The sequence below is a fragment of the Oncorhynchus keta genome, chromosome 17 (genome assembly GCF_023373465.1).
Source record: "Oncorhynchus keta strain PuntledgeMale-10-30-2019 chromosome 17, Oket_V2, whole genome shotgun sequence".
NCBI classification, from domain to species: Eukaryota; Metazoa; Chordata; class Actinopteri; order Salmoniformes; family Salmonidae; genus Oncorhynchus; species Oncorhynchus keta.
The window spans coordinates 4,170,657-4,237,418 of record NC_068437.1 but is presented as its reverse complement, the minus strand read 5'-3'; the positions used below and the strand labels follow the sequence as shown (position 1 = coordinate 4,237,418).

Genomic DNA, 66,762 nt, shown 5'->3' with positions numbered 1-66,762 from the left:
ATAATGTCCTCTGGTCTGATGAAAGACAAATGGAACCGTTTGGCCATAATGGCCATTGTTATGTTTGGAGGAAAAAGGGGGAGGCTTGCAAGCCGAAGAACACCATCCCATCCGTGAAGCACTGGAGTGGCAGCATCATGTTGTTGGGGTGCTTTGCTGCAGGATGGACTGGTGCACAAAATAGATGGCATTATGAGGCAGGAAAAGGTTGTGGATATATTGAAGTAACATCTCAATACATCAGTCAGGTAGTTAAAGCTTGGTCGCAAATAGGTCTTCCAAATGGACCCCAAGCATACTTCCAAAGTTCCAAAGCAAAATGGCTTAAGGACAACATAGTAAGGGCATTCGAGTGGCCATCACAAAGCCCTGACCTCAATTCGAACCATTTGACCCAAGTTAAACAATTTAAAGGCAATGCTACCAAATACTAATTGAGTGTGTGTAAACTTCTGACCCACTGGGAATATGATGAAATAAATTAAAGCTGAAATAAATTACTCTATTATTCTGACATTTCCCATTCTTAAAATAAATTGGTGATCCTAACTGACCTAAGACAGGGCATTTTTACTAGGATTAAATGTCAGAAATTGTGAAAACTGAGTTTAAATGTATTTGTCTAAGGTGTAGGTAAACTTCCGACTTCAACTGTACGGGGTCTGTAAAATGTATATACACTGCCATTCAACAGTTTGGGGTCACTTAGAAATGTCCTTGGTTTCCATTAAAAACATGGTCGAAATGAGTTCCAAATGAACAGGAAATATAGTCAAGATGTTGACAAGGTTATAAATAATGATTTTTATTGAATTAATAATTGTTTCCTTAACTTTGCTTTCGTCAAAGAATCCTCCATTTGCAGCAATTACAGCCCTGCAGACCTTTGGCATTCTAGTTGTCAATTTGTTGAGGTAATCTAAAGAGATTTCACCCCATGCTTCCTGAAGCACCTCCCACAAATTGGATTGGCTTAATGGGCACTTCTTTATGTAGCATACGGTCAAGCTGCTCCCACAACAGCTCAATAGGGTTGAGATCCGGTGATTGTGCTGGCCACTCCATTATAGACAGAATACCAGCTGACAGCTTCTTCCCTAAATAGTTATTGCATAGTTTGGGGCTGTTCTTTGGGTCATTGTTCTGTTGTAGGAGTAAATTGGCTCCAATTAAGCACCGTCCACAGGGTATGGCATTGCGTTGCAAAATGGAATGATAGCCTTCCTTCCTCAAGATCCATTTTACCCTGTAAAATTCCACCCCGTGAAAATCGAATTAGCATAAAAAAATCCCCATAAAAACCTATCAGTTTAATCTGTTTTTTTTTTTGCATTAGATGCGTCTCAATCCACCGCATCTGCCTATGTCGCACTTGTTGCATCCCCCTATGTCACATCGGCGGTGAAAGGTGACAGAGCTGGAGGAGTGTTTGTCAGACAATGAGATATCCCAAAAATTGGTCTTCTCACAAAATCTGTAGCGTCCCAACAGTTTGGCTAACACACTATTATGACCCCTTTATGGAAAGATGAGACTCCATGAACACGATGGTGTTCTGTTTTGTTCTACAACCCCCACAAGTGTCTTAATACAGCCGATCTGCCAACTTCTATCGGTAACGTCCGAAGAGTTTTGGCTACAGAATATTATAATGCCCACATGCCTCGCAAGAATCGTCTGAATGTCCGCAGGTACCAGTTGAAAACTTTAAATGGCCATGTTGTATATATGGAGACTGTTTGATGCCAAAAATAATGGGTTAAGTACTTAAAAAAAAAACATGTTTCCTGATCTTTCTTATATCTCTAAGATATAGAACATACACTTCAGAACAAACAACTTTTTTTTTTTTTTTTTTGGGGGGGGGGGCTTAGTAGAACCTCCCCCAAATATATATTTGTTGTATTTGATGACTTTATTAATTAATTCCAAGTCATAATCTCTATAGAGCTGCTGCCTATGCTGTGTAGCAAAAATCACAATTTTAGTAGTTCAAAGGAATACTTTTATGACTGCTGAACCCCAATTATCAATCACTTAAGCCTTGTTCAAATTGAAGGCCGTAATTCTCAAATCCGTTTTTCATATCCATTTTGGACTACTGATTGTCCAAACAGTGACAAGTGACCAAATCCGATGTGTGTGTTCAGACAGCAGTCATTTGCTGACAAGGCTACACTAGTTGTCATAGTAACGCAGTGGTGTAGGCTGATTGGTGGTGGCATAGCAACGGGAAGAAGGGGTGCTGAGGGTGCTGCTGCATCCCCTGAAATATACATTTTTCCAGCACCACTATGAAGGTGATATGAATTATGGCTTGGAATATCCGGTTTCATGTGCTTTTTGGCTGTTCAGACTGCAGGAAAAATAACAGATTCTAATCGGATATGCAAATAAATAGGATGAGTCACTTCAAACTACCAATATGAACATGACATTACATCATGTATTTTTAGGCTTGTTAAGCAACATTGCGCCACACAGACTAGACAAGTTTAAACAGACACACAATGGATTATGTTCATTGTAGTCAATTACCACATTTTCTGCGTTAAACTATGTTGAATTTTGGCTTGTTGGAAACTAACTCCTATATCGCATAGTTCAGGCTTGATCTGATTTACAGTGCCAGTCAAAGGTTTGGACACACCCAGTCATTCAAGGGGTTCTGTATTTGTACTATTTTCTACATAAGTAGTGAAGACATCAAAACTATGAAATAACACATATGGAATTATGTAGTAACCAAAAAAAAGTGTTAAACCAAATCAAAATATATTTTATATTTGAGATTCTTCAAAGTAGCCACCCTTTGTCTTGACAGCTTTGCACACTCTTGGCAATCTCTCAACCAGCTTCACCTGGAATGGTTTTCCAACAGTGTTGAAGTAGTTCTCACATGTGAACCGATTCAGGATGTCGCAAGTCAAGACTTCACAGGAGAGCCTTTTTGAATGTAAACATTTATTTTTTGTGCTGCTTGACCTGCAGTTTTTTTTTCTCCTAAAGGTTATTTTAGCCATGGAGAAATGCAACCATGTTGCTACTGCTCTCAATGGTATTGCTGCCCTGAATTTATCAGGCGCTATCGACAAAGGACAGTGGGAAAAAGTTGTGATAGATTACATTCTGGACGACGATCGTGCTATGCAATGCTGACTCTCATTGCGTAACACGTTTTGAAATCAGTGGAACACAACGGGCCAAACAAGCTGTGCAAACGAAACGGAAACACAGGATGTCTGATGAAAGAGGTTGCAGTCTGCCGTGAAGCGTTCATCCATGTATACAGGTAAGAATCTAGCTGCAGATATTATACATTTCTAATTTGGTCAGAAAGTTGTTTTCATTGCAAGCTACAGCTCGCTGTTAGCAAGTCAGCTGGAGTTTGATCGCTGGCGTGCTAACTAACAATGAACCTAACGTTATGTGGTTAACTTTAGCTAGCTATGACAATCGGTTTGTATTGCTAGTAACGTTACTCTATGGATTGGGATTATAGTTCCTTTAGCTACCTAGCTAACGTTAACGTGACCTGTCTAAACAAAAGACCCCAAGTTAAAGCTAGCTGTTGGCTAGTTAACGTTAGCAGAGGTTAGATGGCTGGCTTGCTAGCTAACATTAATTTATGTGTATGAATTGTGTGTAACGTTAGTGATGTTCTCTCAGAATGCCATTTTGCATTGAGCCTATTTGGTTAACTTTAGCTAGCTATGACGATCGGTTTGTACTGCTAGTTAAAGCTTGCTATTAGCTAGCCATCTGATGTTAGATGGCTGGCTAGCTACAGTAGCTAACATTACCTGTATGAACTGTGTGTGGTGATGTTATCTCAGAATGCCATTTCGCATCTATTGTATAATAATGCTAAAATATTTCTATCTGGAATTTGTCTTTCAGCATGAATCAGCAGAACACGCCTGACTCTAATCCACCATCAAAAAGAGAGCTGCCACAGATCAAGCACTTCAGGTGAAAAACATTTATTGCATTGCATGAGGTCCTTTTTTAAATCTAAACTTGGGAGGTGAATTGATGTTATGCAGGTTTGTAATGTCTTCTTTGTATTGTTGTTCCCTGTTTTACAGCGTCGATGCTCTGGAGCCTGGTGTTGTCGCCAAGAAGCATTCGGTCTGTCGGGACCAGGTTTCAGCTGCTGCACAACGCTGACATCCTTCCTCTCTGCCTGTAAAAGCAGCACCTGGACTGGACGCAGCTAGACAAACTATCTTTTTGTCCAAGATCAGGGAGTTTTGCGATGAAGAAGCTATGGATATCACATGCCCTGCACCAAAGTCGAGGGCACGACAGAAACAGGCTCTCAGAATATAGATTTCTTGTTCATGCGTGGCTAGATGGACCAGTCATCAGCACTATCTGCAGTGCCCCTGATTCACGACTCTCTCCTAACACACCATTTCTTTTGTCCTGCTGCTCAGCCACTTTACCCCTGATTGTATGCATATTACTACCTTGTCTATCATGGATATCATTATTGTTCTTGTACATACTGTATATTTTATTCATATTGACACTATCAGATATTGCTACCATCCAAGTAACCATTTCGCTGGACCGTTTACACCTTATGTAGAGACCATCCACTTAGGAAGACATAGCAACATATTGATATATAAAATTAATATAGATATGCGTGGTCGTAACATGATATTGTGACATACCACAACAATATCATGTGACCGTGTCCACCACTTAAATATATGGCGCATGCATCTGTTTATGTACATGTGCACCTCACTTATGGAATACTGTGTGATAAGTGCATGTGTAACAGTATTTAAAGTATGGTAATGTACTGCTGTGAAGGCATTTGGGCAGTGATGTAAAAATACTTTAAAATGTACTACTTAAGTAGTATCTGTACATTACTCTCTGTGGCAACCTTCACTTCACTCGTAAGAAAATAATGTACTTTTAACTCTATACATTTTCCTTGACACCCAAGAGTACTTGTTACAGTTTGACAGGAAAATTGTCCAATTCAAACACTTATCAAGAGAACATCCCTGGTCATCCATACTGCCTTTGATCTGGCAGACTCACTAAACACAAATGCTTCCTTTGTAAATGATGTTGGAGTGTGCCCCTGGCTATCAATCAATAAAAATTAAAAATATAATTGTGCTGTCTGGTTTGCTTAATATAAAAGGATGTTGAAGTGGTTTATATTTTTACTTTTGATACTTAAGTACATTGTACCCCTGGCTATTTTTTTATATAAGGAATTTGAAATTATTTATACATTTACTCAAGTATGACAATTTAGTAATATTTCCACCACTGATGTGGGTTAAAGCATTTTCACATGACCCATCAATTTAGACAAGTGTATCTGGGTAAGTGCCATTTATTTTAGAAATATTTTTATCTGGACACTTTCTGTTTACCTGGAATGTTTCCCTATTGTAGGCAACTACCACTTTTAGTCTTAATCTTTACCACACTACTCACTGCTTAGCACATGACCTCACATGTGAATCCTTAAAGAGATGGGTGGGGCTAAAGCTTAAGAGGGTGTGAACAATGCTGAATGAGTGTAGACAAAGTAGAGCTCTCTAGTAGGTACCAAAACAATTAAAGGCCCTTTTCTGAAAAGTTAGTTTACAATGATCAACTTTTAAAGTAAAATCACTTTCCCACTGTTCCTCAAAAATGCAGTGTATGATATACCATTTTGTAGCTATGAGTCTCTACTTTTATCCAATGTAAAAAAAAAAAGATAATTCAAATGTTTCTACATAAGACCAAAGCCGGGTGGTGAGTCACATTTTCTGAGCACTTGTCTGCTTTTCCTTCACTCTGGCCCAACTCATCCCAAACCATCTCAATTGGGTTGAGGTCGGGTGATTGTGGAGCCCAGGTAATCTGATGCAGCACTCCATCACTCTACTTCCTCGTCAAATAGCCCTTACACAGCCTGGTGGTGTGTTGGGTCATTGTCCCATTGAAAAACAAATGATAGTGGGACTAAGCGCAAACCAGATGGGATGACGTATTGCTGCAGAATTCTGTGGTAGCCATTCCGGTTAAGTGTGCCTTGAATTCTAAATAAATCACCAACAGTGTCACCAGCAAATCACTCCCACACCATCACACCTCTTCCATGCTTCACGGTGGGAACCACACATGCAGAGGTAATCCGTTCACCTACTCTGCGTCTCACAAAGACACGGCAGTTGGAACCAAAAATCTCAAATTTGGACTTAGACCAAAGGACAGATGTCCACCGGTGTAATGTCCATTCCTCGTGTTTCTTGGCCCAAGCAATTCTCTTCTTATTGGTTTCCTTTAGTAGTGTTTTTTGTTGTTGCAGCAATTCGACCATGGACTGATTCACGCAGTCTCCTCTGAACAGTTGATGTTGAGATGTGTCTGTTACTTGAACTCCGTGAAGCATTTGGGCTGCAATATCTGAGGCTGGCAACTCTAATTAACGTTTCCTCTGCAGCAGAGGTAACTCTGAGTTCTCCTTTCCTGTGGTGGTCCTCCTGACAGCCAGTTTCATCGTAGCGCTTGATGGTTTTTGCGATTGCACTTTGCGACTGAAACTCCAAAGTTCTTGAAATTCTCCAGATTGACTGACCTTCATGTCTTAAAGTAATGATTTATTGTTGTTTCTCCTTGTTTATTTGAGCTTTTCTTGCCATAATATGGACTTGGTCTTTCACCAAATCGAGAGCTATTGTCTGTATACCACCCCTACCTTGTCACAACTCAACAAACACATCAAGGAGGAAGGAAATTCCACAAATTAACTTTAACAAGGCACACCTGTTAAGTGAAATGCATTCCAAGTGACTACTTTGTGAAGCTGGTTGAGATAATGGCAAAAATGTGCAAAGCTGTCAAGGCAAAGAGGGGCTACTTTGAATCATCTCAAATATATCATTTCAATTTGTAGAAAATTGTCAAATTTCAAGTGAAACCCTTGAATGAGTAGGTGTGTCCAAACTTTTTGACTGGTACTGCACCCCTACAGAAACTGCACATCAAGCTCAGAGAAGAAAACCGAACAAAATGGAATTAAAATAATTGAACCAATGTCAGTCAATTAGTGGTTTCATGAACAAAAAAAACAAAAAAAAAACATTTTGGTTAACCACGCAGCACTACTTTTTGTCCTGAATACCAAGTGTTATGTTTGGGGCAAATACATTACAACACATCACTGAGTACCACTCTCCATATTTTCAAGCATAGTGGTGGCTGCATCAGGTTATGGGCATGCTTGAAATCGTTAAGGACTGGGGAGTTTTTCAGGATACAAAAAAAAAAAAAAAAGAAGGGGAGCTAAGCACCAGCCCTGGCAACTATTATTACAAAAACCTGCTCCCCATCATTAAGCACACCTGGTCAAAATTTACTCTGTGATTACGCCCCCTTTATTTAGCCCTCAGTTGACATCAGTCATTAGGTAGTATTGTTTCCTCTTTCTGTATGCTTCTCATGTTTGTTCATCGGAATTGATTCTTTATTATGCTCACCTCCTGGACCTGCTTCCTGACTCCCAGCGTATGTTACACCAACAGCCAACTATTTCATCACACTTTCCCCTCACGTTTCACCCCGCCTCCCCCCTATTTCTCACCATTCTCCACAGAGGCTAGATACCTGCAGTGTTGGCCTGAGGACGTGAGGAGATGGGGAATTAATGTATAAGAGAGGAATTGCTGGGGATGTTGTTGAATGTTTCATCTACCAAAGGAAATGGGTGAAACTTCATCACATTTCTTATTAGGAGCTGTCTGCACTCTGAAATAGGATGCTATGTGAGATCATGTAAATGGTGAAGTGATTATGTGTTTGACAGAAAAATCTGCACAGGAGACTTGTGATAATGAGGGTATAATTGCCTCTGCTCATTATTTATGCAGCATGGGTAGTTTAGTGATTAACTGGCAGATATTAACCATAAGAATGAAAACTAAAACAGTTGGCTTATTTTCTCATGAATTAAATACTGCACTAATAATTATATTTGAGAAGGGGATAAAATACTTTAACCTCTTAGAATCGATTGACACACTGGTGCGTCAGTTACATAAATAAATCCCCATCAAAATCCATCAGTTTAAGGTAGAGAGGCATGGGCCCAAAGGATGAGGACCTACACATGAACTGATCAGTATATTGTCTGAACGTCATGAAAATGAAGTGAAGATTCTGATTTGTGAGTAAGACACAAACTCAGCAAAAAAAGAAACGTCCCTTTTTCAGGACCCTGTCATTCAAAGATAATTCGTAAAAATCCAATTAACTTCACAGATCTTCATTGTAAAGGGTTTAAACACTGTTTAACATGTTTGTTAAATGAACCATAAACAATGAACGCGCACCTGTGGAACGGTTGTTAAGACACTAACAGCTTACAGACGGTAGGTCACTGTTACGAAAACTGAAACATGTCGAAGGAATGAGTGATACATGGAGGCCCGTACTCTGGAATGAGACCGATTTGGAGGTGGAGGGTCCGTCATGGTCTGGGGCAGTGTGTCACAGCTTCATCGGACTGAGCTTGTCATTGCAGGCAATCTCAACACTGCGGTTACAGGGAAGACATCCTCCTCCCTCATGTGGTACCCTTCCTGCAGGCTCATCCTGACATGACCCTCCAGCATGACAATGCCACCAGTCATACAGCTCTTTCTGTGAGTGATTTTCTGCAAGACAGGAATGTCAGTGTTCTGTCATGGCCAGCGAAGAGCCCGGATCTCAATCCCATTGAGCACACCTGGGACCTGTTGGATCGGAGGGTGAGGGTGAGGGGCCATTCCCCCCAGAAATGTTCGGGAACTTGCAGGTGCCTTGGAGGAAGAGTGGGGTAACATCTCACAGCAAGACCTGGTAAATCTGGTGCAGTCCATGAGGAGAAGATGCACTGCAGTACTTAATGCAGCTTGTGGCCACACCAGATACTGACTGGTACTTTTGATTTTGACCTCCCCTTTGTTCAGGGACACATTATTCCATTTCTGCTAGTCTCATGTCTGTGGAACTTGTTCAGTTTCTGTCTCAGTTGTTGAATCTTATGTTCATACAAATATTTACACATGTTAAGTGTGCTGAAAATAAACGCAGCTGACAGTGAGAGGACATTTTTTGCTGAGTTTTTGTTTTACTGTCACACAATGCCTTCGGAACGTATTCAGGCCCCTTGACTTTTCCACGTTACAGCCTTATACTAAAACGGATGAAATGTTTTCCCTCAACAGTCTACACACAATACCCCATGATGAGAAAGTGAAAACAGGTTTAGAAATTCTCAAATGCATTAAAAATTAAAACAGAAATACCTGATTTACATAAGTATTTAGACCCTTTGCTATGACACCCGAAATTGAGTTCAGGTGCATCCTGTTTCCATTGATCGTCATTGAGATGTTTCTAGAACTTGACTGGAGTCCACCTGAGGTAAATTCAATTGATTGGACATGATTTGGAAAGGCACACACCTGTCTATATAATGTCCCACTGTTAACAGTGTACATCAGTGCAAAAACCAAGCCATGAGATCGAAGGAATTGTCCGTAGAGCTCCGAGACAGGATTGTGTCAAGGCACAGATCTGGGGAAGGCACCATTGAGGGTCCCCAAGAACACAGTGGTCTCCATTCTTAAATGGAAGAAGTTTGGAACCACCTTCCAAGAGCTGGCCGCCCGGTCAAACTGAGCAATCGGGGAGAAGGGCATAAAGTTCCTCTATGGAGATAGGAGAACCTTCCAGAAGGACAACAATTTCTGCAGCACTCCACCAATCAGGCCTTTATGGTAGAGTGGCCAGACAGAAGCCACTCAGTAAAAGGCACATGTCAGCCCGCTTGGAGTTTGCCAAAAGGCTCCTAAAGGACTCTCAGCCCATGAGAAACCAAGATTGAACTCTTTGGCCTGAATGCCAAGCGTCATGTCTGGAGGACACCTGGCACCAACCCTACGGTGAAGCATGGGGGTTTGAGCATCATGTAGTGGGGATGTTTCGGCATCGGCAGGGAGACTAGTCAGGATCGAGGGAAAGATGAACCTAGCAAAGTAAAGAGAGATCCTTGATGAAAACCAGAGCGCTCATGACTGTCACCTTCCAACAGGGCAACGACCCTAAGTACACAGCCAAGACAATGTATGAGTGGCTTCGGGGCAAGTCTCTGAATGTCCTTGAGTGGCCCAGCCAGAGTCCGGACTTGAATCCGATCGACTAATACCAGGCCGGTTAAACTTTGTACCCCATTGTTGTGTCATCAAAAGTCCAAAAATGTAATCTGGTGTTGTAATTAAAAGCCTATTACTCTGTGGCCATCCCATGTCATCACAGACACAGAGGGCCATCTGCACTATGTTCTGTTGCACAGGCCTTCCAGAACCTACAGCCAGTGCCCACGGTCTCTCAGTGTTGATGGGTATAAACAGACTGGGGATGGATGGTGATTGGTCACAACCAGTATTTTACATCAGGGAGGGACGCTTACTATGGCAACTGAGACTGGGCAGATTGCTCTTCCATAAAAACACAGATAGTGAGAATAATACATACAGAGAGAGAGAGAGAGAGAGTCATACACAGACAGAGTCCCTCAAAAAAACAGTCAATGAGGCTGTGTTGGACATAACTGATCTCACAGCCCAGTGAAACTCTACTGTGAGAAAAGTGAGAGACAGAGTATACGCAAACAAGTTTGCTTCTCCAGGCAGCTATTACACAGAAACATTCAAAAGTGAGCTATTCACTCAAACAACTTTACATTAAGACAGGCTGAAGCCCCTACTATAGAATAATGTTTGTATCATGTAGAATGCACTCTTATTATTTGTATCTTTCTATCCAGTTATAATCAGGGTAGCCTAGTTGTTAGAGCGTTGGGCTAATAACCGAAAGGTTGCAAGTTCAAATCCCTGACCTGACAGGGTACAAATCTGTCATTCTGCCCCTGAGCAAGGCAGTTAACACACTGTTCCTAGTCTGTCATTGAAAATAAGAAGTTGTTCTTACCTGACTTTCCTAGTTAAATAAATGTCAAATAAATACAAATATCCTTACAAGCTATGGAGTCCCTCTGGCATCACCTCTGCTATCTTGAAAGGACACACTGGGCTTTGAGATGCTACAAAACACACACACACACACACACACACGTCAAAGCAGAAACAACCTGCTCTAACCTTTCTCTTCACTTTTTCTTCTCTCCTAGCTGTAAATGGAAAGTGGTTATTTCTCTAAGACCTTCATAAGCTTTTTAAAATTAACTTCATATTCAAGTCAACAAATTCTCCCCAAACGCAGCAAAGTAGTCTGGTTTACATCCGACAGCTGATAAGGAAACTAGAGGAGGCAAAACTAGACCGTTTAAGAATTTTGTGTTGTGGAACAAACAGCTGACATAAGACGGCTGCAGCAGAAATGTAGTGGAGTCCATTTCCATGGTAACATGGACTTATTTTGTATTTATTTTTTATAAACATTGTTATACATTTTTACAGCTTTTTTTGTTAAATATACATTTGACATATATTGTACTTTTATACACAGTAGTTACAAAACAAATATATACATTTTGGATAGACATTACTGAAAACACAACATAGATTTCTGAGAACTAAGTATTACTGATCCTGAGTTTTTTGCTACTCTTAGCACATCACAGCCATCTCCATAGACCACGCTCTTTTGATTTCCATCCGTCATATATTTTAACTGTCCAGTGATGTCTTACATTCATTTTTAACCTTTCTAATCGCATAGTATTGTTGGGTTCTGATTTCTAGACTTATGAAATATACGTATTCCTTTCACTGAGGGAGAGAGGGTCATTTATATTATTTACATGATGTCAGGAGACGTTACTGTTAGCTATCAGGGATCCAATGGGAGGAGGAAATACACCGTCTGGTACGAGTCAACATGATAGCCTGTGAGTTGTGGAGGAGTGAGCAGTTTGGGGCAGAGGTCAAGTCAGATGAAGTGAGGAAGAACAGATATCCTGTTTGCCTGTTCAGATGTGTAGGGGGAGACTCAGCATAAGAGAAAGGGTTAAATATCAGTGCTTGTGTGAATATTTATTTTGTCTGTCCAGCTGTTCGATCCTTTGGTGTGAATATACCTGGTTTAAGATTTTTGTAGTGTCTGTCGAGTGCTTACTCTGATATTTAGAACCAAACAGTATCCAAAGATTATTCATCTTCAACGTACATTTTTTCCTAGAGTATTATTATATTGTTAACTGATTGACTATGGCTTTCCAAATCACTCCATCACTGCTATTTGTAAGGTTCATTTTACAGTATTGTTGTGATTTTTCAGCCATTCCTGAACCTGTGACCAGAAACAAGATGCATGGGGACGATAGCAGAATAAATGATTGTTTCTCCTCAGAAAAAAAATCTGCAGAGCTGAGATTGTTATATATACACACAGTATATGGGGCAAACAACATTCTGTTACATTTACATTACATTTAAGTCATTTAGCAGACGCTCTTATCCAGAGCGACTTACAAATTGGTGCATTCACCTTATGACATCCAGTGGAACAGCCACTTTACAATAGTGCATCTAAATCTTTTAAGGGGAGGGGGGGGTGAGAAGGATTACTTTATCCTATCCTAGGTATTCCTTAAAGAGGTGGGGTTTCAGGTGTCTCCGGAAGGTGGTGATTGACTCCGCTGTCCTGGCGTCGTGGGGAGTTTGTTCCACCATTGGGGGCCAGAGCAGCGAACAGTTTTGACTGGGCTGAGCGGGAACTGTACTTCCTCAGTGGTAGGGAGGCGAGCAGGCCAGAGGTGGATGAACGCAGTGCCCTTGTTTGGGTGTAGGGCCTGATCAGAGCCTGGAGGTACTGAGGTGCCGTTCCCCTCACAGCTCCGTAGGCAAGCACCATGGTCTTGTAGCGGATGCGAGCTTCAACTGGAAGCCAGTGGAGAGAGCGGAGGAGCGGGGTGACGTGAGAGAACTTGGGAAGGTTGAACACCAGTCGGGCTGCGGCGTTCTGGATGAGTTGTAGGGGTTTAATGGCACAGGCAGGGAGCCCAGCCAACAGCGAGTTGCAGTAATCCAGACGGGAGATGACAAGTGCCTGGATTAGGACCTGCGCCGCTTCCTGTGTGAGGCAGGGTCGTACTCTGCGGATGTTGTAGAGCATGAACCTACAGGAACGGGCCACCGCCTTGATGTTAGTTGAGAACGACAGGGTGTTGTCCAGGATCACGCCAAGGTTCTTAGCGCTCTGGGAGGAGGACACAATGGAGTTGTCAACCGTGATGGCGAGATCATGGAACGGGCAGTCCTTCCCCGGAAGGAAGAGCAGCTCCGTCTTGCCGAGGTTCAGCTTGAGGTGGTGATCCGTCATCCACACTGATATGTCTGCCAGACATGCAGAGATGCGATTCGCCACCTGGTCATCAGAAGGGGGAAAGGAGAAGATGAATTGTGTGTCGTCTGCATAGCAATGATAGGAGAGACCATGTGAGGTTATGACAGAGCCAAGTGACTTGGTGTATAGCGAGAATAGGAGAGGAGATGCTACTCGGGAGCCATGACACATACATATATATATATATATTCAGAACATTAACCATGGTGTGTTCTCTTGTTTTGTACTGTTCTGTAGTTTATAACAATCGGATGACTTTGGGTGTTCCAGTAAGCAACAATTTGTTACTTTCATTAGCCTACTTTATTGTGCATTGTAATTCGTTATGGATCCATAATGAAATAAACATCTGCATTTTGAAAGAGTCTTTTTACCATAATTTTATTAACGAAAGCCTAAAGATGTTGATGAAGAAATTCTGTACACTGCTTTATCTAACATTTTGCGGTTGCATGAGGTGGCCCACACGCACTTTAAACAAAGCTGGCAAGGCATTCAATGACATCTTCAAGAGATATGCTGGACCCTACTTCAGGTGTTTTTGGAAACAAGATCGTGTCTATTGTCCTGCTAATAGCCCTTGTAAAAAATAAGAGTTTGAAAACATACCTTTTCCCCCTGCCTCTTCCACTTTTGCAATAATGCTGCAATTAGTTGGTTGTACTTTTGGGTAGAGCAGACATTTCTAGTGATGCACCGATATGACATTTTTGGCCGAATCCGATATTTTCCTTGACAAAAATAACTGATATCGATATCAAAATATTTTGCGGCCTTTTAGTACAGTTAAATAGTTGATACACACACACATATGGATGCAGTGGTCTATCACTACTGCATCTCAGTGCAAGAGGCATCACTACAGTCCCTGATTTGAATCCAGGCTGTATCACATCCGGCCGTGATTGGGAGTCCAATAGGGCGGCTCACAATTGACCCAGCGTCGTCCAGCTTTGGCCGGGGTAGGCCATCATTGTAAATAAGAATTTGTTCTTAACTGACTTACCTAGTTAAATTAAGGTTACACACACACACACACACACGCACCACACTGACCAAAAATGTTTGTTTTTTTTCAATTAAAAAAATGTACCCCCTTTTTCGTAGTATCCAATTGTTAGTAGTTACTGTCTTGTCTCATCGCTACAACTCCCGTACGGGCTCGGGAGAGACGAAGCTCAAGAGTCATGCATCCTCCGAAACACAACCCAATCAAGCCGTACTGCTTCTTAACACCCAACCCGGAAGCCAGCCGCAACAATGTGTCAGAGGAAACACCATACACCTAGCGACCTGGTCAGCGTGCACTGCGCCCGGCCCGCCACAGGAGCTGCTCGTGCGCGATTAGACAAGGATATCCCTACCGGCCAAACCCTCCCTAACCCGTACGACACTAGGCCAATTTGTATGTCGCCCCATGGACCTCCCGGTCGCGGCCGGTTTCGACAGAGCCTGGGCTCGAGTCTCTGGTGGCACAGCTAGCATTGCGATGCAGTGCTTTAGACCACTGTGCAACACAGGAGGCCATTAATATACATTTTCATTGGCATAATGTCTGGTGAGGGAAATGCTTGTATATATTGTTATGGACCCTCACAAAAATCTTACTAAAACATTAAGAAATACATCTTTAAGTGCTAATAAAACAAATAGGGTAAGAGCAGATTACCATCCAACAAATGGATCGTAAATGGATTGTAGAATTTCACATGGTTGAAGTGGTATGGCCTTCTTTCCTATAATTTTTTTTGAAATACCACCAGTCTCTTCTGATCTCGTCTCAATTATCTAGGCTTTTGAACAAGACATCTAATCCAGAAGGCAAGGGGTGAACTTCCACATCAGCTGCTGTCTGATAACTCCACTAATCAAATCAAATTGTACTTGTCACATGCGCCGAACACAACAGGTGTAGACCTTACTGTGTAATGCTTATTTTACAAGCCCTTAACTCTATTTCTTGAACTGCATCGTTGGTTAAGAAAATATACTACCTCGAGTTTCTACCAAAAGTAAATTAACAGTCAGTCCAGCCATCCCAATGCCGGACACTTGGGAAGGGTGTGTTTTAGGCTGATTACATTGCAGACGCCTGCCATTGGTTGATGCAATACCACTTCTGCAATATAGTTTGCCTGGAACGAGACCTTGATCTTCCTGTGACCCGTCTGGGGTTAGAGGTCAGAGAGGAAATTCTAGAAAGTGAAAGTCAAATGCTAATTGGCTAGATTGGAAGATTGGCTCACATTCATGATATTATAACCCGTTGCAATTATGAAATGTTGTACTGCTAAAAGAAGCAATAAAACTGGCCTACTTTTGTCTAGTTGAGTATCTGGAGCATCAGCATGTGAGTTCGATACAGGCTCAAAATGGCCAGAAACAAAAGTACTTTCTTCTGAAACCCGTCAGTCTATTTTTGTTCTGAGAAATTAAGGCTATTCAATGCGAGAAATTGACAATAAACTAAAGACCTCGAACAATGCCGTGTACTACTCCCTTCACAGAACAGCGCAAACTGGCTCTAACCAGAATATAATGACGAGTGGGAGCACAAGAGCAAGAGGACGAGTACACTAGTGTCTAGTTTGAGAAACAGACGCCTCACAACTGGCAGCTTCATTAAACAGTACCTGCAAAATACCAGCCTCAACGTCAACAGTGAAGAGGCGACTCCGGGATGCTGGCCTTCTAGGCAGAGTTCCTCTGTCCAGTGTCTGTGTTCTTTTGCCAATCTTAATCTCTTATTTTTATTGGCCAGTCTGAGATATGGTTTTTCCTTTGCAACTCTGCCTAGAAGGCCAGCATCTTCACTGTTGACGTTGAGGCTGGTGTTTTGCGGGTACTATTTAATGAAGCTGCCAGTTGAGGATTTGTGAGGTGTCTGTTTCTAACTAGGAGATTACATTAATTGCCATAAAATTCTGAAATTGTAACAGTTTACTTAAAGCCTGCAGGTATAATACATGTGTGCAGTTTAAGGCATTGTAAGACTGAACCTGAGCATGTATGAACCGCTTATAATCTGCCACTATCATCTCATAATGATGATTTGTTATTGAAGGAGTTCAAGACCTGTCCAAGGTGGATGGTTGATCTGTCTAACATGACATTAGAGTCATCTCCTAAATGGGTCTGTGGGCATATGTCTGAATTTGGCAGGTGCTTGGGAGTTTGATGACTTCCCTGCAGCCCAGGATGGTGGTGCGTGCTAAGGCTTGGCAGGAGTGCACCGGCATGGTGGTGACCCTATGTCGCGTGCGGCCATAGTTGTCAATCGTTGCAGTGCATATGGGAATGAGTAGATTGCGGAGAGTGTAGCTAACAGCCAAGAAACATGGTGGAAGTTTTTATAATATAAACGTGTGGATAGAAGTTACCTTTCGTCACCTAAATTAGAAGCTCTATAAACATTTCATGTCATTCTACCGAAAGTGGGAGAGTTTGTACATCTTTGATCATTTAACACCTTTATGGAACAATATTGCTATGCAGATGCGCAGCTTAGTCTCGTCTAAAAAAATAGACAGTATTAGCTAGGGAAAGTGGTCAAACGGATGGCAGCAGTAGACGTGAGATCAGATACTCACGTCCTGGTCTTGGTGAATCCCATGGACAGCAGCACGTCCAGACTGTCCCCAATGTTTCACAGTGCCCGGTCGGTTCTGGCACTGCCTCTGTGGGGTGACTTTGGTGTAAAGATGTTCTTTAGCTGCCATCTTAACCCTCTTACCATTACATTGGCATTTCAGTCCTACTTAGGCCACACCTTCCTAATCAGCCCTACAAAACTTAACAGTGAATACAATGCATGGTTTTGTTTGCAAGTGTGTCTTTCAATAATCAAGATCTCGGACAAACCGATTATTGTGAATGACAGAGAGTCATCTGGTGTGTGTGTGCGTGTACGGATGCTACAAGAAGAATGTAAGATGAAAATGTTAACGTCAACAAATAACATTTTATTATTAAATAATATTATGCACAGTCAATATATGGAAAGCGCAATTGTATTACGAAATGAGTCTTTCAGAGACAATGTCCTCCGTGTAAGCATTATGCTAATCTACATATTATGTAACGTGTCAAGCTCAAAATTCTCAGAAATACACAGTACCAGTCAAAAGTTGACAACTATTCATTCCAAGGTTCTTTATTTTTTACTATTTTCTACATTGTAGAATAATAGTGAAGACAACTATCAAATAACACAGATGGAATCATGTAGTAACCAAATAAGTGCTATATTTCAAATTCCTCAAAGTACCCTTTGCACACTATTGGCGTTCTCTCAACCAGATTCATAAGTTGGTCACCTGGAAGGCATTTCACTTCATTTTTAACCTTCTTAAAAATGTATTTGTGGAATTTCTAATTAATGCATTAGAGCCAATCAGTTGTGTTGTGACAAGGTAGGGGTGGTATACAGACGATAGCCCTATTTGGTAAAAGACCAAGTCCATATTATGGCAAGAACAGCTCAAATAAGCAGAGAAACAACAGTCCATCATTCCATTAAGACATGAAAGTAATTCAATGCGGAATAAGAACGTTTCTTCAAGTGCAGTCGCAAAAAACATCACTATGATGAAACTGGCTCTCATGAAGGGTCTTCCTCAGGAAACGAAGACCCTAAGTTACCTCTGCTGCAGAGGATAAGTTAGTGTTACCAGCCTCAGAAATTGCAGTCCAAATAAATACTTCAAGGCTCAAGTAACAAACACATCTCATCAGAGGAGAATCAGGCCTTCATGGTTGAATTGCTGCAAAGAAACCACTACTAAAAAGAACACCAATAAGAAGAAGAGACTTGATTGGGCAAAGAAACACGAGCAATGGACATTTGATCTGATGAGTCCAAATTTGAGATATTTTTTCCAACCACTTTATCTTTGTGAGATGCAGAGTAGGTGAACAAATGATCCCCACATGTGTGGTTTCCACCGTTGTGGTGGTGCTTTGCTGCTGACACTGTGATTTATTTAGAATTCAAGGCACACTTAACCAGCATGGCTACCATAGCATTCTGCAGCCATACGCCAACCCATCTGGTTTGCGCTTAGTGGCACTATCATTGTTTTTCAACAGGATAATGACCCACCACACCTCCAGGCTGTGTAAGGGCTCTTGACCAAGAAGGAGAGTGACGAGTGCTGTATCAGATAACCTGGCCTCCACAATCACCCGACTTTAACCCAATTGAGATGGTTTGGGATGAGTTGGACTGCAGACTGAAGGAAAAGCCGCTAACAAGTGCTCAGTATATGTGGGAACTCCTTTAAGACTGTTGGAAAAGCACTCCAGGTGAAGCTGGTTGAGAGAATGCCAAGCGTGTGCAAGGCTGTCATCAAGGCAAAGGGTGGCTACTTTGAAGAATGTCAATTATAAAATATATTTAGATTTGTTTAACATTTTTTTGGTTACTACATGATTCCATGTGTTGTTTCATAGTTTTGATGTCGTCACTATTATTATACTATGTAGAAAACAGTCAAAATAAAGAAAAACCCTTGAATGAGTGGTGTCCAAACTTTTGACTGGTACTGTATATTGCTTAAACCTGACTCGAATTCATCACCTTGTGTGATTTTTCTGTGAGCACAATATCATTTCTTTGGAATGCTGAACCTGATCAAACTTACAACGAAAGAGACCATGTGCAGCTCAACAAGCCTGGTTGCCAGTCTGTTCCTGGTGTCTTGACAACTCCTCATGAGTTGTCATGACAGCACAAACAGATCTGGGACCAGCTACAGATGCAATAACAACACAATGGAGTTTGATTCTAATACTAACACAATGCCAAACACATGTCTGTATCTATCGTAAACAAAACATTTCACATTACAACTCACTGAAAGCATGGATTTAAAGTAGACGTAACACACAAGGTATGTGTACCACAACTGCACCAAATACCCTACACAATGCACTACTGTACGAGCCCTGGTCCAGAGTAGCGCACTCTGTAGGGAATATTTTGCAATATGGGAAAATCCATAAAAGAAAACAAGGCATGTAGTAATAGGATTAGAAAATGAATGGCCAGTGTTCTTTAAGATTTCATCAATTCATTTCCAGCCCCCCCCATTACATTTCCTTGAATGCGAGATTTATTTCACAGAGCGGAGGCACTTGAAAAATATGAAGTATAAGCGGAAGTATTTTTTACAAATCTATACAGTCACCACAAAACAGTACAGATGTAGGTAACTGCCAGTTAGAGAAATATTCAAACATTCATGTTGTTTTTAGAAACATATGGAATAAAAATGTTAAAAATCAAACCACACCAATTCACACCTATCCACAGTGAGCAGGTATAAGGGGCAGTGGTATTGTCATATATAGGCTATGTCCCAATTATCTCTTCTACCCCCAAAGTGTGCACTTGTTCACTTCCCTTCACTGGTAGAAGAAATACGGTGGAAACACCCACTAACCCATGCCTCCAACAACCCAATGCTTTGAGATGTGTAGGAAGGAGTGAACGACAGCACACTTCAGGAGAAAGGGGAGATGTTATTGGGACGCACCCATAGTCACTAGTTGCTGTAGACTCCTGGGTATATCCGGGACATGTGTTGCACGCCCTGGCTATACCACGAAAGAAGACTTCTGTCTGAATTCCCCCTGAAACAGACACAGAAGATTGCGGTTACGAAACGAGGCTACACCTTTTCACTGAAATACAAAAGATGAAAAGGACAGCAACAATTAACTCTTTAGAGGTGGTGCTGCATGTGGTCCTCTGTAACTCAGTTGATAGATCACGGCTTGCAACGGCAGGATAATGGGTTCCATTCACGAAAAGCACCCGTAAGTAACATTTCTGCACACATGACTAAGTCACTTTGGATAAAATAATCTGCTGAATGCCATATATTACACATTACAGGAAAGGGAACTCAGTAAAAATCATTTCCCTGACAACCAAACCATATAACACACCACGATCACAATAATGATCTCGGGATGCAAAGGGCTTTGTTTATCGAAAATGGAATTTCCCTATGAGAGCAAACCCGAGAGGAGAACTAAGCATACACAAACGATTTTCAGCAGCCGAGAGTTCCTCCTAAATAGACAAATACTATTGTCTGTTCTTTTCAATAACATTTTCTGTTTGCGAAAACCATACAAACATAAGACGGAAGAAATACTCCTGAAATGAAAAGGCCAAAAAGACAAAAGCCTCAGACTTGTAACAAGTGGGAAAATACAGATGAAACTAACATCTTCCTCATCGCCGGACTCCGATGTTGGCTGGTAGACCACTGAGGGTTTGGGTTTGCTGCAAGAGAAACAACATATGAAGCCAGCAGAAACATCTGTATATCTATCAACTTCTTTACAGTGTACCATACTGTTGTATTATCAACTGTTTGGAAGATGTGCAAGGAAATGTCATCATAAAACGTGGATGCAAACTGTACACATAACACAATTGAAAAACCCCCAAAGTAGTGTAAGCCCTCAACTCTGGCACTGCAAAACCAATCTGCTAAATCATGCATTAACAAGAAGATATCGCAGATAGAAAGTAATCAGTTACCTTTCACTCTTTTCTGTAAGGGCAAAAAGAAAAAACAATGTATAAATAGTGAGACAAATGTGACATTTGAAGGTTAGAGACATTATGAAGTTATCAGTCCCTGATCTGGCCCTGTATTTATAGTGTCTTAAAGTAGGAGTATAGATCACGGATCAGGTTCCCTCTGTCCATGTCATATTTTCATTTAACTAGGCAAGTCAGTTCTTATTTACGATGACGGCCTGCCAAAAAGGTCTCCTGCGGGGACGGGGCCTGGGATATTAAAAAAACCAATATAAGACAAAAACACACATCACAACGAGACAACACTACATAAAGAGACCAAAGACAACAACATAGCAAGGCAGCAACACATGACAACACAGCATGGTAGCAACACAACATGGTAGCAACACAACATGACAAGATGGTAGCAACACAACATGGTAGCAACACAACATGACAAGATGGTAGCAACACAACATGGTAGCAGCACAAAACATGGTACAAACACTATTGGACACAGTGAACAGCACAAAGGTCAAGAAGGTAGATACAAGAATACATCACACAAAGCAGCTACAACTGTCAGTAAGAGTGTCCATGATTGAGTCTTTGAATGAAGAGACAGCGATAAAACTGTCCAGTTTGAGTGTTTGTTGCAGCTCGTTCCAGTTGCTAGCGACAGCGAACTGAAATGAGGAGCAACCCATTGATGTGTGTGCTTTGGGGACCTTTAACAGAATGTGACTGGCAGAACGAGTGTTGTATGTGGAGGATGAGGGCTGCAGTAGATATCTCAAATAGGGGGGAGTGATGCCTAACTAAGAGTGTTTTATAAATAGCCATCAACCAGTAGGTCTTGTGACGGGTATACAGAGATGACCAGTTTACAGAGGAGTATAGAGTGCAGTGGTGTCCTATAAGGAGCATTGGTGGCAAATCTGATGGCCGGATGGTAAAGAACGTCTAGCCGCTCGAGAGCACCCTTACCTGCCGATCTATAAATTATGTCTCAGTAATCTAGCATGAGTAGGACTGTCATCTGAATCAGGGTTAGTTTGGCAGCTGGGGTGAAAGAGAAGCGATTACAATAGAGGAAATCAAGTCTGGATTTAACTTTAGCCTGTAGCTTTGATATGTGCTGAGACACTAAGAAAGCTTTGTTGTAGAGCATTCAACACAAAATCCGGAGAGGGGCCAGCTGAGTATAAGACTGTATCATCTGCATATAAATGGAGGAGAGAGCTTCATACTGCCTGAGCTATGTTGTTGATGTAAATTGAGAAGAGCGTGGGGCCTAGAATTCAGTCTTGGGGTACTCCCTTGGTGACAAGCAGTGGCTGAGACAGCAGATTGTCTGACTTTATACACTGCACTCTTTGAGAGAGGTATTTAGCAAATCAGGCCAAAGAAACCTCAGAGACACCAATACTCCTTAGCCGACCCACAGGAATGGAATGGTCTACCGTATCAAAAGCTTTGGCAAAGTCAATAAAAATAGCAGCACAGTATTGCTTAGAATCAAGGGCAATGGTGACATCATTGAGGACCTATAAGGACGCAATGACACATCCATAACCTGAGCGGAAACCAGATTCCATACCAGAGAGAATACAACAGACATCAAGAAAGCCAGTCAGTTGATTATTGACACGTTTTTCAAACACTTGATAAACAGGACAACATAGAAATAAGCCTATAACCGTTAGGATCAGCTTGATCTAATTCATTATCATCTAAAAGGCCAATTGGATTCTAGATCAGCATTCCTACAAGACACTTTCTTAATACAGGATGAGGAGTCCTTAGGGTGAATAGGGGATATAAACTCACTGGGCATGTATCCTTTGCGGTGGGCGTACCACAATCCGAAGCACAGCAGGGCCAGGGCCAGGAGAGCCACGATCACCCCAGCAACAATACCTCCAGTGTTGATGTTGCCTAGAGAGAGAGAGAGAGAGAGAGAGAGAGAGAGCATTATAGAAAGTGGGAGGGAAATGAGATGTGTTACACTGGCTCACATTTCTAAACGACAAAGTCTAAATGGGAGAGTGAAATAGTTTCAATATCTCAGGTTCAGTTGAACACTATGGTCCTCGTGTGGAAAAGCAATATGTGAGTTCCGTATGCAATAAAGAAAAGAGCAAACAATACATTTAGACCAAACCGCTGATGAAAAAAGGCTTTAGAAATACATTTGATGGATTTGATTGATGAAAACAGTGTGTGTAACAACTAGCACCAGCACCAACTAGCACTGTTTATGATTTCAAAAGGTTGTTTGGCAACATCACTACCAGCCCCACCCAGCATGGCAACATTTCAGATTTACAGGTCACGTGTGAATCTGCTGCAGCAGCAGGGCTCCACACTAACATTTCCCCCACTATCCTGGTAGTCCCGGGAATAGACCCACTGTCCCGGAAATAGAACCCACTATCCTGGCAGTCCCGGAAATAGAACCCACTGTCCTGACAGTCCCGGGAATAGACCCCACTGTCCCGGGAATAGAACCCACTGTCCTGGCAGTCCCGGGAATAGACCCCACTGTCCCGGCCACCAGCTGCAATAAGTACTGCAGTGCATCTCCTCCTCATGGACTGCACCAGATTTGCCAGTTCTTGCTGTGAGATGTTACCCCACATTTCCACCAAGGCACCTGAACCCACTGTCCTGGCAGTCCCCGGGAATGAGAGAGCCCACTGTCTTCCCGCACAGGAATATGGTCATGCTGGAGGGTCCAGAATGAGACTGTCCCATGAGGGAGGAATGAGATTGCCTGCAAGCCCACTGTGCCCCAGACCCGGGAATAGAGCCCATTCCTGTTTTGAGTGCGCACTTTTTACCACTCAAATTATGAGCATGTGGCACCAACTGTCCAAAAACCAGCCCATGATTTGGTCACACCCCCAAAAAATCGTCCTGTCTCCCTGTAGCTCTGTCTTAGACGTCTCATTGTACGGACATTGCAATTTATTGCCCTGGCCTACATCTGCAGTCCTCATGCCTCCTTGCAGCATGTCGAAGGCACATTCACACAGATGAGCAGGGACCCTGGGCATCTTTCTTTCGGTGTTTTTCAGTCAGTAGAAGTTTTCATAACTGTGACCTTAATTGCCAACCGCCTGTAAACAGTTAGTGTCTTAACGACCGTTCCACAGGTGCATGTTCATTAATTGTTTATGGTTCATTGAACAAGCCTGGGAAACAGTGTTTAAACTCTTTACAATGAAGATCTGGTAAGTTATTTGGATTTTTACTAATTATCTTTGAAAGACCGGGTCCTGAAAAAGGGACGGTTCTTTGTTAGCCGAGTTTATAATGCCCACTGCTCGTAGCCATGTATTAATCGAACAGTAAAATGTAATGTCCCAAAAAACCTTGCAGTTGTAGCCTTACCGCCCCAACGAGGCCTATGCGCTCCCAATGGCATATTCACATTTTGCATGCTCCGTATCACAAAGGGATAGAAAATATCTTGTTTGCAAAATAGTTAAGAGCTCAAAATTGAGTGTTGAGAAGTAAACAAAAGTATACCTACAGAAACCGGAGAACCTCCTCACTCCCAACCATGACAGCTGTGTTTTCCAAGCAACTGGATATTCAAATGTTATTCAAAATCAGGACACTTTTTTTCCCCCCGGGAAAGGGGAGAGAGTGGCTCACGTGACACACCATGCCACATCAAAACATGTACAGGGTCAGGGAGGCTTTTATTACAGGAATCATGAGGATAATGTACTATACTGTTTGACCAAATCATGGTTTTACAAAAACGACGTTTTGAGTGAAGTGACCATGTAGAATGTGCAGCTCGCACCGATGTGACCAATAAAAATATTCCCTCGCACAGCCAAGTCAAAGGGTGTCAAAATGTGACTAAATGGTCGCAGTCTGGAGACCTGAACAGGCCGGAGGACTAAACAGCCCGTTTCTGAATGTAAAATGCACCCAGTCAATTGAGATGCGTCCAGCCAATGCGCCGAAGAAGGGGAGAAACCTAACGCTGGTAATATGGTCAAACTTTGAACGGTTTAGGCTAGAGACAAGCGGTTATCTCTGATGTAATGGTGCAAACACTGCTTGCTTTTCTCTCTCTCTCTCTCGGGCACTCAGAAACAGTGGTACTGTGAAGCCTAATCATTAAAACAATTATATCTGGTCGATTTGTTTTCTACGAGCTAAACATTCCAAACCGCACAGTAAAATATTTAGGAGCATATGCGACCGGTCGTACTTTAGAGCCTTGCCTATGACCTATATTTCAGTGTGCATGAAACACTTTCCTTTATCGCCTTCCTATAGATATTTTTTATTTGTCAGTGAGCTTTCAACCAAACCATAGTGTTTTACATCGAGTTGATGGCCCAATAAGTTAGTTGAACAATTCTATATTTCTTTTAATTTTGGTCAAATGTTTATTCTTATCCCCGGTTTAGCCCAGGCTAGTCTGCAATGGGCTTTCCCCCCATAGAAAGCAAAGGGCACTTACGGACTTCCATCCTCACAGCTTGACAGCGTTGAACAGGGCCGGCATCGTTCATAGCTTCACAGCTGTAGTCTCCTGTATCTATCACCAAAGCAGAGGGAAACTCCTGCAGCAGAGATATGGAGATGTTTACAAATCACTGATTTAAAATACAAGTTGAACAACTGAAATGAGAGAGAGAGAGAGGTGAAGTTGCCAAACAGTACTGTTGTGTTAAGGGCATTCGCATGCTTCCCAGCCAAAACAGTTTGTAACAGTTTGTGCATATGACAACATTTTGGTCTTCGGCAAGTTGTTTTCTTTTTCTTGGTTGTTTGTTCGCACAACATTTTTTCTCTAGGCAAGCCAAAGTCCTCAGCCAAAACCCTCAGCCAAAACCCTCAGCCAAAGCCCTCAGCCAAAGCCCTCAGCCAAAGTCAACTCCCCTTCGTCGGTGATTGGTCAACAGTAGAGATTCTTCAATTAAGTGTTTGTTGTCATTCAACTAAAATAATAAATCCACATTTCTTTAATACTGCACCAAAAATATTAGCAAGATGTAAAATCGCACGACTAAGATCTCCTCGCCAAAAACGTCCAAATTAATGACAGATGTCTTGAGTTATCAGATTAAATTTGACTATTTTGAGGCGTCTCAAGATGGAAAAACTACTATTGCCGCTTTTTTTACGTTTTTCAAGCAAAGTTTTTTTAAGGGAGTATGCAAGCACACTTGTTAGTTTCGCCGAGCTGAGTTTGGCTAGGCGCTAGCCGAACTGAAGCATGATGACTCCTTTAGCCTGCCGAGTTGACCATTCGGCACAAACACATCTGGGATCTGGGTTGTACTAATTAGGCTCCTCCCCCAAAACATATTGTTTTTGTTGTCCATTGCAAAACGGTTTGCTACAGTGTGCCCTAATGAATATGATCCAGGTGAGGTGTATTCCGCACCACTGACCAGGTTGCCATTGAGAGGATTGATCTTGTAGGTGTAGTTCTTGTAGGCAGGGAACTGGCTGGGGTTCTCAGGAAGAGGGGTCTTGTCCTTATACCACTTGTAGGTGGGGGAAGGAGACCCCTCTGCATCATGACAGGACAGTAGCACGCGATGCCCCGTCGTCACAGAGGTAGGGATCCTACACATGGGCACGGATGGAGGTACTGCAGGAGGATGTAAGAGAGGTAGTGAGAGGCAGCAGAGAGTGAGAGCAGAGAGGCACTAACCTGTTTTAGTGACTCAGCAACCAGCTAGTTGCTGTTCTTATGGTCTGTGTGTTTTTATTGTGTATTTATATTGGCTGGTGCAATCATCAATTAATAAAGTACTCTTTTATTTGATAAAATAATATTTACATCTTATGGCCGTGGTATGACGAATCAATTCACTCATATTGTCATAGCATCGTGGCAACATGAAATGGTTTCTCAGTTTCTCACACTGGGATGAATGCAGTCCCACAAATAATCCTTCAAAAGCAGTGTCTAGCTCTGTTCTATAACAATAATAATTATAAACTGGGTGGTTCTAGCCCTGAATGCTAATTGGCTGAAAGCCATGGTATATCAGACCGTTTACCATCGGTATGACAAAACATTGATTTACTGCTCTCATTATGTTGGTAACTAGTTTATAATATCAATAAGGCACCTCGGCGGTTTGTGATATATGGCCAATATAACACGGCTAAGGGCTGTGTCCAGGCACTCCGCCTTGCATCGTATGTAAGAACGGCCCATAGCCGTGGTATATTGGCCATATACCACACCCCCTCAGGCCTTATTGGTTAATTAACCGGAAATTATAGATTTGTTGCACAACAGTTAGATGATAAGACTCTCCTTACCCAAAACAGTGAGATTCACGTTGACATCCCCAACATACTGTTTGTTCGACACCTCACATTGATACTGCCCGTTATCTTTGCGCGTCACCTTGCTGAACCTCAGCATCCCATCAAACTTGGTGACACGGCCCTCATAATGTGCTGAGAGAGAGAGAGAGCAAGAAAATCAAGCGATTATAAAAAAAAATGTCATTATTTATGGCAGGTAACTAATTTGTGAAGAACTATATCTAGCCCTAATGGTAGAAAAATGCAGAAGCAATCCCGACACGAATACAAGAAGTCATATGTCATGCATTTCTTTGGAATCAAGTCTGAACAGTTTGTGTACTTACAGGTGGGTTTCCCATCGAAAATGACATAGGTCGTAGAACCCTTCATGTCCCTAAACTTCCACTCCACCCTGGCATCTGCCCCAAAATCAGCCGAGGGAGTACAGTAAAGATCAGCCCCTGTAGAGATGAGATAGATCATTATTCTAACTACATTGCTTTGGGGATAAATATGAAAAAATAGCATATAATAAATACAATAGATTTTCTAAAATACATTATTTCTTGCTTGTAACACACACACACACACACACAATGACAGGTGAAAGCTCTTGTTTATTTTAGAAACTGCCCATTTAGAGTTCATTTCCATTCTCCAGGACTTACCCTCATTCTCTTTAGCCCTCACATTTGGATTTTTGGTTGTAACCATGAAGGCCTCTACACCTGGGGAAAGGGGAGAGAAAAGTAAAGCGAGCAGTCAGGGAAATGAAGGAGATGACACTGCATCTTTGGAATTCAAAACACCAAGTGCTCCAGTCTTACCACCACAACAGAAACACATACCTTCAGAGATGACCGGTTTAGTTTCTGCTGAATTTAGGAAGAACCTTTTAATGACCCGCCCCTATCGCATTTTAAAGCCCTAAGAGCATGTCTGGTGCTCTGCCAACCAATGGCCTGAAGCCTACAGCGTGTGGACTGACTGCTGACAAATTCTGGTAAATGTGACTCACTCCTCTGTAGTGAGCCAGAAACCTTCATGTGGAACTGGGTCAAAACAGTCTGAAGGGCCCTTTCAGAGTAGGAAACCAACACTAGATTATTTCCCGCTTAATAGAAATTGGATGGACATTTGGTCAATAAAGCCTCTTTCTAAATTTGAATAGACTGGACTGTCAGTATGTCCACTCCAGACATTTAGAGTCTATGGTCCAGCCAGAGACCGACTGAGCAGTCACGCCATTCACCACCAAAAGTATGTCCCAGCAACAGACAGGAGTGTGTAAATTATATCCAAGTGTGGGAGTGTGTAAATTATATCCAAGTGTGGGAGTGTGTAAATTATATCCAAGTGTGGGAGTGTGTAAATTATATCCAAGTGTGGGAGTGTGTAAATTATATCCAAGTGTGGGAGTGTGTAAATTATATCCAAGTGTGGGAGTGTGTAAATTATATCCAAGTGTGGGAGTGTGTAAATTATATCCAAGTGTGGGAGTGTGTAAATTATATCCAAGTGTGGGAGTGTGTAAATTATATCCAAGTGTGGGAGTGTGTAAATTATATCCAAGTGTGGGAGTGTGTAAATTATATCCAAGTGTGGGAGTGTGTAAATTATATCCAAGTGTGGGAGTGTGTAAATTATATCCAAGTGTGGGAGTGTGAACAACAAAGAGATAAGAGAGTTTTAGTTTGCCCATTTAGAGAAATGGTTTAGTCAGATAAAACCCATTGATCGATTTCCTTGTTACGTGAGTACCGGGGGGTGGGAAGGCAGAGCTTCCAAGGTGAGACATTAACCACACAGATAACAGGTGGAAAGGTAGAGGCCCTTGTGTTGATGTCTGGGAGGTTTAAAGGCCTTCTACACCAGTCAAATGTTTCGCTCAACTCTTGAAACTAAGATTATAAATCACAGTGTTTTTGTACAGCACAAAGGCTGCCCAATAGTTCAGCGTGGCCCATAAGTGTCTTGTTAAAGGACCATATCACTAGGCCGACTTGACTCACAGCGGACTACAGCTTGAAATAATATAATATAATAATAAATAATATAAATAATAAAAGTAAGTAGCTACACATCCTAACCGAGATGTAAACGCTTCCATACAGCGTCACACCGTCGCTAGTGGAAAACCCGATACGTTTAGTTCTCGATTCGGAAGAATCTTGTCTCTTATAAATGACCGTCTCCAAAAAAAAAACAGAGAATATTTAGAAAGATAAATGGCGATTCCACACCAGCGGAGGAAGAAACTATTTTTGGCATCTCAGGTTGCCAGAAACCATTTTCACCTAGAGACTTAAATTAGGAGTAAGGCTGTTTGACGTGCTTTTTACATTTGTATCACAATCATGATGAAAGTGGCCATTTTAGGCCATTTTTAGACCTACACCTGCCTACTTGTAAAGATTTGATGATCTGTGAACCGTACATGATACAGACAACATCATGGTGTCATTATATTCCTTATAGTGTGTTCTAACATCTGGAATATGCATAGATTCTGAAATACAAACACAGACATTCATTTTCTCAAAATAACAAAAATATTAAAACATGAATCTCAAAAGTATCCTTTTTTTGATTTGGTTCATTTTAAAGACCTATACTTGTCCAAACAATATAAGTACATAACATTTCCAGAGTGGGCTCTCTGCTAATTCGGAAGTTTGAATCAATATCAGGAGCACCACCAACAAAATGAATGGTAAATGGATTCAAGGCGAACTCCCGGTGATTTCCTGGTGATTTGCTGTATGTGCAATCCTAAAGGAGGGCTGTGATTGATTAATTACCTACAATGTCAATTTCGATGTACAAAATGGGTAATATCATTAAAAGTACCAGAGCCTACTCTGGAAATTGTATGCGTTTGAAAAGTATATTGTTCCCTGTCAAGTCTGCTTTCAAGTTAGCTACACATTGTAATAGTGCAATGAAAATGCTTCCATACAGCCATTACAACTGCTAGCGGAAAGCCCCGGCAGCAAGATTATATTGGACAAATTCAGGTAGGTCCCTCCCCAATTTGTTTAGTTTGCTTGGTTTAGTTTGGTTCTTAAAAATGGGAAAAGGGTTGCAAGACATAATGAATGAACGGGCGCACACGCACACACACACACAACCTGGTGATTACTGGAAGTGATTAGGAAGCGCATGTTGTGCAATCTATATATATGGTTTGATGTTATTTTTAAGTGAATTTCAAGGACATTCTAAACTACCTACATTCCCAACATGTTCATATCACCAAGGTCCTACTGTGAAATCGGGCAATTTCTCAACTCAATTCTCCTCCCCTTCCATCCCCCCACAGGCCCAGGAAGAGGTCCAGCCTCGTTCCACCCCTGGTATCTCTCTGACCCAGAGCCACTCCTCCCAGACCAAACAGTCCTCCTACCAGCAGGTCAGCAGTGGAGAATAACACACAGTTATTCTGCTAGGATATGACAGTGATTCACCATAGAGAGAGGGGAAGAATTACGGTCAGATTCAAACTCAGATGAATGGGTTGTTTCCTCTACCGATATAATCAACAAATTAGTTTAAAAATGTATGAAGCCCTATTATGGCTCTGACATTGACTTCAAGCAGGTCAACGTGTTTATTCAGTGATAACACTGAAATGTGGCAGAGAGGAGTGGCCGAGACCGAGACGCACAGCAGTGTAGGCACAAATTGAGGTTACAAGACGTGTCCCCCTAAGGAATGACAATCACGAATGTCATTCATAACACTGATGTTTTGTAAGTGATGTCTCTTTGCATTTATCAAATGGCATGTTATGGATGATGGAGTTATTTTAAAGTGGAGTAGTCTAATAGTTGGAACACTAACTGAAGTCTGGACACTGACTGTACACCACACATGTAGCCTATGAGTAAATTAACTCCTGCAGAAATATGATAGATCAAATGGTCATTTTGTCACTGGAACATGAAATGGGATTCATTTCTTTCAGCAGCTTTGAGAATAAGGACGCGCACTTCGGGACTGTGTCGTGTAGCATAGATGTGCAATTTCTTTCAGTGACAAAAGCCGACAGTATTTAATTGTTAACCACATAAAATATGTATCCAAGACAAAACATGTTGGATCATTTTCACAGCTTTTAATTTTCTTGAAACCGGTCCCCAAACACCCTCGCTCTGTGAGAGAAGGAGACATTTTGTCAACTAGACTGTTGATGCATTGATCACTTTTTTTTTTTAATACACATTTTCTCCCCAATTTCCTGGTATCCAATTGGTAGTTACAGTCTCATCGCTGCAACTCCCAGACGGACTCGGGAGAGGCGAAGGTTGAGAGCCGTGCGTCCTCCGAAACACGACCCAACCAAGCCGCACTGCTTCTTGACACATTGCCCACTTTACCCGGAAGCCGGCCATATCAATGCGTCGGGAGGAAACACCGTGCACCTGGCGACAGTGTCAGCGTGCACTGTGCCCGGCCCGCCACAGGAGTCGCTAGTGTTCGATGGCCCGGACGACGCTGGGCCAATTGTGCGCCGCCCCATGGGTCTCCCGGTCGCGGCCGGCTGCGACAGAGCCTGGACTCCAACCAAAAATCTCTAGTGGCATAGCTTAGACCACTGCGCCACTCGGGAGGCCCTGCATTGATCATTCTATTGGTTTATTACATTCTGGTGAGCAAGGCTTTATTTAGTATTCTAGAAGAGCTTCAAGTAATGACAGAAGAGAAGCTGCATGCATTCTAATTATAGACAAGTTGACGAACAAAGCCTACCAAATGTCAAAGTATAAGCAGAGAAAAAATCTAAACAAGGCTGAAAATAATTTGTTCCCCCCCACACAGTGTCGATAAAATCTTCCTGCTGTCCCTGAGTAATGTGCCAACATGAGCCTTTTGAAGTAATTGTTTTACAATCAGATGAAAACATCATGACTGGTTGTGTTTATGCCACATAAAAAAAAAAAAGATAGGCACATACATTTTAAAAGTTAGATGACATCTGTATTATTAGGCCCACAGAGATCACATTAAATTATTAGGGATTCTATATGTAACTCGACGCTTAGGCCCCACAAAGTATTTTAAAAAAGCATGTGCAGGTCCCTGTATCTGGATGAAATTAAATCTACTTTCATCCCCGAGTACTGTTTGGCGTAGCAGAGAATTTGTGACCAACCTTAACTAGACGATAGTTCCTCAATTTCCGACTTGGAAGACAACCAATGTCTTCTAAATGTCCATGTCTAGTTGCAGGGGGTTTGTTTGAACTTAGAAAATGCTCAGTTAATAACTTAAAATGTTTTGCTCCCCTGATGTAATCCAAACGATGTGTACGCCGACACCTTGTCCATTTCAGACCTTCTCTCATTGATTGAGACAGGTCAGGGTCATGACATGCCGCACTTTGGGGTGGGCACCCACCGGTCTCCATCAATGAGGGGATTCAAATCATCTAAGCGTGTTTTGCACAGGGTGAAAGTTGATTGCATTCGTTTTGGAACCGGGCTGCCTCCCGGGCCTTGAGCCAGGTGCCCCGTTCAAATCCCACGGTAAAGATGGTTCAAAACAAAAGGGAAATAATAAACATGAGGAGTAATGGAGTAGGATACTGTGTTTTCACGTGAAAAAGTGATTGCTTTCGATAAACACTTCATCTGCCTTCCCAGTGAAAACTAGCTTGACAATTCCAACATACAGTGCCTTCAGAAAGTATTCAGGCCCCTTGACTTATCACAATTCTTTTTTAGGTTATAGCCTTATTCAAAAGTCGATAGTCCCCCCCATCAAACAACACACACACACAATAAAAAAAACTGAAATATCACATTTACATAAGTATTCAGACCTTTTACTCAGTACCTTTTGGCAAACTCCAAGCGGGCTGTTATGTGCCTTTTACTGAGGAGTGGCTCCCATCTGGCCACTACCATAAAGGCCTGATTGGTGCAGTGCTGCAGAGATGGTTGTCCTTCTGGAAGGTTCTCCCATCTCCACAGAGGGACTCTAGAGCTCTGTCAGAGTGACCATCAGGGTCTTGGTCATCTCGCTGACCAAGGCCCTTCTCCCCCGATTTCTCAGTTTGGCCGGGCAGCCAGCTCTAGGTGGTCTTGGTGGTTCAAAACTTATTCCATTTAAGAATGATGGAGGCCACTGGGTTCTTGTGGACCTTCAATGCTGCATAAATGCTTTGGTACCCTTCACCAGATCTGGGACTGGACACAATCCCGTTTCGGAGCTCTTACGGACAATTCCTTTGACCTCATGGCTTGGTTTTTGCTCTGACATGCACTGTCAACTGAGGGACCTTATATAGACAGGTGTGTGCCTTTACAAATCATGTCCGATCAATAGAATTTACCACAGGTGGACTCCAATCAAGTTGTATAAACATCTCAAGGATGATCAATGGAAACAGGGTGCACCTGAGCTCAATTTCATGTCTCATAGGAAAGGTTCTAAATAATTACGTAAATCATCTTTTTTTGTTTTTAATACATTTGCAAAAAATTCTAAAATCCTGTTTCGCTTTTTCATTATAGGGTATCATGTGTGGATTGCTGGAGATTTTTTTATTTTTAAATCCGTTTTAGAATAAGGCTGTAGCGTAACAAAATGTGGAAAAAGTCAAGAGGTCTGAATACTTTCTGAAAGCACTGTATTTTACAGAAAATAGATGTTTCCGGAGAATGCATCATGTTAACAACATGACCGATCATCGCAGATTACTGTTCGATTTGAGAAGGGCGCTCCTCTCTCACCACTGTTGGCCGATCACATCACGGGCAATGGACCGGTGCCCAACAAAATCAAAGACTTGAAATAGTCAAGATGGCGTACACATTGTCAGATTACTTCATGGAGTGATTTAATTTTCTAAATTCAAAATAACCACCTGCAACTAGACATGGACGTTTAGAAAGACATTGGTTGTCTTTCAAGTCAGGAAGTATTGGCAAAATAAGGTTTGGTTGGAAATTCTCTGTGCTATGCCAAACCTATCTAATAACGTCCCTCAGCCAGCTGAAACAGAGTATTTTTTTTACGTCTATTTATTTAACTAGGCAAGTCAGTTAAGAACAAATTCTTATTTACAATGATGGCCTCCCCGGACCAAACATTAACCCGGAGGACCCTGGGCCAATTGTGCACCGCCCTATGGGACTCTCAATCACAGACAGTTGTGATACAGCTTGGAATCAAACCAGGGTTTGTAGTTACACCTCTAGCACTGGGTCGCAGTGCCTTCGACCACTGTGATACAGCCTGGTATCAATTCAGGGTCTGTAGTGACACCTGTAGTGACGAGATGCAGCGCCTTAAGACTTCACTTGAGAGCCCACCTAGTAATGGTCTGACATGGTTATATTTTTAATAGCTAGTCAGATGTATGTGAATCATTGTAGATCTATTGTTTCCTAGTTTAAGAACTGTGTACAAAGACTTAGCCAAGGCAAGCCCCTACTGATCCCAGGTCTGTTAATTATGTTGTTTTCTTATTTTGGGTTGGTTAAACTGATCTATGACCTGTGCCTACCTGTGGGCCTAAAGTGCAAGTTTATAAAATATACAGCAATCAAGTGCATATCTTACTAATCCAATAAACACTACATTGACACGTAGAATAGTATAAACGCAGGGCTAGTTTAAAGTCATGTGGAGTTTAGATCGACAGAAGGAGCACTCACCTGTTGCATGAAAGAATAAAAACACCGAAACCAAGCCGCTGACAAACATTTCAGCCCCAACACCTGAAGCCTTTGTTTTAAAAGCCAGCGATGTGTCCGATTTCGGTAATAAAAAACTATTCGATTATTTCAGCAATCAAAGTGCAATTCAGTAATTGTTGACACGTTGGCCCACTCGGTTTGAAATATATTCTTTCGACGAACAAGAACTCTACGCCCTTCCGCACCGACCGACTGCTCCTGTAGAAAAGTATGATAGGTATTCCGTCGAAACTGTGACGCAACCCATTACCTACGTGACGTATGTCAATATAAAGCAGTCTATTGGTTTATTTCAATAACCGGTTTCACTTGATTAGTATTTTACAGTATATTCATTATAGTGACATACAGTATTTGAAGTATGAGCCTATATAAACGCCTATGTGGTATTTAAAACGAACATCTCAATCATCACAGCTGAATACAAGGTACATAGTCCACTCATGATAGTGAGATTGTGAATAATGTTAGTTGTTTTCATTTTCAGTGTAGACGATTTACAGTGTCCCTCTGTAAATGAGCACATATCTCTTTCACATGAATGTAATAGAAATTACAACAAATTAACCTATAACACAAAATAATATTAGATGCTGAGGGTGATATTAACTTAATAGAATAGTTTGTCAAATTTTGGAAATATGATGGAATCAAAAATAAAACAAACTTAGAATACACAAAGAACCATCATATTCATTATTTGCTCAGTGACTCCAATAACAACTGATACAGGACACCAATGACAGTCAGCTGTTAGCAGAGGTGAAAAAGTCAACCAACAGACATGGTGTTCGGCTTAGTATTGCATTTAAATAAGCCTTTCCATAATAGTTTTTTATTTCTTAAGATAAAAGGCACCACCTTTTATTCAAAATAATATGTCTGCAGCAAGTGAGTGTACATACACTCAGTGGTCAGTTTATTAGGTACACCCATCTAGTATCGTTTCTGACCCCCCTTTGCCTCCAGAAAAGCCTGAATTCTTTGCGCATGGAAACATTGGGATTAAGAGACCTAACATGCGCCAGGTAATTTGTAAAGTGACTATGCATAGATAATAAACAGAGAGTAGCAGCAGTATAAAAAAAGAAAGAAAACAGGCGGTAATTATTTAGGCAGGTTACCTTCGCTTCGTTTGATACAGATCTGCATTACAAACTCGGTCAGTGAAAGGTTGAAAATGTCAGTGATGACACTTGCCAGTTGGTCCATGCATGCTTTGAGTACACGTCATGGTAATCCGTCTGGCCCCGTAGCTTTATGAATGTTGACCTGTTTAAAGTTCTTACTCACATCGGCTACGGAGAGCACAGTCGTCCGGAACAGCTGGTGCTCTCATGCATGCTTCAGTGTTTCTTGCCTTGAAGCGAGCATAAAAGGCATTTAGCTCGTCTGTAAGGCTTGTGTCACTGGTCAGCTCGCAGCTGGGTTTCCCTTTGTTGTCTGTAATAGTTTTCAAGCCCTGCCACATCTGACGAGCGTCGGAGCCGGTGTAGTATGATTTCAATCTTCGCCCTGTATTGACACTTTGCCTGTTTGATGGTTCGTCTGAGGAAGTAGCGGGATTATGTTGGGACAAGATATGACATCTGTCCCTGTTGGTAGTCTTAATAATCATAGATCATTCATTTTATATTCCAGTGATTGCACGTTGGCCAATAGTACAGATGGTAGTGGAAGTTTCCTCACTCACCTACAAATTCTCAGATGGCAGCCCCTCTGCCCCCTTTTTCTCTGTATTTTCTTCATGCAAATGATGGGGTTTGGGTCTGGTCTCGAGAAAGCAGCAAATCCTTTGCGTCGGACTCGTTAAAGAATAGATCTTTATCCAGGTGGTGAGTAATCGCTGTTCTGATGTCCAGAAGCTCTTTTCGGTCATAGGACACAGTAGCAGCATCATTATGCACAAAATAAGTGAAAACATAAGTTACAAACAATGCGAAAAAACAAACTAAATAGCACAGTTGGTTAGGAGCCTGTAAAATGGCAGCCATCCCCTCCAGCGCCAGTTACTGAGATATCAACCTGTCAGGGGCAGAGAGTGAATGTCAGTGTGGTGTGAATGTGAATTGCCATACTAACCCACATAACCAGCTCTTGACCAACACTGCTCATGACTATTAAGAGTCATGAAAAGCGACCTCAGAGTTTCTTTGGCTAAGATCTTAATAGTTTTTGAGAAGATCAGCCTGAGCAGCTGCATGGTATACCGAAATGTCTGTACTTTATCGATACTAGAACATGACATTACTTTTGGTACTTCTGTCAAACGTGTCTCATTGAACAAGTCTGTCTATCAGCGATAACTGCACACACAATTGTATACACCCACTATTGAATATTCATTCACCTGTATTGTGAATAGGCATAGTTTATCAATAGTGACGTATCTGTCATGTATTGTCATGTTATGTCTTGTTCCTGTTCTTTCTCTTCTCTTCGTTTCCCCCTGCTGGTCGTTTTAGGTTACCTTCTCTCCCTCTATCTCTCTCTTTCTCTATGGTCCCTTTCCTTCTCCCAGCTGTCCCTCATTCTCCTCTAACGACCTTGTTTACTCTCTCACACCTGTTCCCTCTTTTCCCTCTGATTAGGTCTCTATTTCTCTCTCTGTTTCTGCTTCTGTCTTTGTCGGATTCTCGTTTGCTTCGCCCTTGTTCTGTCCTGTCGTATCTGCCTCTGCATTAGATGCTGCGTTTGATCAGGTGCCTCTGTCCTCTACAGCCCGCGCCTACCCGGAGGGACCTGCAGTCAGTTGCCGCTAGCCCTGCTATTCTCCTCTACTGCTAGAAGGGGACTAGTCAACCGATACATCTGAAGAGGATTTATGTTTTCCCTGTGTTTGAACATTAAAAGACTCTGTTTCTGTTAAACCGCTTTTGGGTCCTCACTCACCTGCATAACAGTATCATTCAAATAAATGATTAACTTTGTATTATGTAGTTAGAAAGGTAAAAAAAACTGCACAATTGATTGTATGACTGTATAATTGATTCATTAATGCATACATGGCTATGTCTAAAAAATGTTTACAATGTAATGATATTGAACAAAAAATTTGCCCAAAGATTGAACAGAGCAGTAACTATCTGTCTGGATCAAGTGCCATTCTGTGGCGTTGGCTAATATGCCTTCTTTTTTGATGTGGTATCGTTTTGGTATCGAGTATCATGATGGTATCGTGATACTAAACCTGGTATCAAAGACAAAACTTCTGATATCGTGACAACACTAGAGCCAGGTGCTGCAGAATAATTACAGTTCTATCATCATATTGCATCCCAAAATAACTAGTCATTATGTGATCAAGGTCAGCAAATCTATGCAGCGCCTTGCTCAGACCGATCCCCTTGAACGTGCCAATTGCTTACTAAAAGTTTAGACTAATTTACCAATTTTAAAAAATGTACTGACTTGGCTAATTGACTGCTGATGCACAAACACATTTTGAAATTGCACCTTACGTATTCTATTATTCTAACTTTCAACAGTAAATTCAGACTGAGTTCTTTAAAAAATGATATACAGTACCAGTCAAAAGTTTGGACACACCTACTCATTTTCTACATTGTACATTGTAGAATAATAGTGACGACATCAACACAATGAAATAACACATATGGGATCATTTAGTAACCAAAAATTTGTTCAACAAATCAACAAATATTTTATATTTGAGAATCTTCAAAGTAGCCACCCTTTGCCTTGATGACAGCTTTGCACACTCTTGGCATTCTCTCAACCAGCTTCATGAAGTAGTCACTTGGAATGCATTTCAATTAACATGTCTGCCTTGTTAAAAGATAATCTGTGGAATTTCTTTCCTTCTTAATGCGTTTCAGCAAATCAGTTGTGTTGTGACGAGGTAGGAGTGGTATACAGAAGATAGACCTATTTGGTAAATGACCAAGTCCATATTATGGGAAGAACAGCTCAAATAAGCAAAGAGAAACGACAGTCCGTCATTACTTTAACAAACCATAGTTTTGGCAAGTCGTTTAGGACATCTACTTTGTGCATGACACAAGTAATATTTCCAACAATTGTTTACAGACAGATTATTTCACTTATAATTCACTGCATCACATTTCCAGTGGTCAGAAGTTTACATACACTAAGTTGACTGTGCCTTTAAACAGCTTGGAAAATTCCAGAAAATTATGTCATGGCTTTAGAAGCTTCTGATAGGCTAATTGACATCATTTGTGTCAATTGGAGGTGTACCTGTGGATGTATTTCAAGGCCTACCTTCAAACTTCAGTACTTTTTGCTAGACATCATGGGAAAATCAAAAGACCTCAGAAAAAACTATTGTAGACCTCCACACGTCTGGTTCATCCTTAGGAGGAATTTCCAAATGCCTGAAGATACCATGTTCATCTGTACAAACAATCGTATGCAAGTATAAACACCATGGGACCACGCAGCCGTCATACCGCTCAGGAAGGAGACGCGTTCTGTCTCCTAGAGAGTCAAATGTACTTTGGTGCGAAAAGTGCAAATCAATCCCAGAACAACAGCAAAGGACCTTGTGAAGATGTTGGAGGAAACAGGTACAAAAGTATCAATATCCACAGTAAAACAAGTCCTATATCGACATAACCTGAAAGGCCCCTCAGCAAGGAAGAAGCCACTGCTCCAAAACTGCCATATAAAAGCCAGACTACAGTTTGCAACTGCACATGGGGACAAAGATTGTACTTTTTGGAGAAATGTCCTCTGGTCTGATGAAACAAAAAAAATAGAACTGTTTAAAACTGACATTTAATTTCTTTCCTTTTTCATCATTTAATTTCTTTCCTTTTTTTCATCTCTTTTTCCCACCAACCTGAAAAACCGAAGAGGGGACAATAGACAACATCCTTGTGCTGTTTGCCCTGATCAATAATCTGTTCCCTAATCAATAAGCCTATTTGGTGAGCTATTATTATTTTTAAAAATTACAATCTAGCTAACTTTAATAATGTTATACTATGTCCCCTCTGTTAGTAAGTGTAATTAAATGTGGGTTTTTTTATTACTAGAACTCAATGATAGAGACTAGACTAAACTAGATTAGATTAGATTCATTGGTTGGATTGATTGATTGGGTTGATTGATTTATTGACTCATTTATTTAATTTTCTGGCTTTCCCAGTACTACACCCAAACCACCACACAGAGAGAGTCAGCCCCAGTATGGTGCTCCTCGAGCAGTTTAGGGGTTCAATGTGGACAACAGCAGGTGGCACCATCTAGCAGCAAACCTGGTGAGCAGATCACATTTCCTTAGATATCTTTTCTATCCAGTTTCTCAAATGGAAAGTGGGCTGGAGGAGATAAATGGAGAGGGAGATAGTGTGAATAAAAGACTTTGAATACAGAAATGCATGAAAACACAGTGAATGTTCTCCTTCAACAGCATGAGAAGATACAACAAGAGGAAGAGAAGGTGAAAATAAAATGGATGAAGGACTGAAGAAGACGGCAAGAATAAAATAAAATAAAGTTGAAGTGAATCTGGCAAGTCAGTTATTTACAATGACAGGATAACTGCCTTGCTCAGGGGCAGAAGGGAAGATTTTTACCTTGTCAGCTCGGGGATTCGATCTAGCAACCTTTCAGTTACCAGCCCAACGCTCAGGAGAGATGATTAAGAAGGAAGAGAAGGAAATGGACATGATGAAAATAGATGTGGAAGAGAAGGCAAAGGATGAGGTAGAGTGAAAGAATAGTTGGGGGGACTTGAAGGAGAAGAGGAATTGGAGAAAAGAGAGAAAAGAGGGAGGAGTTTGAGAAGAGGAAGGAGGTGGAGCATGTGAAGTTGCATATGGAGGAGAAGCTGAAGATGGAGGTAAGGAGGTGGATGTCAGACATGGAGAAACAGAAAGACGAGGCGGTGAAGTTGAATATGGAGGAGAAGCTGAAGATGGAGGTAAGGAGGTGGATGTCAGACATGGAGAAACAGAAAGACGAGGCGGTGAAGTTGCATATGGAGGAGAAGCTGAAGATGGAGGTAAGGAGGGGATGTCAGACATGGAGAAACAGAAAGAGGAGGCGGTGAAGTTGCATATGGAGGAGAAGCTGAAGATGGAGGTAAGGAGGTGGATGTCAGACATGGAGAAACAGAAAGAGGAGGCGGTGAAGTTGAATATGGAGGAGAAGCTGAAGATGGAGTTAAGGAGGGGGATGTCAGACATGGAGAAACAGAAAGAGGAGGCGGTGAAGTTGAATGTGGAGGAGTAGAACATGGAGGTAAAGAGAGTGATGACAGAGATGGAGGAGAAAAAAAAGGAGGTGGATCAGTTGAAGGAGGCAATAGAGGAGAAATTCGGAGAAGATGGAGAGTGTGAGCGAGTAAGAGATAAACAACAGAAACGTAATTGGGGGATGTGGAGAGAGTCCGAGGGGATTTGGAAGAAGGGGTGAAACAGTTGAAAGAGAGAGAGGAAATGTTTAAGAAGAGGGTGGAGTAGGTGAAGCTGGAGAAGAAGGAGGAGGTCGAGATAGGAGGGTGAAATGAGGAGACGAGATAAGGCGGTAAGTGGAAACAGAGATGAAGCGAGTGAGAGAGTGGATTGAGAGAGCGAAGGAGAAGATGACAGAGAGGAGATCAAGAGGAAGAGGGAGGCGTTGGATCGAGTGAGGGGGGGGGGGAGTTGGAAGGTTTGAAGAAGAAAATGAAGGAGAGAGTCAGTGATGTAGCTAGGGTAATGGAGGAAATGGAAAAGAAAGAGAAGGAGAGGCGGAGAGGGAGAAGAGGGTCAAGAAGGAAATGGAAAAGAAGGAGAAGGAGAGGCGGAGAGGGAGAAGAGGGTCAAGAAGGAAATGGAAAAGAAAGAGAAGGAGAGGCGGAGAGGGAGAAGAGGGTCAAGAAGGAAATGGAAAAGAAGGAGAAGGAGAGGCGGAGAGGGAGAAGAGGGTCAAGAAGGAAATGGAAAAGAAAGAGAAGGAGAATGAGAGGCAGAGAGGGAGAAGAGGGTCAAGAAGGAAATGGAAAAGAAAGAGAAGGAGAGGCGGAGAGGGAGAAGAGGGTCAAGAAGAAAATGGAAAAGAAAGAGAAGGAGAAGGAGAGGCAGAGGGTCAAGAAGGAAATGGAAAAGAAAGAGAAGGAGGAGGAGGGAGAGAAATGGAAAAGAAGAGGGTCAAGAAGGAAATGGAAAAGAAATGGAGAAGGAGAAGGAGAGGAGAGAGAGAAGAGGGTCAAGAAGGAAATGGAAAAGAAAGAGAAGGAGAGGCGGAGAGAGAGAAGAGGGTCAAGAAGGAAATGGAAAAGAAAGAAGAAGGAGAATGAGAGGAGAGAGGGTCAAGAAGGAAATGGAAAAGAAAGAGAAGGAGAGAGGAGAGGTCAGAGATGGAGAAGAGGGTCAAGAGAAAGGGAAATGGAAATGGAAAAGAAAGAGAAGGAGGCGGAGAGAGAAGAGGGTCAATAAGGAAATGGAAAAGAAAGAGAAGGAGAATGAGAGGCAGAGAGGGAGAAGAGGGTCAAGAAGGAAATGGAAAAGAAAGAGAAGGAGAGGCGGAGAGGGAGAAGAGGGTCAAGAAGGAAATGGAAAAGAAGGAGAAGGAGAGGCGGAGAGGGAGAAGAGGGTAACGGAGGAAATGGAGCAGGTGAGAGATTCACGGCGCGAGCAAAGAGTGAGAGAGAACATGAAAGGATTAAGAAAGAGGAGAACGATTAAGAAAAGTCAATATTGGAAAGTAAATCGATGGAGAAGGAGATGGACACCTGTTGAATGTGAGACTGAACACAGAAAGGACATGAGATGCCTTCATAAAGAGCCAGTAGTCTGAGACTGAGATCCACACCCTGGTTTGCATACGCCATAGAAATATAATACACTGTACTGCACATAGCCACAGCCATAGGAATAGCATAAGAATATCATACAGGTACCTCTATTACCACAGCCACTACTCACTAATATTAGCTTGTATGAATAACGAGAGCCAGTGTTCAGTTGAGATTTTATGAAAACCAGGTAGCATGCTCTTGTTTGTATGCATATACTAGCTAAAATGATGCTATAACTGTAGAAACAAATGTTCTTTCACTTTCAGATTCCCAGGTGGGACAGCTACCATAATTTCATCGTTGACCTCATCAAAAGGGAGTAGGATAAAGAGAGGAACACACACCCAAATTATAAATACAGGCATGCAAAGACAAATTGGTTATTGGTCCATGGCATGTGATGGAATGGTGACTGACTAGAGAAAATTGTTTATTTGGCATTTTATATGACCTATCCTACTTTTTTTAAGTGTGACATTGATTTATAAGTATATCCTACTTATGAACAATACATTTACTATTGTAATCGTGCAGATCTGACGATATCGCTATTGTCCTACCCATGACCATGCCAAGTGCTTGCCACGGTTTCTGCATTGATTGACAAACGTAACATTCTGTTCACCATGGCAGGTATACATACAGTAAGCCTACTTGTCAGAACCTGCAATAGCCTATTCTCTCATCTATAAAACAAAAGCCATTTAGATCCAAAGAGTCCATATTAACAAAGGAAAGTGTTATTTACAAAGTGCCTAACTAAAACGTAGAATTTCTCGTTTTGCAATGTCATTATACATTTGTTCAATTTGGCCTATACCTTCTCTGACTATGCCCAGATAGTCATTCAACCAGACATATATGGTATATGACATCAACTTGTGAAACTGTGCTGACTCTGGAACACGAAATCAGAGACTACCACCTAGTGGCATTTGTTAGTAGTAGCATCTCTTTTACAGTCGCACATATCAAATTACAATCAATTCACAATCGCACATATCAGTGCAGGGAAAACATTTATTTGCAAAAAGAATGTATATATTTCTTAAGCAGTACATGATCCTAATAATCTTCAGAATCATTATAATTGCAAAGGCCGTTTTGAAACAAAATATACATAATACACAATCTTCTGGAACACTGTAATGCATTCATCTTCAAAACAATCATTTAAATACATAAAAGCAATTTAACATAAATTTTTATTTGGTTTCATGTAGAGTTTGTACTTCAAGTAGAGAGATTACAATGAATAAGTGAGCTTGTTGTATTTCCCACCTTTTTGCACGCAGAGCACTTGTGGAAGTACGAGAGCATTTGAACCCAGTGCAGAGAGCAGAGGAGGTGGTTATTAGTCATATTTCCCTCACATTTGTTTCTGTTAAAGGACCACAAAAACGAAAAAGACATAAAAGACATGCTCTGGAACTTTGGCAACTACAAAAACATTTTCTTAAATCTCGCTCTTTGGGCTGGATGTGTCAACGTGTAGTTCATACATGCATAATCTAGGAGAAAGGTTACTGTCCTCAATTAGCCACGAAATTCCGAGTTTGAAAAGGAACTGTTTTTTTTTCTTCTGGAAGCTGTGCTGTGCCATTTTCCCTGCATTTTCCCCCACATGGGCCAACCCCCAAGACATTTGAGTTTTAGTCAATGAGTTTCAGCCCGTCACCAAATGAGTGACAGCTAGCAAGATGCACACGCAGCAGAGCAAAAGAGAGACCAATGACGTGGTGCACATAAGGTGATGCGGTAAGCAATTGTCAGGGACATCTTTTGGCTCGTGAGTCCTACTTCCAGAACTACTGGATAAAAAGTATAGAAATGTACCAGATAATCTCTTTAATGGTTATATGGGGAAGACTATGTTATCTCTGAGGGGTTGCCAATAGATTTGTATTTAACCAGTTAAGTTGAATGAGAACACATTCACAGCAACAACCTGGAGAATAGGTAGAGGGGATGAATGAGCCAATTGGAAGCTGGGGATGATTAGGTGGTATTATGGCCAGATTGGGAATTTTAGCAAGGACACCAGGGTTAACACCCCTACTCTTACTCTTATGATAAGAGCCAATTGTTCTTTAGTGACCACAGAGAGTCAGGACACCCGTTTAACATTCCATCCGATAGACAGCACCCTACGCAGAGTAACATCCCCAAACACTGCCCTAGGAGATTTGGATGTTGATTTTTTTAGACCAGAGGAAAGAGTGCTTCCTACTTGCCCTCCAAAACCACTTCCAGCAGCATCTGGTTTCCTATCCAGGGACTGACCAGGACCAACCCTGCTTAGCTTCAGAAGCAAGCCATCAATGGGATGCAGGGTGGTATGCTGCCAACTCAAGTAGGTACTGTACTGCCAACTCAAGGAGCGATTTGGACCATAATTCTGTCCTGCCTGAGCTTTCAAAATGTAACAATGACATTTTTTGATGTCAGTGAAAATGTATGGGAGTAAAAAAGTAAATATTTTCTTAAGGAACGTAGTGGATTAAAATTAAAAGTTGTCAAAAGTATAAATAGTAAAGTAAAGTACATATACCCCAACAAACTGAAGTAGTACTTTAAAGTATTTTTACTTAAGTATTTTACACCACTGCTCATCACCTAGGGAATTACGTACATGTAAACAACTTAAATATAAAATCCTTCAACATTCAAATCTAGCAGACATAAGGAAGTGTTTTAAGAGAGTCATACCATGGATCATTTCGCTATTTGATTTGGAGTTTTAGGACCCCTTTCGGTATCCCACAAAAATATAAACAAATTATTTGATCAAATACGCATTGAATAACACATTCATAAATGGCCACGCAATTCCTAGTTTGAAAAGCAACTGTTTTCTGGAAGCTGTGCTGTGCCATTTTCCCCCACATGGACCAACCCCCAAGAAATTTGAGTTTTAGTCAATGAGATTCAACCTGTCACCAAAAAAAGAGTAACAAAAATAAATCACAAGGAATAAGGTTTTTGAAGTGTCTGTCCTATATCTAGGAGATGGAGATATAGGAAAATTACAATACCAGTCAAAGGTTTGGACACAACTACTCATTCAAGGGTTTTTCTTTATTTTAACTATTACTAGTTACTATTTTACTACAAGTGAAGACATCAAAACTATGAAATACAACATATGGAATCATGTAGTAACCAAACAAGTGTTAAACAAATCAAAACATATATTATATTTTAGATTCTTCAAGTAGCCACCCTTTGCCTTGATGACAGCCTTGCATGCTGTTGGCGTCCTCTCGACCAGCTTCACCTGGAATGCTTTTCCAAAAGTCTTGAAGGAGTTCCCACATATGCTAAAAACGTGTTGGCTGCTTTTCCTTTGCTCTGAGTTACAACTCATCCCAAACCATCTCAATTGGGTTGAGGTTGGGTGATAGTGGAGGCCAGGTCATCTGATGCAGCACTCCATCACACTCCTTGATGAAATAGCCCTAATACAGCCTGGAGGTATGTTGGGTCATTGTCCTGCTGAAAAACAAATGATAGTCCCACCAAGTGCAAACCAGATGGGATGGCGTATCGCTGCAGAGTGCTGTGGTAGCCATGCTGGTTAAGTGTGCCTTGAATTTTAAATAAATCACTGACAGTGTCACCAGCAAAGCACCCTAACACCATCACACCACCTCCTCCATGCTTCACGTTGGGAAACACACATGCTGGGATAATCTGTTCACCAACTCTGCGTCTCACAAAGTCATGGCAGTTGTACCAAAAATCTCAAATTTGGACTAATCAGAACAAAGGACAGATTTCCACCAGAGGAAAGAGTGCTTCCTACTTGCCCTCCAACACCACTTCCAGCAGCATCTGGTTTCCTATCCAGGGACTGACCAGGACCAACCCTGCTTAGCTTCAGAAGCAAGCCATCAATGGGATGCAGGGTGGTATGCTGCCAACTCAAGTAGGTACTGTACTGCCAACTCAAGGAGCGATTTGGACCATAATTCTGTCCTGCCTGAGCTTTCAAAAGTAACAATGACATTTTTTGATGTCAGTGAAAATGTATGGGAGTAAAAAAGTAAATATTTTCTTAAGGAACGTAGTGGATTAAAATTAAAAGTTGTCAAAAGTATAAATAGTAAAGTAAAGTACATATACCCCAGCAAATGACTTAGTACTTTAAAGTATTTTTACTTAAGTATTTTACACCACTGCTCATCACCTAGGGAATTACGTACATGTAAACAACTTAAATATAAAATCCTTCAACATTCAAATCTAGCAGACATAAGGAAGTGTTTTAAGAGAGTCATACCATGGATCATTTAGCTATTTGATTTGGAGTTTTAGGACCCCTTTCGGTATCCCACAAAAATATAAACAAATTATTTGATCAAATACGCATTGAATAACACATTCATAAATGGCCACGCAATTCCTAGTTTGAAAAGCAACTGTTTTCTGGAACTGTGCTGTGCCATTTTCCCCACATGGACCAAACCCCAAGAAATTTGAGTTTTAGTCAATGAGATTCAACCTGTCACCAAAAAAAAGAGTAACAAAAATAAATCACAAGGAATAAGGTTTTTGAAGTGTCTGTCCTATATCTAGGAGATGGAGATATAGGAAAATTACAATACCAGTCAAAGGTTTGGACACAACTACTCATTCAAGGGTTTTTCTTTATTTTAACTATTACTAGTTACTATTTTACTACAAGTGAAGACATCAAAACTATGAAATACAACATATGGAATCATGTAGTAACCAAACAAGTGTTAAACAAATCAAAACATATATTATATTTTAGATTCTTCAAGTAGCCACCCTTTGCCTTGATGACAGCCTTGCATGCTGTTGGCGTCCTCTCGACCAGCTTCACCTGGAATGCTTTTCCAAAAGTCTTGAAGGAGTTCCCACATATGCTAAAAACGTGTTGGCTGCTTTTCCTTTGCTCTGAGTTACAACTCATCCCAAACCATCTCAATTGGGTTGAGGTTGGGTGATAGTGGAGGCCAGGTCATCTGATGCAGCACTCCATCACACTCCTTGATGAAATAGCCCTAATACAGCCTGGAGGTATGTTGGGTCATTGTCCTGCTGAAAAACAAATGATAGTCCCACCAAGTGCAAACCAGATGGGATGGCGTATCGCTGCAGAGTGCTGTGGTAGCCATGCTGGTTAAGTGTGCCTTGAATTTTAAATAAATCACTGACAGTGTCACCAGCAAAGCACCCCAACACCATCACACCACCTCCTCCATGCTTCACGTTGGGAAACACACATGCTGGGATAATCTGTTCAGCAACTCTGCGTCTCACAAAGTCATGGCAGTTGGACCAAAAATCTCAAATTTGGACTAATCAGAACAAAGGACAGATTTCCACCGGTCTAATGTCCATTGCTCGTGTTTCTTGGCCCAAACAAGTCTCCTCTTCGTATTGGTGTCCTTTAGCAGTGGTTTCTTTGCAGCAACTCGACCATGAAGGCCTGATTCACACAGTCCCCTCTGAACAGTTGATGTTGAGATGTGTCTGTTACTTGAACTCTGTTAACTGGTGACTCAAATGAACTTATCCTCTGCAGCAGAGGTAACTCTGGGTCTTCCTTTCCTATGGCGGTCCTATTGAGAGCCAGTTTCATCATTGTGCTTGATGGTTTCAAAGTTCTTGAAATTTTCCACATTGACTGACCTTCATGTCTTAACAAGAAATTTGTGAAGTGGTTGAAAAACTAGTTTTAATGACTCCAACCTAAGTGTATGTAAACTTCCGACTTCACACCTGTTAATTGAAATTCAAATCAAAGTTTATTTGTCATGTGCGCCGAATACAACAGACCTTACAGTGAAATGCTTACTTACAGGCTCTAACCAATACTGCAAAAAAGGTATTGGGTGAACAATAGGTAGGTAAAGAAATAAAAACAACTGTAAAAAGACAGCGAAAAATAATAGTAGCGCTGCTATATACAGTAGCGAGGCTATAAAAGTAGCGAGGCTACATACAGACACAGGTTAGTCACTCTGATTGAGGTAGTATGACATTCAAGATGGCGTAGCAGTCAGACGTCCTTTGTCCTCGTCTTGTCGTGTCCCGTGTATATATATTTTTATATATTTTTCTTTGCATATATTTTTTTAAATATTTTCTAAAACTCTACTTCAAAACACTCTCCTGCAACCCGCCTCACTGTGGAGCGGGTCTGTTTTTTTCTAAAGTATTATTGCCCTCGAATAAGGAATCCCACAACAGAAGCTAGCCAGCTCATTAGCTACTAGCTAGCAGTCAGCTAATCACTGCTAGCGGTCATCAGCTAACCTTTAGCTCAGAAAGCTCTAGCCAGTTTGTACAATGCGTCTCAAACCAGAGCATACCGGACTTTCTCTCTATATACCTTGATTCCTACCGCATGCTCTGGACATTTTCACGTGGATCTTCGCAGCTAGCTAGCTGTTATCCGAGTACTGGCTAACGTCGGTCCCGGAGCAAGCACCAATTAGCCTGGAGCTCATGCTAGGCCCTTTCTCCCGGCTTGCTAGAGGCCCATCAGCCACTCCTGGGCTACAATACCCGGACCCCTTCTACTGCCGGTACGGGGCACGGAACCCTGCCAATCCTTCACGACTGGACAACGACTTAATCTGCTCGAGGGGGTACTCAACTGGCCTCTACATCACGACCACCCCGGGAATAACTCGGAACCCTACTAATCCATCACGACTGGTCTATCGATGTCATCAACTTGGAGACCAAAACAGACTTTGCTCCGTCGAGCCATCCCTCTAGCTTGCTAGCCCCGGTCTGCTAGCTCGTAGCCCCGACCTGCTAGCTGTCTGAATCGCCGTGTCTCCAACCCGGTTGCGCATGCCTCGCCGTAATATCAATATGCGTTGCCCACTACTGTCCTGGTTAGTGATTATTGTCTTAATTCACTGTAGAGCCCTGCTCAATATGCCTTAACCTACCATTTAGATCCACGTCCCACATATGCAGTGACATCTCTAGAGACAATATCTCTCTCATCATTACTCAATGTCTAGGTTTACCTCCAATGTACTCACATCCTACCATACCGACAAGATAGAACTGTGGTGTTGCAATCTACTGCAGATATCCACCTTTCCAGAAACAAGTCTCTCACTGTTGCCGCTTGCTATAGACCACCCTCTGCCCCCAGCTGTGCTCTGAACACCATATGTGAATTGATTGCCCCCCATCTAGATTCAGAGCTCATGCTGCTAGGTGACCTAAACTATGACATGCTTAATACCCAGGCCATCCTACAATCTAAGCTTGATGCCCTCAATCTCTGGTCTTGTGTCTTGTGGGTAAAAACTGTTGAGAAGCCTTTTTGTCCTAGACTTGGCATTCCCATACCGTTTGCCATGCGGTAGCAGAGAGAACAGTCTATGGCTGGGGTGGCTGGGGTCTTTGACAATTTTCAGGGTCTTCCTCTGACACCGCCTGGTGTAGAGGGGATGGCAGGCAGCTTAGCCCCAGTGATATACTGGGCCGTACGCATTACCCTCTGTAGTGCCTTGCGGTCTGAGGCCGAGCAATTGCCCTACCAGGCAGTGATGCAACCAGCCAGGATGCTCTCGATGTTGCAGCTGTAGAACCTTTTGAGGATCTCAGGACCCATGCCAAATCTTTTTAGTTTCCTGAGGGGGAATAGGCTTTGTCGTGCCCTCTTCACAACTGTCTTGGTGTGTTTGGACCGTTGTAGTTGGTTGGTGATGTGGACACCAAGGAACTTGAAATTCTCAACCTTCTCCACTACAGCCCCGTCGATGAGAATGGGGGCGTGCTCGGTCCTCCTTTTCCTGTAGTCCACAATCATCTCCTGAGAGAATGCCAAGACTGTGCAAAGCTGTCATCAAGCCAAAGGGTGGCTACTTTGAAGAATTTCAAATATAAAATATAGTTTGATTTGTTTAACACTTTTTTTTATTACTAAATGATCCCATATGTGTTATTTCATAGTTCTGATGTCTGAATGTAGAAAATAGTAAAAATACAGAAAACCCCTTGAATGAGTAGGTGTGAACAAACTTTTGACTGGTGTTGTATATACCTATTATGACACAGTTATTATGCTGGACCCACAAACATCACACCAAGTAATTAATTTTCCCATCTCTTCCTATAGTAGGAGACTGGCTCTAAGCCACCACATATTTGGGTAGTATGCAATATGTGGTTCAGGTCCTGTAGTGACGTTGGCATGAGAATAAGGCATAATATATGATTGAATACTGGGCAGCATAAGTTAATGAGTTCATCAGCTGGGTTGAGCCGAGGTGGGAGGAGAGGAGAAGGAAATAAGAGCTGAGGAGAGGGAGAGGATGCTAGAGGAGATGGGGAGTACAGGAGAATGGAGGAGAGGAGAGGAGAGGAGAGGATAGGTGGGTGGCTGGCTGTGTTTTGATGGCTATGAAACATAAAAGCTGTCTGAGAATGTGCATGAAAAAGACAGAACATTCTGTCTGTACACTGGATTACAAACAGCTATTTCTAGCACTGGTGTTTAGGGAGACATGATGCCATCAGGGGCAGCTGTGGCTGACTGGGCCGGGCCGGGTGGATAGGGCCATGTCTGGCTCTAACCCAGTACACAGACAGATAGGGAGAGAGAGGGGGGAGTGGGAGAGAGGGGGACCAAAGGAAAAGGAGAGAGGAAGAGAGAAAGAGAGCGAGAGAGAGCTAAAGGGAGGGAGAGATGTGGAGATATAGAAAGAGCGATAGACAGAGAAAGAGAGAGGGAGGGGTCTCTCAGAGTTCTGCTCTGATAAGTCCTGACGGTTGTGTATTAAGAGAAAGAGACATGGTGACTGAGTTTAGTAGAAACTAGGTCAGGTGAGTTGGGCCCTGTCTGTCTACGCCCGGAACAAACTCAGCGCACTGTGGTATCGTCTGAAATGGCACCCTATTCCCTATGCAGTGCACAACTTTTGAGTGAATAGGGTGGGTTGCAATTTCTCCCGCAGACAGAGCACTGAGACTGCTCAGTAGTGCATGGCCCTTTTAGAAGTAGGGAATATGGTGTCATTTTAGACCCAGCCTGTGTGTCCTCAGGTCTGTCTGTCTGTCTGAGGGAGGAACAGGAACAGTGACAGCGGGTCGTGTTCTGAGTGAGGAGGCAGAGGCAGGCAAACTGGGTCACCACAGACACAGCCAGAGGAAAAAATAAGATTACACAGGCAGACAACGAACAGCACTGTGAGCAGAATTAGATGGTAGGGTTTTTAGGACAGCCTTTTATGTAACAGTCGGAACACGACAGAGCAGAGCAGAGCAGACAGCTGAAACACTGGGAACATTTTCTCTCTCTTGCTGTTTGAGAACCACGATTTGGTTAAACACTGTCCGTTGATCACCAGTTAAAATATATTTACTTATATCTTCTGTACGTTCTTTCAATGGTCGTAGTATATCATGACATGATGCTTGCATCCCAAGAACACTTTTCTAAATGTCTCTGAACGTCTTAGTTAGCTTCTACATGTTGAACAGTGGAGGAGGTGGTTTACGGAGCCTCAAATGCAAAAAGCTGAAATGCACAAAACAATTTGTTTTTCCATTATTGCTTTATTCGGTTCCTGGTTAGAATGTATAACCCATAGACAGTGAGGTACAAACTCAGTGATATACCAAAGCATCCTATTTTCAGTGATGTTGCCTATGAGGGAAGAGTGACGTACCATATATTGTGAGTGCTAATGACGCAGAATAGACAGAGAGTTATTCTGCTGTGAGGCAGCCTTTTCTCAGCACTGCCTTTAGGGGTAATAGTGAGGTGTAAACTCAGTGAAGTGTGAGGTAGACATCTCCAAGGTTGGGGTCAATTCAATTTGAATTCCAGTATATTCAGGAAGTACATTATAATTTCATTCCAATTCTCTTCAACCCGCTTTTCAAATAGGAACATTTAGAGTTGGAATATTGTTTGCTGTCTCAATTGACTTGATTTCAAATGGAATTGACCCCAACCCTGCTCTTCTGAGTGCAGCCTTTAGGGGGAACAGTGTGGTATAGACTGTGAGGTAGACTCTTCTCAGTGCCGCCTTTAGGGGGAACAGTGTGGTATATAGACTGTGAGGTAGACTCTTCTCAGTGCCGCCTTTAGGGGGAACAGTGTGGTATATAGACTGTGAGGTAGACTCTTCTCAGTGCCGCCTTTAGGGGGAACAGTGTGTTATAGACTGTGAGGTAGACTCTTCTCATTGCAGCCTTTAGGGGGAACAGTGTGGTATAGACTGTGAGGTAGACTCTTCTGAGGGCAGCCTTTAGGGGGAACAGTGTGGTAGACTCTTCTCAGTGCAGTCTTTAGGGGGAACAGTGTGGTATAGACTGTGAGGTAGACTCTTCTCAGTGCAGCCTTTAGGGGGAACAGTGTGGTATAGACTGTGAGGTAGACTCTTCTGAGGGCAGCCTTTAGGGGGAACAGTGTGGTATAGACTGTGAGGTAGACTCTTCTGAGGGCAGCCTTTAGGGGGAACAGTGTGGTAGACTCTTCTCAGTGCAGCCTTTAGGGGGAACAGTGTGGTATAGACTGTGAGGTAGACTCTTCTCATTGCAGCCTTTAGGGGGAACAGTGTGGTATAGACTGTGAGGTAGACTCTTCTGAGGGCAGCCTTTAGGGGGAACAGTGTGGTAGACTCTTCTCAGTGCAGTCTTTAGGGGGAACAGTGTGGTATAGACTGTGAGGTAGACTCTTCTCAGTGCAGCCTTTAGGGGGAACAGTGTGGTATAGACTGTGAGGTAGACTCTTCTGAGGGCAGCCTTTAGGGGGAACAGTGTGGTATAGACTGTGAGGTAGACTCTTCTCAGTGCAGCCTTTAGGGGGAACAGTGTGGTATAGACTGTGAGGTAGACTCTTCTCAGTGCAGCCTTTAGGGGGAACAGTGTGGTATAGACTGTGAGGTAGACTCTTCTGAGGGCAGCCTTTAGGGGGAACAGTGTGGTATAGACTGTGAGGTAGACTCTTCTCAGTGCAGCCTTTAGGGGGAACAGTGTGGTATAGACTGTGAGGTAGACTCTTCTGAGGGCAGCCTTTAGGGGGAACAGTGTGGTATAGACTGTGAGGTAGACTCTTCTGAGGGCAGCCTTTAGGGGGAACAGTGTGGTATAGACTGTGAGGTAGACTCTTCTGAGGGCAGCCTTTAGGGGGAACAGTGTGGTAGACTCTTCTCAGTGCAGCCTTTAGGGGGAAAAGTGTGGTATAGACTGTGAGGTAGACTCTTCTCAGTGCAGCCTTTAGGGGGAACAGTGTGGTATAGACTGTGAGGTAGACTCTTCTCAGTGCAGCCTTTAGATGGAATAGTGTGGTATAGACTGTGAGGTAGACTCTTCTGAGTGCAGCCTTTAGATGGAATAGTGTGGTATAGACTGTGAGGTAGACTCTTCTCAGTGCCGCCTTTAGTGGGAACAGTGTGGTATAGACTGTGAGGTATACTCTTCTCAGTGCAGCCTTTAGGGGGAACAGTGTGGTATAGACTGTGAGGTAGTCTCTTCTGAGTGCAGCCTTTAGGGGGAACAGTGTGGTATAGACTGTGAGGTAGACTCTTCTCAGTGCCGCCTTTAGGGGGAACAGTGTGGTATAGACTGTGAGGTAGACTCTTCTGAGGGCAGCCTTTAGGGGGAACAGTGTGGTATAGACTGTGAGGTAGACTCTTCTGAGGGCAGCCTTTAGGGGGAACAGTGTGGTATAGACTGTGAGGTAGACTCTTCTCAGTGCAGCCTTTAGGGGGAACAGTGTGGTATAGACTGTGAGGTAGACTCTTCTGAGGGCAGCCTTTAGGGGGAACAGTGTGGTATAGACTGTGAGGTAGACTCTTCTGAGGGCAGCCTTTAGGGGGAACAGTGTGGTAGACTCTTCTCAGTGCAGCCTTTAGGGGGAACAGTGTGGTATAGACTGTGAGGTAGACTCTTCTGAGGGCAGCCTTTAGGGGGAACAGTGTGGTAGACTAGTCTCAGTGCAGCCTTTAGGGGGAACAGTGTGGTATAGACTGTGAGGTAGACTCTTCTCAGTGCAGCCTTTAGGGTGAACAGTGTGGTATAGACTGTGAGGTAGACTCTTCTCAGTGCAGCCTTTAGATGGAATAGTGTGGTATAGACTGTGAGGTAGACTCTTCTGAGTGCAGCCTTTAGATGGAATAGTGTGGTATAGACTGTGAGGTAGACTCTTCTCAGTGCCGCCTTTAGTGGGAACAGTGTGGTATAGACTGTGAGGTAGACTCTTCTCAGTGCAGCCTTTAGGGGGAACAGTGTGGTATAGACTGTGAGGTAGACTCTTCTGAGGGCAGCCTTTAGGGGGAACAGTGTGGTAGACTCTTCTCAGTGCAGCCTTTAGGGGGAACAGTGTGGTATAGACTGTGAGGTAGACTCTTCTGAGGGCAGCCTTTAGGGGGAACAGTGTGGTAGACTCTTCTCAGTGCAGCCTTTAGGGGGAACAATGTGGTATAGACTGTGAGGTAGACTCTTCTCAGTGCAGCCTTTAGGGGGAACAGTGTGGTATAGACTGTGAGGTAGACTCTTCTCAGTGCAGCCTTTAGATGGAATAGTGTGGTATAGACTGTGAGGTAGACTCTTCTGAGTGCAGCCTTTAGATGGAATAGTGTGGTATAGACTGTGAGGTAGACTCTTCTCAGTGCCGCCTTTAGTGGGAACAGTGTGGTATAGACTGTGAGGTATACTCTTCTCAGTGCAGCCTTTAGGGGGAACAGTGTGGTATAGACTGTGAGGTAGACTCTTCTGAGTGCAGCCTTTAGGGGGAACAGTGTGGTATAGACTGTGAGGTAGACTCTTCTGAGTGCAGCCTTTAGGGGGAACAGTGTGGTATAGACTGTGAGGTAGACTCTTCTCAGTGCCGCCTTTAGTGGGAACAGTGTGGTATAGACTGTGAGGTAGACTCTTCTCAGTGCAGCCTTTAGGGGGAACAGTGTGGTATAGACTGTGAGGTAGACTCTTCTGAGGGCAGCCTTTAGGGGGAACAGTGTGGTAGACTCTTCTCAGTGCAGCCTTTAGGGGGAACAGTGTGGTATAGACTGTGAGGTAGACTCTTCTGAGGGCAGCCTTTAGGGGGAACAGTGTGAGGTAGACTCTTCTCAGTGCAGCCTTTAGGGGGAACAGTGTGGTATAGACTGTGAGGTAGACTCTTCTCAGTGCAGCCTTTAGGGGGAACAGTGTGGTATAGACTGTGAGGTAGACTCTTCTCAGTGCAGCCTTTAGATGGAATAGTGTGGTATAGACTGTGAGGTAGACTCTTCTGAGTGCAGCCTTTAGATGGAATAGTGTGGTATAGACTGTGAGGTAGACTCTTCTCAGTGCCGCCTTTAGTGGGAACAGTGTGGTATAGACTGTGAGGTATACTCTTCTCAGTGCAGCCTTTAGGGGGAACAGTGTGGTATAGACTGTGAGGTAGACTCTTCTGAGTGCAGCCTTTAGGGGGAACAGTGTGGTATAGACTGTGAGGTAGACTCTTCTGAGTGCAGCCTTTAGGGGGAACAGTGTGGTATAGACTGTGAGGTAGACTCTTCTCAGTGCAGCCTTTAGGGGGAACAGTGTGGTATAGACTGTGAGGTAGACTCTTCTGAGGGCAGCCTTTAGGGGGAACAGTGTGGTATAGACTGTGAGGTAGACTCTTCTGAGGGCAGCCTTTAGGGGGAACAGTGTGGTAGACTCTTCTCAGTGCAGCCTTTAGGGGGAACAGTGTGGTATAGACTGTGAGGTAGACTCTTCTGAGTGCAGCCTTTAGGGGGAACAGTGTGGTATAGACTGTGAGGTAGACTCTTCTGAGTGCAGCCTTTAGGGGGAACAGTGTGGTATAGACTGTGAGGTAGACTCTTCTCAGTGCAGCCTTTAGGGGGAACAGTGTGGTATAGACTGTGAGGTAGACTCTTCTGAGGGCAGCCTTTAGGGGGAACAGTGTGGTATAGACTGTGAGGTAGACTCTTCTGAGGGCAGCCTTTAGGGGGAACAGTGTGGTAGACTCTTCTCAGTGCAGCCTTTAGGGGGAACAGTGTGGTATAGACTGTGAGGTAGACTCTTCTGAGGGCAGCCTTTAGGGGGAACAGTGTGGTAGACTAGTCTCAGTGCAGCCTTTAGGGGGAACAGTGTGGTATAGACTGTGAGGTAGACTCTTCTCAGTGCCACCTTTAGGGGGAACAGTGTGGTATAGACTGTGAGGTAGACTCTTCTGAGTGCAGCCTTTAGGGGGAACAGTGTGGTATAGACTGTGAGGTAGACTATTCTGAGTGCAGCCTTTAGGGGGAACAGTGTGGTATAGACTGTGAGGTAGACTCTTCTCAGTGCCGCCTTTAGGGGGAACAGTGTGGTATAGACTGTGAGGTAGACTCTTCTCAGTGCAGCCTTTAGGGGGAACAGTGTGGTATAGACTGTGAGGTAGACTCTTCTCAGTGCCACCTTTAGGGGGAACAGTGTGGTATAGACTGTGAGGTAGACTCTTCTGAGTGCAGCCTTTAGGGGGAACAGTGTGGTATAGACTGTGAGGTAGACTCTTCTGAGTGCAGCCTTTAGGGGGAACAGTGTGGTATAGACTGTGAGGTAGACTCTTCTCAGTGCCGCCTTTAGGGGGAACAGTGTGGTATAGACTGTGAGGTAGACTCTTCTGAGTGCAGCCATTAGGGGGAACAGTGTGGTATAGACTGTGAGGTAGACTCTTCTCAGTGCAGCCTTTAGATGGAATAGTGTGGTATAGACTGTGAGGTAGACTCTTCTCAGTGCCGCCTTTAGGGGGAACAGTGTGGTATAGACTGTGAGGTAGACTCTTCTGAGGGCAGCCTTTAGGGGGAACAGTGTGGTATAGACTGTGAGGTAGACTCTTCTCAGTGCGCCTTTAGGGGGAACAGTGTGGTAGACTCTTCTCAGTGCAGTCTTTAGGGGGAACAGTGTGGTATAGACTGTGAGGTAGACTCTTCTCAGTGCAGCCTTTAGGGGGAACAGTGTGGTATAGACTGTGAGGTAGACTCTTCTGAGGGCAGCCTTTAGGGGGAACAGTGTGGTATAGACTGTGAGGTAGACTCTTCTGAGGGCAGCCTTTAGGGGGAACAGTGTGGTAGACTCTTCTCAGTGCAGCCTTTAGGGGGAACAGTGTGGTATAGACTGTGAGGTAGACTCTTCTGAGGGCAGCCTTTAGGGGGAACAGTGTGGTAGACTCTTCTCAGTGCAGCCTTTAGGGGGAACAGTGTGGTATAGACTGTGAGGTAGACTCTTCTCAGTGCAGCCTTTAGATGGAATAGTGTGGTATAGACTGTGAGGTAGACTCTTCTGAGTGCAGCCTTTAGATGGAATAGTGTGGTATAGACTGTGAGGTAGACTCTTCTCAGTGCCGCCTTTAGTGGGATCAGTGTGGTATAGACTGTGAGGTAGACTCTTCTGAGTGCAGCCTTTAGGGGGAACAGTGTGGTATAGACTGTGAGGTAGACTCTTCTCAGTGCCGCCTTTAGGGGGAACAGTGTGGTATAGACTGTGAGGTAGACTCTTCTCAGTGCAGCCTTTAGGGGGAACAGTGTGGTATAGACTGTGAGGTAGACTCTTCTGAGTGCAGCCTTTAGGGGGAACAGTGTGGTATAGACTGTGAGGTAGACTCTTCTGAGGGCAGCCTTTAGGGGGAACAGTGTGGTATAGACTGTGAGGTAGACTCTTCTGAGGGCAGCCTTTAGGGGGAACAGTGTGGTAGACTCTTCTCAGTGCAGCCTTTAGGGGGAACAGTGTGGTATAGACTGTGAGGTAGACTCTTCTGAGGGCAGCCTTTAGGGGGAACAGTGTGGTAGACTAGTCTCAGTGCAGCCTTTAGGGGGAACAGTGTGGTATAGACAGTGAGGTAGACTCTTCTCAGTGCAGCCTTTAGGGGGAACAGTGTGGTATAGACTGTGAGGTAGACTCTTCTGAGGGCAGCCTTTAGGGGGAACAGTGTGGTAGACTAGTCTCAGTGCAGCCTTTAGGGGGAACAGTGTGGTATAGACTGTGAGGTAGACTCTTCTCAGTGCAGCCTTTAGATGGAATAGTGTGGTATAGACTGTGAGGTAGACTCTTCTCAGTGCCGCCTTTAGTGGGAACAGTGTGGTATAGACTGTGAGGTAGACTCTTCTCAGTGCAGCCTTTAGGGGGAACAGTGTGGTATAGACTGTGAGGTAGACTCTTCTCAGTGCCACCTTTAGGGGGAACAGTGTGGTATAGACTGTGAGGTAGACTCTTCTGAGTGCAGCCTTTAGGGGGAACAGTGTGGTATAGACTGTGAGGTAGACTATTCTGAGTGCAGCCTTTAGGGGGAACAGTGTGGTATAGACTGTGAGGTAGACTCTTCTCAGTGCCGCCTTTAGGGGGAACAGTGTGGTATAGACTGTGAGGTAGACTCTTCTGAGTGCAGCCATTAGGGGGAACAGTGTGGTATAGACTGTGAGGTAGACTCTTCTCAGTGCAGCCTTTAGATGGAATAGTGTGGTATAGACTGTGAGGTAGACTCTTCTCAGTGCCGCCTTTAGGGGGAACAGTGTGGTATAGACTGTGAGGTAGACTCTTCTCAGTGCAGCCTTTAGGGGGAACAGTGTGGTATAGACTGTGAGGTAGACTTTTCTGAGGGCAGCCTTTAGGGGGAACAGTGTGGTATAGACTGTGAGGTAGACTCTTCTCAGTGCGCCTTTAGGGGGAACAGTGTGGTATAGACTGTGAGGTAGACTCTTCTGAGGGCAGCCTTTAGGGGGAACAGTGTGGTAGACTCTTCTCAGTGCAGTCTTTAGGGGGAACAGTGTGGTATAGACTGTGAGGTAGACTCTTCTCAGTGCAGCCTTTAGGGGGAACAGTGTGGTATAGACTGTGAGGTAGACTCTTCTGAGGGCAGCCTTTAGGGGGAACAGTGTGGTATAGACTGTGAGGTAGACTCTTCTGAGGGCAGCCTTTAGGGGGAACAGTGTGGTAGACTCTTCTCAGTGCAGCCTTTAGGGGGAACAGTGTGGTATAGACTGTGAGGTAGACTGTTCTGAGGGCAGCCTTTAGGGGGAACAGTGTGGTAGACTCTTCTCAGTGCAGCCTTTAGGGGGAACAGTGTGGTATAGACTGTGAGGTAGACTCTTCTCAGTGCAGCCTTTAGATGGAATAGTGTGGTATAGACTGTGAGGTAGACTCTTCTGAGTGCAGCCTTTAGATGGAATAGTGTGGTATAGACTGTGAGGTAGACTCTTCTCAGTGCCGCCTTTAGTGGGAACAGTGTGGTATAGACTGTGAGGTAGACTCTTCTCAGTGCAGCCTTTAGGGGGAACAGTGTGGTATAGACTGTGAGGTAGACTCTTCTGAGTGCAGCCTTTAGGGGGAACAGTGTGGTATAGACTGTGAGGTAGACTCTTCTCAGTGCCGCCTTTAGGGGGAACAGTGTGGTATAGACTGTGAGGTAGACTCTTCTCAGTACAGCCTTTAGGGGGAACAGTGTGGTATAGACTGTGAGGTAGACTCTTCTGAGTGCAGCCTTTAGGGGGAACAGTGTGGTATAGACTGTGAGGTAGACTCTTCTGAGGGCAGCCTTTAGGGGGAACAGTGTGGTATAGACTGTGAGGTAGACTCTTCTGAGGGCAGCCTTTAGGGGGAACAGTGTGGTAGACTCTTCTCAGTGCAGCCTTTAGGGGGAACAGTGTGGTATAGACTGTGAGGTAGACTCTTCTGAGGGCAGCCTTTAGGGGGGAACAGTGTGGTAGACTAGTCTCAGTGCAGCCTTTAGGGGAACAGTGTGGTATAGACAGTGAGGTAGACTCTTCTCAGTGCAGCCTTTAGGGGAACAGTGTGGTATAGACTGTGAGGTAGACTCTTCTGAGGGCAGCCTTTAGGGGGAACAGTGTGGTAGACTAGTCTCAGTGCAGCCTTTAGGGGGAACAGTGTGGTATAGACTGTGAGGTAGACTCTTCTCAGTGCAGCCTTTAGAGGGAATAGTGTGGTATAGACTGTGAGGTAGACTCTTCTCAGTGCAGCCTTTAGGGGGAACAGTGTGGTATAGACTGTGAGGTAGACTCTTCTCAGTGCAGCCTTTAGGGGGAACAGTGTGGTATAGACTGTGAGGTAGACTCTTCTCAGTGCCACCTTTAGGGGGAACAGTGTGGTATAGACTGTGAGGTAGACTCTTCTGAGTGCAGCCTTTAGGGGGAACAGTGTGGTATAGACTGTGAGGTAGACTCTTCTCAGTGCCGCCTTTAGGGGGAACAGTGTGGTATAGACTGTGAGGTAGACTCTTCTGAGTGCAGCCATTAGGGGGAACAGTGTGGTATAGACTGTGAGGTAGACTCTTCTCAGTGCAGCCTTTAGGGGGAACAGTGTGGTATAGACTGTGAGGTAGACTCTTCTGAGTGCCGCCTTTAGGGGGAACAGTGTGGTATAGACTGTGAGGTAGACTCTTCTGAGTGCAGCCTTTAGGGGGAACAGTGTGGTATAGACTGTGAGGTAGACTCTTCTCAGTGCAGCCTTTAGGGGGAACAGTGTGGTATAGACTGTGAGGTAGACTCTTCTCAGTGCAGCCTTTAGATGGAATAGTGTGGTATAGACTGTGAGGTAGACTCTTCTCAGTGCCGCCTTTAGGGGGAACAGTGTGGTATAGACTGTGAGGTAGACTCTTCTCAGTGCAGCCTTTAGGGGGAACAGTGTGGTATAGACTGTGAGGTAGACTCTTCTCAGTGCAGCCTTTAGGGGGAACAGTGTGGTATAGACTGTGAGGTAGACTCTTCTCAGTGCCGCCTTTAGATGGAATAGTGCAACCTGGTCTCAGAGCATTAAATATTATTCTGTACGTAATTCCTAGACACTCCATTTGGAATTATATATTACGTTTCAGATGGTATGTATTAATTTGTGGATGTCCATCACCCATGTTGTATGATATGCTACCAATTACAATTCATATTATATGTTCCGAATTTGCAAAATGTACAATGGTTCTGAATTAACGAAACATGCAATATGTTACGAATTTCACCCAACATATGATATGTTATGAATTCTCGCTTGGTGGCTAATGTTAGCTAGCTGGCTAACTTTAGCTAGGCTATGCTAGGGGTTAGGGTTATGGGGTTAGGGTTAAGTTTAGGAGTTAGGTAAAGGGTTAAGTTCAGGTTAAGGGAGGGATTAGCTAATTGGGTTAGGATTAGGGGAAAGGTTAGCTAACATGCTAAGTAGTTCCAAAGTATACTGAACAGAAATATAAATGCAACAATTTCATGTAAGGAAATCATTCATTTGCAATGAATTCATTAGGCCCTAATCTATGGATTTGTTGTTCACAGATACCTAAAAAAATCGGCCTCACAATGGGCCTTAGGATCTCGTCATGGTATATCTGTGCATTGAAATTGCTATCGATAGATAAAATGCAGTTGTGTTCATTGTCTGTAGCTTATGCCTGCTCATACCTTAACCCCACCGCCACCATGGGACACTCTGTTCACAACGTTGACATCAGTAAACCGCTCACTCACACGATGCCATGCATGTGGTCTGTGGTTGTAAGGTTGTAAGGCCAGCTGACCTTGAAGGAATAATCCACCCAACAACAATCTTTTTTTGCGTGTTTTTTTGTTGTTGTTGAATTTTACCCTGTTTTCTCCCCAATTTCGTGGTATCCAATTGTTTAGTAGCTACTATCTTGTCTCATCGCTACAACTCCCTGTGTCGCTACAACTCCCGTACGGGCTCGGGAGAGACGAAGGTTGAAAGTCATGCGTCCTCCAATACACAACACAACCAAGCCGCACTGCTTCTTAACACAGCGTGCATCCATCCAACCTGGAAGCCAGCCGCACCAATGTGCACCTGGCAACCTTGGTTAGCGCACATTGTGCCCGGCCCACCACAGGAGCCGCTGGTGCACGATGAGACAAGGGTATACCTACCAGCCAACCCCTCCCTAACCCGGCCTACGCTAGGCCAATTGTGCGTCTCCCCACGGACTTCCCGGTTGCGGCCGGTTACGACAAAGCCTGGGCACGAACCCAGGGTCTCTGGTGGCACAGCTGGCGCTGCAGTACAGCGCCCTTAACCACTGCGCCACCCGGGAGGCCCCCCCCAACAACAGTGTTTGTTTCATTACTCCATTGTCAACATAGTCAGGAATCAAGTTTTCAAGATATCTAACTTTCAAAATACAGAAATCCTCCCCGTATTCACCAGCATTTCATTTAGGGTGGAGATGGAATAAATTGCGGTGTGTCTACAGATCCTATTTTGACCTTGACTTAATTCCATCACCTTTACGGTGAGGAAACCATGAATAAGGTCTAGCGAACCTACTGGTTCCAAGTGGAAAAAGCATCTACTTATTTTTTTCTCTTAGAAATAACACCATTTCCATGCACTGTAATTTACAACTTGATAAGAGCTATTGATAAGAGCTAGGTAAATGAGTAATCCGTTTGGATAAGGGAATTGTAAACATAAATTACACTTGTTTTAGATTTATTTGACCTTCATAGAGTTGAAATAGAATGGTGTGCCGTTATGGGTAATTTAAATTATAGAGCCTTTCAACTTGCAGAGATGGGCACTCTCGAATGTGTTAATTATAGGCTTCTCCGTTTCCTATTTTTATCATGTTAAATATTAGCCACTATAAGTGTCGACCTTCAGTAGGCCTAATAGGTGTGGTAGCCTACATAATTTTCCATTTAATTACATTGTTTCGTTTACCTTCATTTGATTTCTCTGTAACCACGGTTGTTGCTGAGGATCATTAGTAACAGCTGATAATATTTAAAACGGACATGTAGTCTAATTAAATCGTTATGGAGCGGAGTACAGACCAAGCCATAACAGTTTGAGCCCTACGAATGTCGCAATACTTGCCTGTGTCATTACACAGTTCTATGGTTAGTGCAGGTAATAGACGAAGGGTATAGCATACTATTGTACACTAATTCTCCCTATTATAATTATATGCACTCTACACTAATCGTCCAACGTTACCATGGGTTAAAGAAATGAATGTGGCAATTTTCAGAGTTAATCAAACCACCGTTTTCTTTCTGTCATGCATGAAGACTCTACAAACATGTTTTTTATGATTCATAAATACTTTTCTACCCCTGAATAATCGACAAGAGCATTTTAAATCTACCAATCGGCACTGAAACGGAGATGAATAGGCCCATTTAGATGGCTTTCTTTCATTGATCTCCAATATTGTGAACCTTTTCTCTCTATATATTCCCTTGAGTCTGACAACAGAATTCTTACTAAAAGATACACCGTATTTAAAGGTATGACTTAAGATAAATGTGCTGAAAACCCTATTGAATGAAAACTCAATTAGAAAATCTGTTGGCCAGCAAGTTGGAGGGTTTTCAGTGGTGGAACTATATTTATTCATCCTGCGCAAGGGAACCACGCCTGCAAAGCCTGTTATGCACCTCCATAGGGTAAGTCTGAATACCAAACTACTGAGAAGTGTGTAGGAAAGGGGTACATTTCCTGAGTCAAAATCGGGCCCGTGGTGCATTAATAGCCGTTGATGTTGTTTCTAGAATACTGATAAATGCACAGTATGTGTGGAATAGAAAATAGTAGAATTGAACTTTATTGATAATACATTCTCTGTATTGGTTCTTCTCGCAAACAACTTGAGGGAATGAGTTTGACATTTCAGGATCAGTACGTGTGTTAGCGACATTGCATACCGCTTTGAGTCCGGAATACTCTGAAGGTCGTTTATGAAAGGAGGTTCAGTTCCTCCAGTAGTCATAAAAAGGCGACACAGCAGCCTACCTTCTGTGTGCTTTACCTATCTCTTGTTGGACTGAAGATCACAATAATATTATCGACCACAAATGTTGTCCCTGCACTTTTGGTGCAGCTATTATGCTTTATGGCCATACATGCACACTCATACACAAGTACAGCAGGGTGTGCACACACTAACCCTAACCCTAACCCTAACCCTAACCCTAACCCTAACCCTAACCCACACATGAAATCATTTTATTTGTGGTACAAAACCAAAACGGTTTCAGTTACTTTAGTCGAATAACATCCTGGCGTACTGATCAGAGTTGATTGAATACGGTGAACGTTTGGCGATTGGAGGTTTTGATAAAGAAATCTGATTTACTGTCACTGTATACTCCCCCTCCGGCGCCCTAGGTCACGTGGCTGCTCATTATTACGCACACCTGTCACCGCCAGTGGCTCACCTGGACTCCATCGAGGACCACTTTGGAAATAAGCTTTTTAATTAATACTTTCAAGTGATGTCCTCTGGGTCCACATTGTACATTGTGTTGTATATGTCTGTTGCCCAAAATAAAGTCAATTCAATCATCTGCCTGATTACCTTCCCTATATATGTCTGTAAGGGCTGGTGCGGGACAGGAGAAGCAGGTACGGGCAGTCAGACATTTATTGGGGAACAGACATAGAACAAGACAGGAACAGCATCAGCACACGGGTAACACGGACATATGACAGTCAATGCAGCAGCGGGGGACAGAGCAGGGGAACTGACAAATATAGGGGAGGTTCTTAACAGGTGATAAGTGAGTCCAGGAAGGTGTGCATAAATTATGGTGGCAGGAGTGCGTAATGCAGGGCAGCCTGACAGGGGAAGAGCAGGAGCAGGTGTGACAATGTCACTCCCTTTGGTTCCTTCCCTATATATGTCTCTCCCTTTGGTTCCTTCCCTATATATGTCACTCCCTTTGGTTCCTTCCCTATACATGTCACTCCCTTTGGTTCCTTCCCTATACATGTCACTCCCTTTGGTTCCTTCCCTATACATGTCACTCCCTTTGGTTCCTTCCCTATATATGTCACTCCCTTTGGTTCCTTCCCTATATATGTCACTCCCTTTGGTTCCTTCCCTATATATGTCACTCCCTTTGGTTCCTTCCCTATATATGTCTCTCCCTTTGGTTCCTTCCCTATATATGTCTCTCCCTTTGGTTCCTTCCCTATATATGTCACTCCCTTTGGTTCCTTCCCTATATATGTCTCTCCCTTTGGTTCCTTCCCTATATATGTCATTCCCTTTGGTTCCTTCCCTATATATGTCACTCCCTTTGGTTCCTTCCCTATATATGTCACTCCCTTTGGTTCCTTCCCTATATATGTCATTCCCTTTGGTTCCTTCCCTATATATGTCATTCCCTTTGGTTCCTTCCCTATATATGTCACTCCCTTTGGTTCCTTCCCTATATGTCTCCCTTTGGTTCCTTCCCTATATATGTAATTCCCTTTGGTTCCTTCCCTATATATGTCATTCCCTTTGTTTCCTTCCCTATATATGTCACTCCTTTGGTTCCTTCCCTATATATGTCACTCTCTTTGGTTCCTTCCCTATATATGTCTCTCCCTTTGGTTCCTTCCCTATATATGTCACTCTCTTTGGTTCCTTCCCTATATATGTCACTCCCTTTGGTTCCTTCCCTATATATGTCATTCCCTTTGGTTCCTTCCCTATATATGTCTTCCCTTTGGTTCCTTCCCTATATATGTCACTCCCTTTGGTTCCTTCCCTATATGTCACTCCCTTTGGTTCCTTCCCTATATATGTCACTCCCTTTGGTTCCTTCCCTATATATGTCACTCCCTTTGGTTCCTTCCCTATATATGTCACTCCCTTTGGTTCCTTCCCTATATATGTCTCTCCCTTTGGTTCCTTCCCTATATATGTCACTCCCTTTGGTTCCTTCCCTATATATGTCATTCCCTTTGGTTCCTTCCCTATATATGTCATTCCCTTTGGTTCCTTCCCTATATATGTCATTCCCTTTGGTTCCTTCCCTATATATGTCATTCCCTTTGGTTCCTTCCCTATATATGTCATTCCCTTTGGTTCCTTCCCTATATATGTCACTCCCTTTGGTTCCTTCCCCTATATGTCATTCCCTTTGGTTCCTTCCCTATATATGTCACTCCCTTTGGTTCCTTCCCTATATATGTCACACCCTTTGGTTCCTTCCCTATATATGTCACTCCCTTTGGTTCCTTCCCTATATATATGTCACTCCCTGTGGTTCCTTCCCCAGGAGTTATTGTTTCTGTTTCATGTCTGTGCGATGTTTCGTGTTTTGTATTGTTGGGTTTATTTATTAAATGATTCACTCCCTGAA

At 43.0% G+C, this 66,762-nt stretch overlaps 1 protein-coding gene across 1 annotated transcript; it reads right to left on the bottom strand.

Moving 5' to 3' along the window:
- Positions 1–17,318: 17,318 nt before the first annotated feature.
- LOC118396305 (junctional adhesion molecule A-like) lies at positions 17,319–35,157 on the bottom strand. Its single transcript, XM_035790415.2, has 10 exons — positions 34,885–35,157; positions 27,889–27,948; positions 27,565–27,681; positions 27,230–27,370; positions 26,344–26,546; positions 25,407–25,509; positions 22,748–22,855; positions 20,933–20,945; positions 20,614–20,671; positions 17,319–20,010 (listed from the first exon to the last, which is right to left on the bottom strand). The coding sequence occupies exons 1-10, from the start codon at positions 34,931–34,933 to the stop codon at positions 19,975–19,977; spliced, it is 888 nt and encodes a 295-aa protein (XP_035646308.1). The 5' UTR covers positions 34,934–35,157; the 3' UTR covers positions 17,319–19,974.
- Positions 35,158–66,762: the final 31,605 nt, after the last annotated feature.

Excerpts from the sequence above, each read along its gene's own strand:
- LOC118396305 (XM_035790415.2), bottom strand. The coding sequence starts at position 34,933 with ATGTTTGTCAGCGGCTTGGTTTCGGTGTTTTTATTCTTTCATGCAACA. Across the intron at positions 26,547-27,229 it reads CGTGAATCTCACTGTTTTGG|TACCTCCATCCGTGCCCATG; the intron begins GTAAGGAGAGTC and ends ATCCTCCTGCAG. Across the intron at positions 20,011-20,613 it reads AGTCCGGCGATGAGGAAGAT|GGGGAATTCAGACAGAAGTC; the intron begins GTTAGTTTCATC and ends TGTCTGTTTCAG.